Genomic DNA, 72,089 nt, shown 5'->3' on the forward strand with positions numbered 1-72,089 from the left:
ATGAACCACTGATGTGATTTACATACAAACCTATGAGGCATATAGTATCAACCCTATTTTATTTATTTATTTATTTATTTTTTTTTTTAAATCATCATTTTATTGAGATATATTCACATACCACGCAGTCATACAAAACAAATTGTACTTTCGATTGTTTACAGTACCATTACATAGTTGTACATTCATCACCTAAATCAATCCCTGACACCTTCATTAGCACACACACAAAAATAACAAGAATAATAATTAGAGTGAAAAAGAGCAATTGAAGTAAAAAAGAACACTGGGTACCTTTATCTGTTTGTTTGCTTCCCCTACTTTTCTACACATCCATCCATAAACTAGACAAAGTGGAGTTTGGTCCTTATGGCATTCCCAATCCCACTGTCACCCCTCATAAGCTACATTTTTATACAACTGTCTTCGAGATTCATGGGTTCTGGGTTGTAGTTTAAAAGTTTCAGGTATCCACCACCAGCTACCCCAATTCTTTAGAACCTAAAAAAGGTTGTCTAAAGTGTGCGTAAGAGTGCCCACCAGAGTGATCTCTCGGCTCGTTTTGGAATCTCTCTGCCACTGAAGCTTATTTCATTTCCTTTCACATACCCCTTTTGGTCAAGAAGATGTTCTCCATCCCACGATGCCGGGTCTACATTCCTCCCCGGGAGTCATATTCCACGTTGCCAGGGAGATTCACTCCCCTGGGTGTCTGATCCCACATAGGGGGGAGAGCAGTGATTTCACCTTTCAAGTTGGCTTAGCCAGAGAGACAGGGCCACATCTGAGCAACAAAGAGGCATTCAGGAGGAGACTCTTAGGCACAAATACAGGGAGGCCTAGCCTCTCCTTTGCAGCAACCGTCTTCCCAAGGGTAAAACTTATGGTAGAGGGCTCAACCCATCAAACCACCAGTCCCCTATGTCTGTGGTCATGTTAGCAACCATCGAGGTGGGGTAGGCCAATACCCCTGCATTCTCCAGAGGCTCCTCAAGGGGGCACTACATCTTTTTTTTTTTTTTTTCCTTGTTTGTCTTTTTTCTTTTTTTTTTTTTTTTAACTTTCCCTTCTTTTTTAAATCAACTGTATGAAAAAAAAAGTTAAAAAGAAAACAAACATACAATAAAAGAACATTTCAAAGAGACCATAACAAGGGAGTAAGAAAAAGACAACTAACCTAAGATAACTGCTTAACTTCCAACATGTTCCTACTTTACCCCAAGAAAGTTACATAATATAGCAACATTTCAGTGAACTTGTTCCTACTACATCCATCAGAAATTAACAGACCAGAGTCATTTCTGGGCATCCCCAGAACGTTAAATAGCTTATCTGTTCTTCTTGGATTATTGTTCCCCCTTCCTTAATTGCTCTCTACTGCTAGTTCCCCTACATTCTACATTATAAACCATTTGTTTTACATTTTTCAAAGTTCACATTAGTGGTAGCATATAATATTTCTCTTTTTGTGCCTGGCTTATTTCGCTCAGCATTATGTCTTCAAGGTTCATCCATGTTGTCATATGTTTCACCAGATCGTTCCTTCTTACTGCCGCGTAGTATTCCATCGTGTGTATATACCACATTTTATTTATCCACTCATCTGTTGAAGGACATTTGGGTTGTTTCCATCTCTTGGCAATTGTGAATAATGCTGCTATGAACAGTGGCGTGCAGATATCTGTTCGTGTCACTGCTTTCCGATCTTCCGGGTATATACTGAGAAGTGCAATCGCTGGATCGAATGGTAACTCTATATCTAGTTTTCTAAGGAACTGCCAGACTGACTTCCAGAGTGGCTGAACCATTATACAGTCCCACCAACAATGAATAAGAGTTCCAATTTCTCCACATCCCCTCCAGCATTTGTAGTTTCCTGTTTGTTTAATGGCAGCAATTCTAATCGGTGTTAGATGGTATCTCATTGTGGTCTTAATTTGCATCTCTCGAATAGCTAGTGAAGCTGAACATTTTTTCATGTGTTTCTTGGCCATTTGTATTTCCTCTTCAGAGAACTGTCTTTTCATATCTTTTGCCCATTTTATAATTGGGCTGTCTGTACTATTGTCATTGAGTTGTAGGATTTCTTTGTATATGCAAGATATCAGTCTTTTGTCAGATACATGGTTTCCAAAAATTTTTTCCCATTGAGTTGGCTGCCTCTTTACCTTTTTGAGAAATTCCTTTGAGGTGCAGAAACTTCTAAGCTTGAGGAGTTCCCATTTATCTATTTTCTCTTTTGTTGCTTGTGCTTTGGGTGTAAAGTCTAGGAAGTGGCCTCCTAATACAAGGTCTTGAAGATGTTTTCCTACATTATCTTCTAGGAGTTTTATGGTACTTTCTTTTATATTGAGATCTTTGGTCCATTTTGAGTTAATTTTTGTGTAGGGGGTGAGGTAGAGGTCCTCTTTCATTCTTTTGGATATGGATATCCAACTCTCCCAGCCCCATTTGTTGAAAAGACCATTATGACTCAGTTCGGTGACTTTGGGGGCCTTATCAAAGATCAGTCGGCCATAGATCTGAGGGTCTATCTCTGAATTCTCAATTCGATTCCATTGATCTATATATCTATCTTTGTGCCAGTACCATGCTGTTTTGGCAACTGTGGCTTTATAATAACCTTCAAAGTCAGGGAGTGTAAGTCCTCCCACTTCGTTTTTCTTTTTTAGAGTGTCTTTAGCAATTCGAGGCATCTTCCCTTTCCAAATAAATTTGATAACTAGCTTTTCCAAGTCTGCAAAGTAGGTTGTTGGAATTTTGATTGGGATTGCATTGAATCTGTAGATGAGTTTGGGTAGAATTGACATCTTAATGACATTTAGCCTTCCTATCCATGAACATGGAATATTTTTCCATCTTTTAAGGTCCCCTTCTATTTCTTTTAGTAGAGTTATGTAGTTTTCTTTGTATAGGTCTTTTACATCTTTGGTTAAGTTTATTCCTAGGTACTTGATTTTTTTAGTTGCTATTGAAAATGGTATCTTTTTCCTGAGTGTCTCTTCAGTTTGTTCATTTCTAGCATATAGAAACATTACTGACTTATGTGCATTAATCTTGTATCCCGCTACTTTGCTAAATTTGTTTATTAGCTCTAGTAGGTGTATCGTTGATTTCTCAGGGTTTTCTAGATATAAGATCATATCATCTGCAAACAATGACAGTTTTACTTCTTCTTTTCCAATTTGGATGCCTTTTATTTCTTTGTCTTGCCGGATTGCCCTGGCTAGCACTTCCAGCACAATGTTGAATAACAGTGGTGACAGCGGGCATCCTTGTCTTGTTCCTGATCTTAGAGGGAAGGCTTTCAGTCTCTCACCATTGAGTACTATGCTGGCTGTGGGTTTTTCATATATGCTCTTTATCATGTTGAGGAAGTTTCCTTCAATTCCTACCTTTTGAAGTGTTTTTATCAAAAAGGGATGTTGGATTTTGTCAAATGCTTTTTCAGCATCTATTGAGATGATCAATTGATTTTTCCCTTTCGAGTTTTTAATGTGTTGTAATACATTGATTGTTTTTCTGATGTTGAACCATCCTTGCATGCCTGGAATGAACCCCACTTGGTCATGGTGTATGATTTTTTTAATGTGTCTTTGGATTCGATTTGCAAGTATTTTGTTGAGGATTTTTGCATCTATATTCATTAGGGAGATTGGCCGGTAGTTTTCCTTTTTTGTAGCATCTTTGCCTGGTTTTGGTATTAGATTGATGTTAGCTTCATAAAATGAGTTAGGTAGTGTTCCATTTTTTTCAATGTTTTGAAAGAGTTTGAGTAAGATTGGTGTCAGTTCTTTCTGGAAAGTTTGGTAGAATTCCCCTGTGAAGCCATCTGGCCCTGGGCATTTATTTGTGGGAAGATTTTTGATGACTGATTGGATCTCTTTGCTTGTGATGGGTTGGTTGAGGTCTTCTATTTCTTCTCTGGTCAGTCTAGGTTGTTCATATGTTTCCAGGAAATTGTCCATTTCTTCTACATTATTCAGTTTGTTGCCATACAGTTGTTCATAATATCCTCTTATAATTTTTTTAATTTCTTCAGGATCTGCAGTTATGTCACCTTTTTCATTCATTATTTTGTTTATATGGGTCTTCTCTCTTTTTGATTTTGTCAGTCTAGCTAGGGGCTTGTCAATCTTGTTGATCTTCTCAAAGAACCAACTTTTGGTGATATTTATCCTTTCTATTGTTTTTTTGTTCTCTATGTCATTTATTTCTGCTTTAATCCTTGTTATTTCTTTTCTTGTACTTGGTTTAGGATTGGTTTGCTGTTCATTTTCTAGCTTCTTCAGTTGATCCATTAGTTCTTTGATTTTGGCTCTTTCTTCCTTTTTAATATATGCGTTTAGTGCTATAAATTTCCCCCTTAGCACTGCTTTTGCTGCATCCCATAGGTTTTGGTATGTTGTGTTCTCATTTTCATTCGTCTCTATATATTTAGCAATTTCTCTTGCTATTTCTTCTTTAACCCACTGATTGTTTAGGAGTGTGTTGTTTAACCTCCAGGTATTTGTGAATTTTCTAAGTCTCTGATGGTTATTGACTTCTAATTGTATTCCATTGTGGTCAGAGAATGTGCTTTGAATAATTTCAATCTTTTTAAATTTATTGAGGCTTGTTTTATGTCCCAGCATATGATCTATTCTGGAGAAAGTTCCCTGGGCACTAGAAAAGTATGTGTATCCTGGTGATTTGGGATGTAATGTCCTGTAGATGTCTGTTAAATCTAATTCATTTATCAGATTGTTTAGGTTTTCAATTTCCTTATTGGTCTTCTGTCTGGTTGATCTATCTATAGGAGAGAGTGATGTGTTGAAGTCTCCCACAATTATTGTGGGAACATCAATTGCTTCCTTTAGTTTTGCCAGTGTTTCTTTCATGTATTTTGTGGCACCTTGATTGGGTGCATAGACATTTACGATTGTTATTTCTTCTTGCTGAATTGCCCCTTTTATTAGTATGTAGTGGCCTTCTTTGTCTCTCAAAACATCCCTGCATTTGAAGTCTATTTTATCTGAGATTAATATTGCTACACCTGCTTTCTTTTGGCTGTAGCTTGCATGAAATATTTTTTTCCATCCTTTCACTTTCAGTTTCTTTGTGTCCCTGTGTCTAAGATGAGTCTCTTGTATGCAACATATTGATGGTTCATTTTTTTTTGATCCATTCTGTGAATCTATATCTTTTAATTGGGGAGTTTAATCCATTTACATTCAACGTTAAAACTGTGAAGGCATTTCTTGAATCGGCCATCTTATCCTTTGGATTATGTTTGCCATATTTTTCCCTCTCTCTATTAATATCCTTTATTGTACCCATACCGAATCTCTTTAGTACTGAACCTTTCTCCAAGTCTCTCTGTCCTGTCTTTGTTTCTCTGTCTGTAGGGCTCCCTTGAGTATCTCCAGTAGGGCAGGTCTCTTGTTAGCAAATTCTCTCAGCATTTCTTTGTCTGTGAAAAATTTAAGCTCTCCCTCAAATTTGAAGGAGAGCTTTGCTGGATAAAGTATTCTTGGCTGGAAATTCCTCTCACTCAGAATTTTAAATATATCGTGCCACTGCCTTCTTGCCTCCATGGTGGCTTCTGAGTAGTCACTACTTAGTCTTATGCTGTTTCCTTTGTATGTGGTGAATTGCTTTTCTCTTGCTGCTTTCAGAACTTGCTCCTTCTCTTCTATGTTTGACAGTGTGATCAGTATATGTCTCGGAGTGGGTTTATTTGGATTTATTCTATTTGGAGTTCGCTGAGCATTTATGATTTGTGTATTTATGTTGTTTAGAAGATTTGGGAAGTTTTCCCCAACAATTTCTTTGAATACTCTTCCTAGACCTTTACCCTTTTCTTCCCCTTCTGGGACACCAATGAGTCTTATATTCGGATGTTTCATATTATCTATCATATCCCTGAGGTCCATTTCGAGTTTTTCAATTTTTTTCCCCATTCTTTCTTTTATGCTTTCATTTTCCATTCTGTCATCTTCCAGGTCACTGATTCGTTGTTCAACTTCCTCTAGTCTTGTACTATGAGTGTCCAGAATCTTTTTAATTTGGTCAACAGTTTCTTTAATTTCCATAAGATCATCCATTTTTTTATTTAGTCTTGCAATGTCTTCTTTATGCTCTTCTAGGGTCTTCTTGATTTCCTTCGTATCCCGTACTATGGTCTCATTGTTCATCTTTAGTTCTTTGAGTAGCTGCTCTAGGTGCTGTGTCTCTTCTGGTATTTTGATTTGGGTGCTTGGGCTTGGGTTATCCATATCGTCTGGTTTTTTCATATGCTTTATAATTTTCTGTTGTTTTTGGCCTCGTGGCATTTGCTGAACTTGATAGGGTTCTTTTAGGGTTTGTAGACCAGTTGAAGTCCTTATCTCTAATTTATCAGATCTGCAGCTTCGTGGAGTACACTTTCTCTAACTAACCAGCAGGTGGCGTCCACGAGCCACCTGTTCTCCACAAGCCAGATCTCCCCTGCTTAGCCTTTTTGGTGAGTGGGGGAGTGAGTCTTGTGGGGCCCAATTGGTGTACCAAGCTTGCGTGTGTAGTTGGTGTTGCCTGCCCTGTATGTGGGGCGTGTTTCTGGGCAGTCGGGGAGGGGGGGTGGCCCTAACAATCAAATCTCCCTGATGATCCTAGAGTTTTAAAGCTGCTGCAATAGTCTAATCCTTCAGTTCAGTCCTGCCACAGTTTGTCTCTGCCACTGACCCACAAGTCTTTGGTATTGGCGTATGGCTCCTGAGACTTGCAAGTGGGCCCCTCTTCCAGGCCGTGCACCCCGTGTCCTCTGTTGAGGGATGACTGTGCTATGTTACAGGTGAGTGCCGTCCCCCCAGGGCAGTTCTGGGCTGCTGGGCTGTGTAGGGAGGCTCCCAGTCTGCTCAAATGATGGCTGAATGGGGCTTTGTTAATTCACACTGCTCCACCTTCCCAGCTCTGGGACTATCAGCTGAGGTTGCAGGGAAGGCTAATGTCCACGCCCTGTTTTGTGGTGTGTGCCTGTTATTTGAAGCACTTCCGTCACACTGGGTTGTCTGGGGCAGCTCTGGGCTATGGGGCTGGCGATGGGCAGGAGTGTTTCCTGTCCACCAGGATGGTGGCTGTGAGCGGACACCCCCCTTTTCTTGGGAAGTTGTGTTGTTTAGTGAATTTTCTCAGCCACTGGATTATTGCCTTTTGTCTCAGAGCTCTCTTAGTTCTGCTCTTGACTTGCCGTGCCCAAATTGCAATTCTTTGAAGCTTTCTGTATTGAGCTTCTTAGAGTAATTGTTTTAGAAAAAGCAAAAAGGATTTAAAAAAAAAAAAACAAAAAAAAAAAAACAAAAAAAAAAAACGGCCCTCCTCAGAGATCTAATGGGTTATTGAAATGCTAAGAGACAAAGCAACCAGGGCCATTAAGGAAAGGTGCACAGGGCAGAGAGATCAGCTTTGCTTTGGGATTTGCATATGCGCCTCAAGGCCTGAGCTCCGCCCTTCCCCCCTCTGCGTTCACCAGAACTCCAAAAATCCTCCGCTTTTATTTTGGAGTTTTTCGTGTTGTTTTTTTTCTATGCCTGTCTCCTCTCTGCTGGGCTGGCTGCTCTCAGAGTCTCTGGTGTCTGGTCTCAGTCTATCTATGGTTGGAGTTTGAATCAGTAGAATGAGTTTCCGATAAGAGCAGCCACTGCAATTCTCCCTTCTCCTTCGCGGAGCTGACAGCCCCTCCTCCCCGGGGACTGAGCCTGGCAGGGAGGGGCGCGGGTCCCCTGGCCGCAAAAACTTACAGATTTCGCTGATCTCAGCAGTTCCACGTTTTCATGAGTGTTGTATGAAGTATGCCCAACGTCAGATTGCTCTGTGGTGTCCAGTCCACGCAGTTCCTGGTTTTTTACCTACTTTCTTGGAGGAGTAGCTAAAACTTACAGCTCACCAGTCTGCCATCTTGCCCCGCCTCCCTCAACCCTATTTTAAAGAAGAGGAAGTTGTATCCTAGAGAGGAAAATTCACTTGCCCAAGATTGTACAGATACTTGATAGTTTAGGTAGGATTCAAAGACAGGCCCTCTGACCTGACAGCTTTATGCTTAACCATTGTACTTCATATGTTTAAGCATTTTGGATTCTGCAGCTGAAATAAAGGCACACGTGAATACAAGTTGGCATAATTAATATCTTACAACATGTTAACCAGCTCTCCAGAAAGAAAATGAAGCAAAACAAAACGCCAAACATGATTCATAGTTTCTGCCAATGTCCATGGTGTAAATACTACCTACCACCATGGCTGATTTCAAGCTGCCAATGTTTTAGTACTCACCTTGTAAAATTCCTGAATATTTAACAATCGTCTCTTTTCAGCTGGCTCCAGCACACTGCTGACTACCAATATATAATAGGAAGAAGGGTTCTGAGATACCTTTGGAGACTTGGGTCCTGGACTCTCCTGTACCTTTATTTACACAGTGCAGTAGCAAGAAAACCTTTCTGTGCTTCAATTTCCTCCCTCATCTGTAAAACAAAAGTTGAAAGTATAATTGCCTTCATTTTTTTTTATTTTTAAAGGAGCCTTAGGAAAGATCCATATAATGTGACAATTTATAAAGTATAGTATTCTCTTTTTAATGTGGGAAATGGGAATCTATCAGTCACTACAAAGGTCACTTTTGAGAGGAAACATTCAGTTTCAAGTTTAATGAAATTCAATAAATATTGTCATCTGTTCCCCTCCGCACCCCATTTTCTCATCTAGGCTCTTCTTGAACTGGCTTCCTTATTGCATAATGATTGAAACAGACAATCAAAGTCACTCTGCAATTTTACCTTGGAAGTATTTTGATTTTCTAAGGCAGAAATTCTTAATCTAAAATATTTAGTGTAATTACTTTCCTTTGCTTTCCTATTTATTTTATTGTATGCATATAAAGAAGTGATCTATAAACTTCATAGGAATGCCAAAGAGTACACGACCAAAAAGAGGGGAGTGGGGGGTGGAATGTGAGGATGTCAAAATGGAGAGTTCCATAGGACTTGGAAAGAGACTCCCTGCATTCCCCATCTATGCTGAAGAGGACAGATTCCTAGCAAAGGCATTGGGAGCCCCCACCTTCACTGACCTCACTTTCCAGAATGCAAAGGGGGGAAATGTTTGCCTTATTCTTCTGAATAAATACCTAAAATTAACTGAAATTTCTTATAAGCTGTTAAATACACATACACATAGGGTTTGGATGGACTTTCTTTGATAAATAATGTCATTCATCCTCCCTTTCCCCCCTCATCTTGTTCTATGCCATGCCTTTAAGCCAATATTTATGGTTGAGAGCATTCTTTCAGTCATTGGGAAGTATATTATTTCAGGATAATTTAGAATGAAAGAAAAGCTTATACTGAAACCAATCACATCTTGGAAACTTGGATGTCTCTGACCTTTGTTCTCTAACAGGGAGATGTTGTTTGGCACTGCCTTGTTCTTATAACAAATACTGAGAACCAACCACATGCCAGGCAGAGTAAAAGCCTTGGGGCCAACAAAATGAACATGCCATGTTCCTACCACTGAAGGCCTCACAAGTCCACTGAAGGGGACACTACTGAACAAAAAATACTAACACCAGGTGCGAGGGACTACAACATGTGGCCAGAGTCCCCGTGCAGAGATAACGTATGGACATATCATAGCTATACAGATTTTCTCTATTAAAATTATTTCCTTTTTATTGATTTGCATAGAATAGTAACAGTAAAGACAAATTCAAGGACTTGTTTTCAATTCTTCATCCTCATATTCAATGAGAAAATATATAATGTATCTGAATTTCCAACCACAAATTCACATGTGCAAAAAGTAATACATTGAATTATTTAATCAGGGGCCTAGATCCTGGTACACAGTTGTATCAAATACCTTGGGGAGCTTTTCAAAAAAAGACCACAGTTTGGGCTGCTTCTCCTTGGAGGGCGAGGATCTGAGGGAAATCATGAGCCAAGATGGGATACCCTTGGGGAGGGCAAGAGAAGTTGCCACAGAGCCTCCCACCTCAAGGACCCACACAGACCAACACTGGAGGCAAGTATAGGCTTTAGGGCTTCCAGACCAAGCCTTACCAACCTCCTTTAGGAGGTCAGCATTCTGGGCACAGAACCCGCCAGGTGATGAAGCAGGAGAAGTGGCATCCCTAGAAGGACTTCTCACCCCTTGGAAATGGTTTTCCATCTGGAAAGTTAATGCTTGAAATTCCACAGCCAGCCAAACCTTTCTTGGAAGCTTAATTTTCATAAAAAAATCAGTGCCTCTGAGGAATTATATTAAAAGTTATTGGTCATTTGTAGCATTTTGCAAATGAATTTATGAGCTCATTTCCTGATAGCAGGTTTTGAAAGAAGGCAGCAAGGCAAATTTATGAGATGATTGGATTCTACTAAAAAGAGCTGAGAGGGTACAGGAAGAGAGAGCCTGAGTTTGGCTCTCTCTGGGTAACCCTTCTCAGCCTGGGCCTACAGCTCACCCCTACAAGCCTACCAACTCAACGTAGGACCAACCCTTTATTTAATGTCACTTAATATTCACAGTAATTCTATAATTACATGAATCATGCTCTTGTATCTAGTTTTGACCTCTCTGTTTGCCATCTATAAACTTCCCCTGTTGAGTGGGACTCTGTTTTCAAGAAAACCAAATGAGAAGCAGACAAAAAAATAAAACTCGTAAGACAGAAATGGGGATGGGAGCGGGGATCAATGAATCCTTCAAAAGTGACTAGCATAGGTCAATGTGGTAATCCTCTGCATGCTAGTCACAAAATATGTTTGCATCATTCTGGCTTAGAATCATAAGCACCTGTCCTCAGAGAGGCAGGGCATGGATTGTTCCGTAGAGCACTTAGCACATTCCGAGTGTTCAGTAAATGTTGAGGATATGAGAACATCTTCAGAGGATATCTCCTCAGAGGAAGGTGCTATGCAAATACTGGTAGTGTTATTCTTTTACTGCAAATTCCTAATTGACTTTCTGTTAAATATTGCAGCAAGTTAAATTAATTCAGTATGATTGCCGTCATTAAACAAATGCCTGATAATGACTGCTTTCTTATTTTATCATTTCTCAAACCACTGGGGTGATACAATATAAGGCTTCTGCTCTCTTGTCACATTAATTGGGATGCACAGCCTGCAGTTCACAACAGAGCATGCATGCTGCTAGATTTATAGAAACTGGACTGTGATTTAAGGCTACTGCTGGACTAACTGATCTTTGAGTTTTCTCTATTGCTACTGCCATTCTGTTAGGTACAATTTGCTAGTTCATTACAGCCTACAAGTAGCTTAAGACAATTTCTACCTGTTAAATAATGTTTTGAAAACCAAAACATGGGAATAAATTTTCCTGCAATGATGCCAAAACTCGTGAAAACGAGAGGGACAGTGACAGCTTTAACCTGTTTTCACACAGGAACGGTCACCCTGAGAATCACCTTCCATTTTAGCAAGCAGGACAGAAATAGTTAAGTCCTGAAGGCTGTGTGAGTTAAAAACTCAGCCTGAGAGCAAAAGCAATTCAAGATGGCGCTTCCAGGTGTGGACTGCAAAAGGCTGCCCTCCTTAAGCCACTCTTTATATTCAAGGTCTGCCTGGTGCCACCTTAGAAGCTGGCCTTATTCTGCAGAGGACATTGAATGATAACACCGTGCGCGTCAGCTGACTGCTGTGTCATAGCTGCTGCTTTCTGCATTATCCCAACTGCCTGAATTCTGGCTCCTGCAGTTTTTCTGGTCGTACTGCGGCAAAGCAGAGGCGCACGACTAGGCACGAAGCGACAGAGTTTTAGAGTTTTATTTTCCTGCTACTACTTACATTGCTTACGTGAGGAGTATTCACGTTTGTTTAGCCGGGAGCAGAGATGCAGTCTGAACGTACATGGTGGCTTCTAACTTGGCAGCGTGAATTTTCAGCCGAGCAGTTACTGCTCGGAGCCTTGTAACCAAACAGCCTCTGAAGGAGAACATCTGGCTTCCCACCACGTGTATGAATAGTCCGGAGGCTTCTTGAGCCACGCTGCTCTACCTGCAGGAATAAAGTCTAGCACAAAGGAGAGGATGCTTGTCATCATTTGCCTGGCTGGGGCCTGGGCAGGCAACTTCACCTCACTGAAGCTGTGACTCTCCCCCAGCTCATGTTAAAGCTGGTCACAGGCGCTGGCGCAGATCCCCACTCCTGAGTTAGGACAAGGTTTAAAGGAGAAACCAGACTCACTGACCTAAATCAATCCCAGTCCCCCCCTGGATGCGGGGCAGCTGTCGACTAGCGGCCACACACCAGCCACCAAGTGGAGAATCGCTGGGATTGCAGTCTGTGCCAGGTGGGACCTGGGAGAATGGCACTGTCTAATTTCGGTTGTCCAATGGCTTCTTCTTATTTTCCTAAATAATTGTGCTCGCTAAGTATACAGTTGTCTGGATTAGTGTGCTTTCTGTGCTGTCCTCATCTGCTCTGGCTGGAACTCAGGGCATCAGGCAAGCCTCCGTTAGCCCGGCTCCTTTCTGTGTGATGCTATACAACTAGGACGGGTCACGCTGACAACAAAGGAGGAAGCAGAAAGCATCACTTTGTCTTCTCTTGTGATGTTAGCGGCACATCACTTTCTTCGCAATGATGCCCTCCTCGTTTTGTGTGTGTGTGTGTGTGTGTGTTGTGAGTTGTGTGTGTGTCTTTTAATTCATCTCATTGAAGAGCCTAACATATCATCATGGATGTGGTTTTTAACGATTTGGAAAAAAAAAAAGAGCCTGTGGAGACAGCGATTTGAGACAGCAGCACATTTAGGTTATTGCCAATTTGAAATACTTGGTTTGTGAAGCCAAGCCCTAAGGGACAAGCTCGGTAACTGAAAAAGAGATCGTAGATAAAGAAATAAAAATGACAAGCGTAATGGAGGCTCTGTGAAAGGACTGTCAGAGCATCCGTTCATGGATGGCAATTTCACCAGGCTTAGATTGAATAATTCATAGAATGAAATTACCCTGCTTTCACCTTTCCATTTAAACCGGCATGATCTGAATCTCTAATAAATTTTCAAGATAAAGTAAAATGCCAATTTGAATCTGAAGAGCTTTTAAAACCAGATGCCGCATCCTGAATCTTTCGGTATCTTTCACAATTATCCTGGGAGAACTGCACTTCATCACGAAGCACCATTACCAGGGAAAATTACTGTGATTACAATAGCAACAATAGAATACCATCCAATGATCTCTAATTTACCTAATTTGCTAAGACTGACTGTGTGATTTTCATGCCCATTGTGTTCTCCACGTCTGGCATCTGTGGATCTATCTCGCACCGGACAAAAGTAGGGGCACTGTGTATCCTACCTTAACTCTGAAAGCCTAGCAAAGAACATTCTCCTAGGTTAAAATGGCTCTTTGCTTTGGACTGCGATTTTGTGTTTTGTGTTTTTTTCCCTCTATGCCCCAAATGCCTGTTTGGGGGGAAATGGTGAGCCTGTCATGGATTGGGTTTTTTTCTTTGACACAAAGGAACACTGACTTGTTAATTTATACACTCTTTATTCTAATGTATACAAGCATGTGTTTACCAGAAGGGAGGGAAGAGTGTTTTGGGAGAGCAGTTTAAAACGGCAGCCAAGATGAACTGTATGTGTGGCTTTACGTCTACTTGGAAATCTCTGTTTGCTTTCAGGCTAGAGGTTCTTTCAGGGAACTATAATCTGGGTATGCTATGTTTAAAAACCTCAGATTGAAATTAAGCTCAAGAGACACAACCAGTAATAATTTTGTGTAGCTGTTATTAAAAGCATGTATGTTGGATTGGATTTAGTGATTAAAGGAAGCTTTGGTATGACTTTGGGGTGTTTGTATATGTTTGCCTTCTAGTAGAAGTCTGTCCTAAAGATGACTTTTTTTCTGACAGGGCTGCACAGTCCGTCTCAGGGAAATTGTGACATCCTGAGGAGGTGGCCTGGTTCATAAATCCTCACTTGAGAACAGACTGTAATATTTTAATAGGCACACTGACCTCTCACTATGTGGGTTCTTCAATTCAAGTGATTTCTTTTAGTTTAGTTATCTCAGGTAGGGTTTGGTGTAGGACAACAGTTTGTGAGGCAGGCAGGTTTGAAATCTATCTGCCTAATATTCTGTTATTTGTTGTTGTTGTTTTTTTTTTTTTTTGGTAGAGATCCCTGGCTCTGATATGTTCTTTAATCGTTATGTCTTTCCCCCTTCCCATTTCCCACACCCCTACCAGATACCTTTGTGAAAAGGAGGTAAGTTGTCTTTCTACTCATTTGTGTAATTGATTATGTTCTTCATTGTCTGGTTTCAGTGGTACATGCTTTTTATGTCATGCTTTCTTTCCACTTATTATTCTCACTACCCTCAGAATAACTAACAACTTTTTCTCTGTGTCTAAGTACAAATGAAAATATGGCATTTTAAAAAAGTGATTTAAATATAGTTTTTTATTCGCTTTTTGTAAATGCATTCAAGGTTTTAATGCTTGTCAAAGGAAAAGGAAAAGTAGTTTTGCCTAGTAAATAGATTTTCAAAATAATAAACAATTCACAGATATCAATTATGTTACCATATTGTTTTCTTTAGATAGCTCACATTTCTAATATTGAATCTATTATCCTACTTTTTGAGAAAGAGGCTTCGCTGTTAGTGATGAAAGGCTTTAAAAAAGCTCATGCTGCCTATGTGTCAAAGTGCTTTCTTTTTTATTGAAACATAGTGTTGATATTCTGCAAAAGGTTTTTAATTTATGGCATTTTCAAGCTCTTTAATAGTCAAGTCTGAGCAGGATAATCATTGATTGAGCAAACTGGTTTACATGTCTGATACTTAAGTAATACAGGTATTCTAAATTTATCTAAGAATAATTGGAAATCAGACTTTTACTACTTTTGAGGGATTTGTTGGAAACTAATTATATTTGCTCGATAAAAATAGCAAATTTGGAGCTTATAATTGTATGATTCAAGTATTTATACTTCATCTTCTTGGGAAATGAGAGGTTTGTTTTATTTCTTTAGGATATATGTACCAGAATATTAGTCTTTTTTACAAAATATGAGTAAGAATTTACTATCTTGTGTTAGTGCTTGATAATACTGAAATTCAGGGTGTTTTTTTTTGCCACAAAAAAAGATAAATTCATCATAGAGCTGCTATCTAACTTAAAAATCTTAAACTCCATTGTTTCTCTGAAATTAAATTTTCTTTTCAAACTAAGTAATTAAAAGTAAACACAATATTTTAAAATAAATTCATTTAATTGTTAATCCACTATTTAAAACTTTTTCACTATTTATAAATATATTTTACTTATAATACTCCATATATGTATAAGATAGGTGAAAAAGACTGTAAGGATAACTTTACAATTGCAGTTGATTTGAAAAATAAAGAATCAATTGTGGAAGTACACTAGCAGGGGTTAATTTGGGTGAAATCTCAGACAATCATGGCTTACTTCGTAGCCTTTTGCTTTTTTGCCTTTTTTTTGGGGGGGTGGGGTGGGCATAAGACAGGTAAAAATAAAAAATAAAAAAATAAAAATTTAGCCCTTTCCTACTTACTCCTGACTCCCAATCACTCCGGAGTAACAGCTACAATTACAAATTGTAATTTAAAATTTAAACACACAGAAGTGCTCATAGAAACCACAAAAATGTCTCATGCTTAAAATAGAATGTGTAAATTTTATCAGTTAATAATTGTAATTCTTTCTGAACACTGCAATTTTAGACTTTATAGCATTATTAAAGTCCAGCTTGGAATAAAAAAAAAAACAACAAACTCGTCAAGGACAATATTATTAATCTCTACTTAAGATTTGTTAACTAGTTAACAAATGTTGTGGTGAATAGATGCATTTTGAATATAGTCAAACAGAATATTCATAGTTGACATAGGATTTCTCCAACATATTTTACACAAACAATGGCACAGTAAATTTCCCCCTAATTTTAAGTGGCTAGTCATGAAACAACAAGTAACAATAATTGTGCTATATTAGTCTGCCAATATAAAGAGGCAGGTGAGACAAACCTAAGACAGGTAAAGATAAATAAAACCATTCTCATTATTCAATGAGGCTTTTTTGTAAATGGCATGATTTTAAAAATTTAATGATCTTGTATTTGCATACTGTCTTTTTAAAGCACCTCTTCTCTTTAAGATAGAACTTTCCCAAAATTTTATTATGAAAATTTTCAAACATATAGAAAAGCTGGAAAATTGTGAACACCCATATAGTAACCACCTAGATTCTATAAATCTAACATTTTATGATGCGTGGTTCATCACATATTTATCCAACTCTCTATCCCTCTATTCATTCATCAATCCATTTTCTTTTTTGCTGCTGTTGTTGATTCCAAATTAAATTGCCGACATCATATCAACAGAATGTGCCACCCCCAGGAGTATGCCTGCTGAAGTGTTCAACTAGAATTCAACATGTGTTTACAGTGTTTTCCTTTTTTAAGCAAAAGTTATATATGATGAAGATAGAATTTTTTTAAAAATGCATTGTTGGTTCTCATGTGGAATCAATGATTACTTTACCATAAATAGCTGGTTGCAAATCCTCACGATCTTATGTTTTAACTTGGAAGGTACAAATCCCTAATTTATCATAGAGGAAAACAGGCCTGTCCCCAGTCTTGGTTCCCATCCGCCAGGTAAGCCTTCACTCTCCGACCCCAGGGACCACTGGTAACCCACTGTCAGTATTAGGATGGAGGAAGTGTCGAGGTATACATGGTTGATTCCCAGGGTCTAGCCCCAGTTTGGAACCAGCTTTCCTTTTTCTTTTCTGCAGGCCTTTGAAAAGTAACCCATTGGCCTCTTGAAAAACCACCAAAATTTTTTCCATCTATATCTTCTCTGACTCTTATCTCTCTTTCCCTCCTTTTCCCTGTTGGTCTTTCTACTTTCTCCTTACTCTTGAAATTTTTTTTCAGAAACAAGGGAACAAATCTCTTCATTTTTCAAGTTACTGTACTGCGTGCAGTTTCAAGGAGATAGTTCGGGAAGCAAAGATGGGAGATTAACATATCACTAGAACTCAAAGGGATTTGTTTGTACTAGTCTTAATTACGACGTAAATGAGTTGAGGATTGCTCTCTCATGACCTCTTCACTAATTCATCTCTTGGATCCAGTCATGTGGATGGGATTTACCCATTCTACTCTTAACTGAACCCTAGAGCATGCTTCTCTAAGATTTGAGTGGATGAAGCTCCTAAGAATGGGAACATTATCTATGCTTCCAATGTTTGCTAAGTTTCATAGACTGCAGCTTTCAGTGGCTAGCTCTGGTCTGTAAAGCACTTCCAATTAGGAGCTTTTTATTTGTGCCCGCGGCCCTGCTCCCCTTGGTGAGAAAATCCCAGAGCATCTTTCCCCAGGCTTTGGGCCACCTACCCATGGCAATCAACTTCTAGGTCCCTTCTTTCTCAGGCCATCCTTCTTCATGCAATTTAGCATGACAAAAGCTTTCATTAGATCATTGCTAACACTGGATCAATCCTTTGCTGGAAGCCACCAATTTCCCTATTTTTATTTAGTTATTTAATTTTTTGTGGATTTTTATTAAGAGAATGGAAAATGTATAGTATATTTTAGGAAGAGTTCCACCATTTGTAATTATAGTTAGTCTTTAAGTTGCTAAAATGGTCGATACAGCCCCCATCCTGAAAGGTTATTTAGCATGTTCTCCTTTGTAAATTTTCTTTGCTCTGAGGAGGTAAACAAAGTAGACTCTTGTGCTTCTTCTTTTCTTTTTTCCTTTACTTCTTGCTTTATTCAGTGTTTTGGCTGTCAGCTCAAGTGGTTTAGGTATGGCTCTTTTTGATCATGGGAAACTGTCTCAGCACATGCATCACTGAGGTTCATGTTTGTTTGTTTTTGCATGCGTGTTCTTTAAGGCTTGGGGATGTCTTCTCTAGTACACAAGTACTAGCTCATTCTAAGTACTGTTGGGAAAATTCCACCACTGAACTAAAGGTGTGTGTTAGGTTTGACAATAAAAATGCTCTTGATACTTTTTCAAAAATCACAGAGAATAAGCATCTTGGTTTGCCCAGTTGTCCTCACAACTGCCACACAGTAGGTTGGCCCAAACAACAAATATTTATCATCTCACAGTTTCAGAGGCTAGAAGTCCATCGAGGCATGAGCAAGACCATGCTTTCTCCTTGAAATCTGTAGTGTTCTCGTGATGGCTTGCCGCAATCCTTGGGCAATCCTTTCCTTCACTCACATGGCAATCTCTTCCTCTCCTTCCAATTTGCCTATTTTTATAAATTAATATTTGGAAAGAGCAGACTGGCTAAGAGTTTAGGTTCTGCAGTAAGACCAACCTGGATTGTAATTTCAGTTTTGCCACATAGCTAGCAGTATTATTCCAGGCAAGTTACTGAACATTTTAAGCTTCAGTTCTTTATAGGGTTTCTGGATTAAATGGCATTATATATGTATTATAATGTGATGTGATGTGATGTGATGTGATGTGATGTGATGTGATCATCATCATATCAACAAAAGGTGCCATCAACCTAGAATGCAATTGACCGTCCATCATTCAGGTCATCTACTATATCCTAGCAGACTGCCCTCTCTTCCTAGGTCCAGATTTGCTTTTCCCGATGGACCGCCCTTTAATGTCCCCTTTTTCAAGGTATAAAAATGCCCCCCAGCTTTCATCTCATTGTGGAACAGAAACAACCAGTGAATGATTAAGCTCATCTAGGTGAGTGCTCTAGGTTTTCCTCAGGTGACTCTTCTAAGAGTCATCTTTTAGAATTCTATGTTACAAAGTCAAATTATGGAAAGTGTACAAGCATAAATAAAATTCAATTTTAACAAAAGGGGGATGGCAGAAGATATTTCCCTCTAGGTGGGTCTAAGAGTAGCATCATGGAAGATTAATTTCCTACCATGATATCTCCTAACTTTTTCCATCCCATGGAACTATATTATTAAGGATATAGCAGAGTAATATGGCCCCTACGCCTAAGCAAGAAAGACCCATGCCCTGAGCCATGTGCTTTAGAAAGTGCACTTTGGGGCCCTACTCTGACCCTCTGTGTGCCGTCACAGCCCTCTCTGAAGGGCAAGGAATCGGTGAGTCAAGGGAACTTGTCCACCTAGAGCTCATGTTTCAACCCCCCTTCTAAAGCATGCTCTAGGTATCCAGACCCCTGAGTCTGGAAGATCCTGCACACACAGCCCTGTACTTCCAGTATCTGCGTGGGCTTCTTCCCTGTGACCATCCGTCCAAAGATGAAGGTGCTGCCAGTGTGTGTACTCCTGGGATCCTTGAGGTGGACCAGAGGGAGGCTGCTGGGGAGCAGCGCCCAGAATGCTAGAGCATCCACATGTGTGAGAGAGGTCTGTCTTCACACAAGAGAAAGCTGGTGGTGGGCAGGGGAGGGAGTCCAGCCAGGGCGAGGGGTTGACCCTCCCTGAGCTGCCACCACATTCTGGCATGGAACAGCAGAGCAGGGGAGAATCCTAAATTCAACTCTGGCCTTAGGAAGATGTATTTTTCGAGGGAATAGGGTAGAACTTATTTTACTTAACAACGTATTGCCTTGAGTTATATCTTTAAATATTTAGAAATATGCTATTGGGGTCCTCCATTTGTACTCTTGCCCGGGCCTTGCACATGTTGGGTTGGGTCTGTACTTGAGCTAGCTTTTGGTGGATCAGTGCTCCAAGAACTTGATTAGTTGGTGGTGGTTGTATTATTGGGCAAGTAAATCTTCATTGTTAGTACAAAGGGAAGAAGGCTGTTTCCTGACTATAATCTAGGAAGTCCATTCTCTAGCTGAGGTCTTTAGTCCAAAAAAATTTTAAGTTAGTACATTCTAAAAATACGAAACTTCCATTTTGTATTTGTGATGTTCTGACAAGTAAAAATAGTTCTTTCTCTCTTTCTCTCTACTGGTATATCAAAGTGGAAAACTGGTTTTTGCACTTGCCAGAAAGCCAGCCAGCCATTTCAATTAGGCAACAATTAGAATTGCCACACAGAAGAATATGGATCACAAGGGGCCATTTTACTGAATTACCAAATGATACGATCTCTCTTCTAATGTACTGAATTCAGTATTCAGCATGTGAGTTTTAACAAAGAAATTAAGAAATTAATACCTAATGGAAGAAGAATTATTGTTTCATAAAATAAAACCTGAAGTAAATATGATCATTTTCTCAACTGGATGTCCAAAGAAAATTTAGGGAACAAAAAGAGAAAGAAATTTAAGAAGTAGGGAAAGGGAATGGGCTCAGACTGTGCAGGTGTTTTGCACACAACAAATGATAGATGTGTAAATGTTACTTGTTCCAGCACAACCTAATACAGGGTCAAATATAAAGGATTCTGAAGACAGCCAGTCAGGATTGAATCCTGATTTTCTCTCTTACTATCTGTGTAACTGTCTTGGTTTCCTAAGGCTGCTGTAACATAGTATCAGGAACCCAGAGACTTAAAACAACATAAATGTATTGTGTCACAGTCCTGGAGGTTGGAAGTCCAGACTGCGTAGAGAAGAATCCTTTGCCTCTTCTTTAGTTCTGGGGGTTTGCCATTAATTCTTGGGCTTCAATCTCTACCTCAGTTGTCACATGGTGTTCTCTGTCTAGGTCTGTATCCAAATTTCCTTTTCTTATAAGTACACCAGCCATATTGGATTAGGTCCCACCCTAATCCAGTTCAGCCTCATTTTAACTAATAACATCTTCAAAGCCCTTGTTTCAAATAAAGTTAGGACTAGGGAACTTTGGGCAGGACACAATTCAACCCAAAATGGTTTGACCTCTGGCACCCCAAAATTCATGTCCTTCCCATGTGTAAAATACGTTAACCCAACCCCCAAATCACCAAAAGTCTAAGCTCATTCTGGCATCAACTTCAAGTCCAACCTTCTGAATCATCTATATCAAGCATGGCTGAGATCCTGGGTATGATCTATCCTGGGGCAAAGTCCCTCTCCATCTGGGCCTTTGAAACTATAAAACAAGTTACCTGCTTCCAAAATACAGTGGTGAGATAGACATAGGATAGACATTCCCATACCAAATGGGAGAAACTGGAAGGAAAAAAGTGGTTACTGGTCTAAAGCAAGTTCTAACCCCCATAGGGCAAGGGCCACTAGATTTCCAGTCCTGAGAGTAATCTTCCCTGGCTCCATGCTCTATCTTCCAGACTTGCTGGCATGGTGGCTCCACCCTCTCTGAACACCAGAGCAGTGGCCCTAAATCTTGACCCAAGGAGGTCCCTTTGTCCCAGAACTCTGCATCCATGGTTCTGTCTTGGAGTCGTTTTTCTATAGTTTGTCCCATATCTGTTAATTTCAGTCCAGTCTGACAATATTTCTGTTGATATAAAATTCTCAAAATCCTTGTCTGTCTCACATGCATTTCACTGGAGTTCAAGCCATCAAACAAGAAGGCCCTCCACAGATCCTTCCTGGATAACCACATCTCCATTCCTGGTTTCTGCTGAGATTATTCAATGGATCTATGAAGCACATGGTTAATTTCTTTAGCAAATGACTGTCTAGCCCCACTCCTGGCCATGTTTCCATAGCACATTATCTAGATAGGCTAAAAATTGTATAAATCATCAATCACTATTCCTTTTTGTTTACCAGTTCATTCCTCAGTTTCTCTCTTTCCTCAAGCATTTTACCATATGTAGCAAAGAGAAACCAGGCTGCAACTTCCACACTTTGCTTGGAAATTTCTTCAGCTAAATATTCAAGTTTGTCGCTTACAAATTCTGCCTTCCATTTGACATTGGAACACAATTCCTCTGCTACTTTATAACAAGGATCATCTTTCCTCCAGTTTCCAATAACACATTCACATTTTCCCCTAAGGCCTTACCAGAAGTACCTTTAGAGTTCATATTTCTGATTACATTCTGCCATTATGACCTATGCATTTTATAGAATGACAGAAGCTTTCTCTGTAGCTCTCCTCACTTCTTTCTACGTCCTCACTAGAACAGCCTTTAAAGTGCATATTTCTACCAACAGTCTTTTCAAGGCAATCTGGGCTTTTACTATTAAGCACCTCAAGATTCTTCCAGCTTCTACCTAATTCCGCAGTCACTTCTCCATGTTTAGGTATTTGTTACAGCAGCACCTCACTTGCTGGTGCTAAAAACTGTCTTAGTTGCCTAGGGTTGGTGTAACAAAGAACCACAAACTGGGTGACTTAAAGCAACAGAAATGTACTGTCTCATAGTTTTGGAGGCCAGAGGTCCAAAATCTGTAGAGGAAAACCCTTCCTTGTTACTTCCTTGCATGGCGTTTCCCCTGTGTCTGTCCATCTGGGTCTGTTTAAAATTTCCTCTCCTTACAAGGAAACCAGCCACCCTGGATGAGGACACACCTTACCCAGTTGGCCCTCATTTTAATTAATAGCATCTTTAAAGACCCTATTTCCAAATAAGGTTGGGGGAAGGGGAGTGTAGGACTTGAACATATCTTTTTGGAGGACATAATTCAACAGCTGACTTTGAATGAGTTTTTAACCCCTCTTTGTTTCCTAGTTTTCTCACATATAAAGTAGGGGTGATAGTACTGCCTTCACAGGGGACTAATGAGGATTAAATTAGTTAATATTTGTAAAGCACTCAGAAAAGTGATTGGCATGTAGGTGCTACAGAAATTTGTTAAATAACAAAGTAAATATGAAAAATGAAAAAAAAAATTAGAGCTCAGGGAAGTTAATGACATGTTCTCAGTCACACAGTGAATTAGTAAAAGGTCCACCATCCAACATACATGTGCTAGTTTGGATGTATTATGTCCCCCAAAACACCATTATCTTTGATGCAATGTTGTGGGGATAGACGTATTAGTGTTGATTAGGTTGGAACCTATTGGTTCAGTGTTTCCATGGAGATGTGACTCAATCAACTGTGGGCGAGACCTTTCATTGCATTATTTCTATGGAGGTCTTGCCCCACCCATTCAGGGTAGGTCTTTACTGGACCACTGGAGTACTTTAAAAAGAGCTACACAGGCCCAGATGCAGAGCAGCTAAGAGTGACATTTTGGAGAGCAACTGAGAGTGACATTTTGAAGAGGAGCTGCAGCTAAGAGATGACAAAATGCCCCAAGAGCAACATTTTGTAGAATTCCATTATGAAACACCACCTGGGAGCAAGCTGACACCAGCTACATGCCTTCCAAGCTAACAGAAGTTTTCCAGATGCCAATGGCCATTCTTTTGTGAAGGTACCCAACTGCTGATGCCTTACCTTGGACATTTTATGGCCTTCAGACTGTAACTCTGTAACCAGATAAACCCGCTTTATAAAATCCAATCCATTTCCAGTGTTTTGCAAAATAGTGGCATTAGCAAACTGGAACAATACATATCCAAGCATCAGGATTATTCCTGAAAAGTTCACATTGCCCAAGAGCTGATTTTGGCCAAAATAGACTATACATGTACCATTTATTATAAAATCTCTGTGCCGGTTTGAATGTATTATGTCCCCCAGAAAAAGCCATATTCTTTGATGCAATCTTGTGGGGCAGACAGAATAGTGGGGATTAAGTTGGAACATTTGAATTAGGTTGTTTGCTTCGAGATGTGCCCCACCCAACTGTAGATGATAACTGATGGGATATTTCCATGGATGCATGGCCCCACCCATTCGGGGTGGGCCTTGATCAGTGGAGCCATATAAATGAGCTGGCTCAAGGAGAGGAAAGGGAGTACAGCTGTGAGTGACGTTTTGAAGAAGAGCAAGCTTGCTAGAGAGGAATGTCCTGGGAGAAAGCCATTTTGAAAAAAGAACTTTGGAGCAGACGCCAGCCATGTGCCTTCCCAGCTAACAGAGGTTTTCCGGATGCCATTTGCCATCCTCCAGTGAAGGTTTTAGGAACTAGAACAATCTCTAAAGGAAAAACAGAAAGAATTCTTAAAAAACTGGAGTACTATAATTCTGATAAATTAAGTTTTCGTTCTATCCCACCTGTAGTTTTTATCCTTCTTTTCACATTTTTAGCCTCTTATCAGATTAACTTATTACCAACCAGTGAGTCTGTGAGACAAGTCACTACTTCACTGGAGGGCAAGAAGGCCAATATCCCACCTGCAACCCCTACCACACACATACAGCGTCATGGTACTGTGCCAGCAAATATCACTACAACAGTAATACAGGAGTATGAATAAAAGTGGGAAAATACAGGAAAGCATAAAAAGGAAAATAAACATCAACCATGATTCCAGTGCTCGAGACAAGCACTGATTGTGCATTATACAGTCATATGTGTGTGTGTGTGTGTGTGTGTGTGTGTGTGTAAACAAATTCTAAAGATTGGACTTAAAATTGCATAACAGTTTGTTACTTGCTTTTTTGTCTATAATATATGTATTTATATTTTCAACTTTAGTACACCTGTGCAGTAGCTTTACAATTGCTAACCCATAGTCCTGTGAGACACAAATTTAGTCCCTAAAGTGAAGTATTTGTATACAATTCCTTTTGTCTTTAGCCTTACAGTATACAGTCAACACACTGTCCATAGTTAACTTAGGTCAACTCTTTCTTTCTCCATCCCTCACTCCCTCCCCTCCTTTCCTTCCTTCCTTTCCTTCTTTTCTTTCCTTTATTTCCTTCCCTTCTTTCAACAAGCACTCCTCCCATCCCCCTTCCTCGATTCCCTGGTACACTCTAATCCACTTTCTACCTCTGTGAAATTGCTAATTCTCATCATCTAAGTGATATCATACAATAGTTGTTCTGATGTGCCTTGCTTACTTCACTGAGCATAATGTTTTCAGGGTTCTCCCCTCTTGCAGCATATCTCATAACTTGCAACCTACTTTTGTAAATAAGTAATCATGAGTACTCTCCCAAATCACCAAAATAATTTAAAAAAAATCTGAGCCTGTTAATTGTTATATATTATTCCAACATATAATCCCTTTAGAAGGACATTTAAGGTTCTTCCTTATTTTCACTATTATAAATGTAATTGGGTGGCATTAAAATTTTAATGTGACAGAATATTTTGAGATTAAACTGGGCCTGTTTTCTAGGCTGCAGGCTCATTATAAAACAATTGAGGTCTTTCTTCCCTTTTCCTCCCAACGATTGGTAAAGGGCTTTGGGTTGTGGGGACCCAGGTTTTCCTTGGGCTCAGGAGTAAGTTAACAGGCCCTTGCTTTCAAAAGTGTGTGCTTAAGTCAACTGGAAGCCAAGTAAACTGGGGGTGTTGGATGGGAAAGACCTGGAGGCTTTGAACTTTTGGAGAAAAAAGGAAAACGAAGGGTGCAGTATTCCAAGACTGGACAAGAGGGGTGGATTCCTCATGAGGCTGGTGGGGACTGGAGGCTGGCCATGTCATGTGGAGATGGCTCAACCTCAAAGGAGTACGGTGGGGATGCCTGGGGGTTCCCCTGGGTCCCTGGGGCTGAGTTTGGCTCAAAGGTTTGTGGTATCATCAGCAGAGGTGCTGGCCTTGACAAGATGCTTGCAAGTCTAGATAAGAAACTTCTAGGAACTACCTTTCTAAATTCCTGTACTGTTCAAACCCAAAGATTCTTCACAATCCCAAGGAACTAAAAAAAAAAATGATAGCGCTTGGACTTCCCACCATCGAGGCTGATGGATGATAAACCGAACTTAATTTGTTTAGAAGGATAATATGGTACCCAACATCAGGAGGAAGTCATGCCTATTACCTAAATAACACTATCCTTGTGTATAACTCAGTGTGTCTGATTATTCACTTAGAATAAATTCCTAGAAATGAAATGACTAGGAGAGGGTCTGAACAGTTTAAGGCTTTTTGGTCTATATTGAGTGTCAAATATTATTTGTGAGTTTTTGTATTTTTCAAATCCACTAACTCTTCTATTTATCCCTCAAGAAAGGTTGTTAGCGAAAAGAGGAAAAGCAAAATTAGCCAAGATAATTGATCATTAGGTATAACTGATCATTAAGTATAATTGACCATTAAGTATAAATTTTCATTTAAAACCTACCTCATCCCCAAAGACTTCAATTACTAGATTGCTTTATTGATAAGTCCAAGAGACAGTGAATCATTAAGTATTTAAGTGAACAAGATAAATTTCTACATGAGAAAGTGACATATACTTTATCAGTTTTGCAGATTGTCAAGAAATTATCTAAAAGATGGGAAATAGGCACTAGGATCAATAGAAGGCCACACAAAACCTGATTTAAATAAACAACAACAACAACAACAAAACCTGCTTAAAATCTCTTAGTAGCGTCCCAATAGCCTTAGGGCAAACCCCAACTTGTTGGCAAACTTCCTAGTTGTAGGATCTTAGGCTAGTTACTTAACTTCTCAGAGCTTCAATTTCCGCTTCTGAATACCAGGCAATAGGAGTACCTACTCAGGGGGTTGTTGGGGAAATTAAAGGAGTTAATACACGTGTTGAACTAGAAAAGTAACTGGTACCCAGTGAGCTCTAGATAAATTATCATCGTCGTGGCATCTGAGTCTGGCTCCCACCTGCCCCTGCCGTGTACCTCTCTCTGTCCCCCTCACCTTAGGCCTCCGCTACACTGAAGTACTTAGTATACTCTGAACCTCTCCGCACTTTCATTTTTCCTGCCTTTGTATGTGCTGCTTTTCTGCCTGGCATGACCATTACCCCCTACTTTTCCTGGCTACTTCTTTCATCTGTCAAGATTCAGCTCCTGTGTTGTTCCCCTCTTCCCCCTAAAACCATTTTGTCAGCCTGAGCTGGACACCTATCTTAGGTGCATCTATAGGGTTTGGCAGAATATCTTATCACTGCCCATTTAAGATGCTGTGCTCCACCCCCAGGTGAGCTCTCTGAAGTTACAAAACATGCTGTACTTATTGTTGGCTCTCCAGGGCCCAGCCCGTTGTGGCCCATCATAAGTACTCAATCATTTGTTGAATGAATGGGATAACTGGGGGAAGAATGGGACTGTTTATACCTGCAGAGTAATTTACTGTTTTCAAGCACTTTCACAAACATCTCATTTGATTTACACAGAACAAGCAAGCAGGGATAATTTCCATTTTTACAGATGTGGAAATGGAGGTTAAATGCCTTGCCCAGGATGCTGTATCATGCAAGAGGCAGAAGAATCTCAGTTCATCTGACTCCCCTCCTTGCAGCATGGTTTTTGCATTATACTGCTCCATCTCTCTAAAGTTTGTCTTTGGAGGAAACTGCGTGCTCTTGAGTAAGGGCTGATCTATCTAAGAAGGAGTTAAAAGAAAGAGAGCAGAGTAAATGCTGGAGACAAATGAATTGGTTAGAAATGGGGAATATGCTGGCAAGGGCAAGGAATAAAGAAGTCTGGGTCTTTGGAGAGGTGCTTTGGGAAGGTGGGAGAGTGGGCCTCTGGGTGTTGTGCCTTGCCCCTGTGTTTGAGAAGCAGATCAGAACTATTACCACCCTCTTTTAGAAAGGGTTTTAGAAGAACAAAAATCATTCTGGTTCCTTTTCCTTCATTCCTGCCTCTTTAAGCCTCTAAAGACTCTTTTAAAACTTATCTCTGGGATTCCACCTCAGCCACGTGGAGGCCATTTGGAGTTCACCAACCAATGGGAAACAGCTGCCTGTCCTCCACTTTCCTCCAATACACAATGAACTTTCCATTCAGTAGTTGTGATAAACATCCACCAGATATATTTCTCTGTTAAACCAACACACTTGGGTTTTAGAAGACCGACTGGGGCAAGAAGGCCCCACTCTTGACCACACTTGTGTTTACGCTCAAACAGAATTAATGCTTTTCAGAATTTAATGCCACAAATGTCAGTAAGAAAGAGGTTGTGACAGAAAAAGCTTAATTTCATTATCCCTCCTTGAGTCTTAAAATTAAATGATATTTTATTAGAAGCTTTTTGGGTTGAACTGAACTGTTCTCTAATGCTGCCTTTAATTTTCATTCCCTTCTGCCTTGCAAGTTGTGATAATGGATATAACATTATATCTGTATGTTGCTTTCCAACTTTCAAACCACTTTTATAAACATTATCTCTTCTGATTCTCAAAACCCTGGACTTGGAACAGACCGAATTTAAACAACCTACCTAAGGTTATGCAGCTGGTGAGCAAGCAGATCAGAGACTCATGATCTTCCTACTGAGGACCCAGGATTCTTTCCTTGCCTCTCTGAGGATACTGCTACCTGGACTCCTCTAACTCCCAATCTAAGGTTAGTCTTCCAGGACACTTAACAGAAGCATGGATTTGTTATCCCTTAGAAAGAAGACTTCTGAAACCAAATTTTGAAGATGAGTGATTTGGGGAGGAGGGGACCAGAGTGAACTTTTATATCAAGTTCAGCAAAAGGCAGTCTCTTTTTTAATTCTCATGCTATGAGCAGTAAGTATTTTGGAGGAAAAACTCTAAATGTTCATGAATCATAGCCTTAAAAAAGAATTCATCCTTTTATTACCTGTATGACCTCAAAAAGCTGCTAATCCTGCCTGGTCATTAAGTTTCTAAATTTTGAAACTAGGGCTAGCCATAGCATGTATCTCCGATACTGAGAACACCAGCTCCTCAGCAGATGCTCAATAAAAATTTGTTGAATGGATGAAATGAATTGGGGATAACTTATGGTGTACCTCTCCTAGACCCAGGCACTTGGTGAAAACAACACCAACAGATTATTCATCCATAAAAATGAATAAAGTTCTATGATATGCTACAACATGGATGGACCCTGAAATCATTATGCTAAATGAAATAAGACAGACATAAAAGGACAATTATCGTCTAATTCCACTTGCATGAAATATCTAGAATAAGCAAATTCATAGAGATAGAGAGTAGATTAGAGGTTACGGGGGGGGCTGGGGTGGGGACGGAGCCAGGAAGGATGGGGCTTTATTGCTCAATGGGAACTGAGCTTCTGTCTGGGGTGATGAAAAAGTTTTGGAAGTGGATGGCAGTGATGGTAGCACAACATTGTGAATATAATCAATGCCTCCAAATGGTACACTTAAAAATAGTTAAAATGGAAAATTTTATGTTATATGTATGTTAACACAATAAAACAAAAAACTCTACAGAAGCAAGAGATGTTAATACATTCTCCTGAATAGACCTGGTAATATAATAAAAATTAATGTGTGTGAAAGAGATCATTTGTATGGTTATTGTGAAACCAGTCCCAGCTCTTTCTGGTCACTTAAGACTGGAGGGGAAGAAAGTGTCTTTTATATCTTCTTTAAACCTGGCTAAGGAAAGGGATTTTACCCGTCTTCCTGATTCGTGCTTTTTGGCTGACATGCAGGGGCTGGCCAGAATCTTTGGTTGGTTTGTGAAGTTTAGGCCACTGGTACACGAAATTGCCATCACACTTGGAATCCTTGTGCAAGTTCACAATGCTGCATTGTGTTTCCTTCCCTGGGGCAGGGGTGATTATCTGGAAAAGGTTAGCTGTTGCCATTAGGGCACCTGATGTCGCCAAGACTACAGAGCAATGTGAAACAGAAATAAACCATGGGCTTTCAACGTTTGCCGAGTCATTTGCAAATGTGTTTACTTAATGCGTAAGTATAACACATAATCTTGTAAAATATGTCTAGGGAAATTTTGTAACTATACTAGAAAATACCCACATTATATTCAAGCAATTGCTTCTCAACTACCCAATAGGGTCTCAGTTCAATTTTTAGCTTTATCCATATATATTTAGGGAAACTAAACAAATCTCGATTTCTTGATCTTGTACTTATACCTCACGTATCTTGTTTTTTTTCCTTGACATACCTGAAAGCACTTTCAAATAAGAGGAACAGCATTACACTTAGAACCTCTAAAAGCGAAGTGCATTTGGAAGTTTTCCAGTGAGGTAGATGGAGGAGATAGAAGGGGTGAATATACTTTTTTTGGTACTTCACGTTGCTCTGAGAAGTAGGGAATGTAGAGCTTCAAAATGATGACTCAAATAATCATAGACCTAATGAATCATTTGGTCCAGTTCCAGGCTTCAGGCAACTGAGTATCTAAATCTTCTAAGACACATCATAATGATTATTTCTCAAATTGAAGAGCTTCCAGAATTGAGACATCTCTGTCTGCTTCAGTAGCCTGAACTGAGGTTTAATTTTTTTTTTTTTTTTTTTGAGGGTTAATTTTTTTCTCCGTGTCTAACAGAAACTCCTTTTGCCTTTTAAACGAAATATGAAAATAACTGACCGGTCTTCTTGTGGAAGACAAGTAAACTGATAGGCCCAATAGCCACTCCTTATCACTTTTTTCCTTTGCCTGTCTTTACTATAGAAGCTGGAAAAGCTAAATATTCATTTTCCCAGTTTTTTCTATAGCTGGGGATGATGATGTGAAAGCTCAGGCTAATGTTAAGTGGATTAATAATTGCTGGGGATGGGGATGGGCAGAAATCTGGATATACTTTTGTTTTCTTGATTATAAAACAAAAGCATTTATTTTTTAATAAAAATAAAATTCAATTTCTCATAAGTCAGAGTAATACCACCACTTTTCTTTTCTTCCAGTCTTGAATACGGATGTGATGCCTCAAGCTACAGCAGCCAATTTGGAACCACGAAGGAAAGGCCCTATGTTTCTGAGCCATTAAACCAATACCAGCAACCGCCAACCTCCAAACATCTAATAAGAAAAATCTACCCTTATTCCTTTAAGCTGATATCACTGGGTTTCTATTATTTGCAGTTGATAGCAATCCTATCTGAAACGCATCATCTATGTGATTTCATGTGGCCGAAGAGACATAAACCCATTCAGCTTCTCAAGTCAGGCTCTGTCGTACTTCTATAACCTCCTCCATTCCCAATCAAACCAGGCTCATGAAGACATTTACTTCTTTGCTGCTTTTCTCTATGTATACCAGAGTATACTTCCCTCTCTGCAACAGATCCCTAAATTCACTCCATCCTTAAAGGTACACACTTGTCTGTAGCCTTTCCTAAAGAATGTGCCCTATCCCATAAATCTCCAGTAAGAAGCTCCTGTGTGGTCACTGCGTTGCCTAGACTTTCCTGCACAGTCCCAATTTTAATTACTTTGTGTGACTGACTCTATAAGTGCATCTGCACTTCTCAGAATGCATGCCCTTATTTTTGTTCGTGTTTTGGTGTGGAGACTCAATAAAATTAATTCAGTTTTTCTTATTCAATATCAATTTGAAAATAAGGTCATTGCTCATTCCTGTATTAGCTTCTTCCCAAAACCAATTATAAAGATACAATTTGGTTCTTCTGCTTCCCAGAGTATACTGCAAATGCAAATGAGAGACAGGACAAATACACAGAACGTGATGAAGAAACTACATTAGTAATCATTGGCTACTTAGCAAATGCCATGCAGCATTAGTTCTTCCATCATTCCAGGTAACCACAGACCTTCTAGAGTTTCTGGAAAGCAGTGGTTCTGATTCCAGAAGCTTTGCTCGGAAGCCAAATGAGTTACTTTATAGTCACACCTCCATTAATGCAACTTTTTAAAATAAAAATAAAATTCAATTTCTCATGAGTCAGAGTAATAAGAACTATTCCTAGAAATAAAAGTTATTAATAAAAATAAGATAGTGGGATTAGATTATCCTTAAGTTTCCTTCTAACTCCAAATTTGTGATTGTAATTAGCTTTTCAGACTTTTACTTGGTAAAATTACATCTCTCCAAATCACTGAGTGATATCTTAGGGAACTAAATGAAGTTCCTCTCCTTCTCTTCCTAAGCAATTCAATCCCAAGGCCATTAGACGAGGCAGAGGAAAGTAGAGGTCCACAGTGGAGGAAGAGGGGAGCAGAGGGTGACACAAATGCCCAAGTGAGGGGGATTGATCAAATAAGTAAGCATATTAAGGATAATGGAAACCAGGTTTCTCCCCAATGGAGAAAGAAGGTGCACATATAGAAAGGGAGAAAATAGAATAAACCTATGGGTTTGGATCAGAATTGGGGATATCAGTGTGAATTTATGGTTTTCAATATAAAGATATAGAAATAAATATAGATGCCAGTGAGTTTGTGTGTAAATATGTGTATTTATATACCTAGCCCCTAGCTCTGTCCACTGAGCATGTCCAGGAGCAGCAATAGCACAATAGCTATGAGCACACTTAGTGTGCAGATCTTGCTTTCTTTACTAAAAAGAACCAGGGCACCTTGGAGAAATGGCTAATTCCAGGGCCGGGCCAGACAAAGCACAACATGGGCCTGGACCACATTTTTGTCCAGAAGTGAAGGCAGTGCTCAAAGAATGATGCAGCTATATGTAAAATAAAATGTAACAAACACAGAAACCAGCTTGAATGGGCTGCCACTGGCCAAATCTAGGATAATTTGAGCATTCAAATAATTATACAAATGGATTTAACCTGTTGAATAAAATAGGAAACCATGAAGTCCTTATGTTTAAATAAAGACAGTGAAATTTTGATTAGAAATGTTTACATAGTTTCAAGGTACCTTCCCACAAAATAATTATTCTTTAGGAAGGAGAAAAGAGTAACTTTGCAGTGGAGAAGGCTGGCAAACACTGACTCAATCAATTAAAGTGAATATCACCAGGAAGGGGACAAATTGAAATCACGGACTGCGTAACAGGATGTGAAGATAAGGACAAAGCATCTCTTCTGTGTTAATCCTGCCAAGGATGCGTAGCGTCAATCTAATCATGAGGAAGCACCCAGTAAATCCAATTTGAAGTGCAGTCTATAAAGTAACTATCCTGTACATTTCAAAGGTATGTCAGGCCTGTGAAAGCCAAAGGAAGATGGAGGAAAACTGAAGAGACATGGCACCTAAATGCAATGTGTGATTCTGGATTGGATCATTTTGCTATAAATTACATTACTGAAGCAATCGGAGAAACTTTAACAGGCTCTGAGGATTAAATGGTAAGCAATACATCAATGTTAATTTCCTGATTTTGATGGTTATGTTGTGGTTATGTAGGAAAATGAACTTGATGGGAGGAAACAATCTCACTAAAGCATATGGGGGCGATCAGACATTAGGTCAGAAACTTACCCTCAAATGGTTCAGAAAAGAAAAGTTTTTTTTGTGCTGTACTTTTTTCTGTAAGTTTATTATTTCAAAAAACTTTAAAAAAACATTTAAAATGAGGCAAGCTTGAAAATGAATCTAAAACCAAACTCAATAATCTTAAAGCCAAAATCAATAATTTGATTGATGTTAAATCACAAAGTTAAGATTGTACAGATCTATTGGAGTTTCAACCTAATTTGAAAAAAAAGCAGCACTTAATCCAGACTTACACACTGACTGAACAGACTAATTCTGAAAATATAAACTACTTGTTGCAACCTACTTGTTGCAGGGAGTATAAATTTAAAGCTTTATTACAAGATACAAGTATAAATTTAGCCTACTTGACAAGCATTTACTGGACACCTATTTAACACAAGGCAAGGGGCAATGAGGACCTTTTTTTTCGTAAAGGCGGCCTTTCAAAAATTACTCTAATGTGGATTCTGCCTGCAAAAGCTCACAACCTGGTCACATAGACATGCCCCTGACCACAATCCCATTCTGTGTAGTAGACAAAGCATTTACTTAAACTTCTCCCTCAAACTACCATCATATGAACAACTAACTGCAGAAAGGAAAGGAAACTGAGGCATGGGTCCAGAGTTGGCTTAATAGCTCAGAAGAAAGCCACATTCATAGCAGATGGTAGAAACCTAGTGCCTGATTCTCATTGAATACCTTTGTATATACATGATATATCTTACATCTTTATAATACAGACCACATATATGTGTGTATACTGGGTAAAAATCTCTCTGATGACATACCTTTACTATGGAACGATGGTTCCTTATATTGAAATTAGAATTTCCAAATTAGGAACTGTTTTTTTTTTTTTTAATGTAAAAACCAGTAAAACATTTATTCATCTCACTATTTCAAGTCCATGCTCAGTTCATTCACAATATTCTTATTGACAATCAGTGAAATTCATTACACACTAAAAATAACACCATTTTTTATGTACAAATAAATTCATTTTCCTAGTAAAAGCTAATCTTCTTTTAACAAGATTTCCTACATATTCATAGTACATAATATCACAGAAAACCCATATTTGGCCTAAATGTCTCTGAATTGTTGCATTACAAGATCGTAGTTCACTGTGCCTGATAATTTGATTGCCCAAATGTCTTCCAGTGTTTGGATGTTACAAACAGTGTGTTCTATTGTCCATCTTCCTCTATAAAGAGTGTGCAAATTTGATGCCTTTAAACTATTTTGCAATTTTTTAGATACAGGAAAAATCTTTTCAGTACAATTATTGCTGGGAATTAAAACACTCCAAGACCTCTTCAAGTGCTGTTTTCCTTTTTCTGATTGTTTATTTATATTTTCAGAATTAGTCTGTTCAGTCAGTGTGTAAGATTGGATTAAGTGCTTCTTTTTTTTCAAATTAGATTGAAACTCCAATAGATCTGTACAATCTTAACTTTGTGATTTAACATCATGTTCTGAAACGGTTAAGAACCATTTCACATCTTTAGCTGCCTCTTCAGAAATCACAGGTAGTGATCTTTTAGGTTTGAGTGGAAGTTGGGATCCAACATGTGGAAACCAAGGAATAAATCTGGGTTGCAGATGAGTAGGAAAGCCCTGAATTGCTTTTTCAGCAATTTTTGGCAGTTTTGTGGGGTTGCTCTCATATAGTCAACAATGTAATATTACTTCTGTGGTCATTCTACAGTAATCCAGTTACTCTTAATGATGAGAAAATTTCTTAACTGAGTTCCTCAGACCTCAGTTATATGTTGTAGTATAGTCTAGTTCTAAATCCTTAGCAGTGTTGTCTTATATTTTTACAGATGAAGCTGAAGCCTACTAACTTCATCAGTGCCACATGAAGAGACATGAGACAACAAAAAAACACTTTTGATGCACGGTGTAAATCATCCTGGTTCACGGGGATCTCACCGAGTAGAGTCTGTACATCAGCTTCTATGGTTAAATTCTGTCTGGTGATTGCACAGGCACTGAACAGAAAGAGTGATGTACCAGATATCCATTCCATTCTAGCGGGCGGCTCTCAAATCTTTTGGCGCCAGAAGGTGCTCCTGTTTGGGAGGGATTCACTTCCATTTTGACCAGCATTAAGGACCCACTGCCTACAGGGGCTGAGAAGGTTCAGCCTGGCTGGGAAGAAAACAGGAAAGCGGATGTTGGGGAAGACCTAGCGTCAAACATTTCCAACAGCTTCTCTGCCAGTGATGCCTTAAATTCTCCTATATGTCCTTTAATGACCCAATGGCTTCTTTTCACCAAAGTCATTCCTTATCTTGTAGGTATCTCTATATAAAATACTTCATCTTCCAGCTACCTTCTCACATCGCAACTTAAACCACTTCCGGTAATAATACATACCCTGGTTCTGCTCTTAACTGGATATGTGGAGCCTCAGTTTCTTCATTAAGTGAGGGTAACTTCTTTATGCTGAGGAGTTGTGGGAATCAGGAGGAAAATAACTGAGATCAAGTGCACCTGGGTCAACTTGGCAGGTAGTTAGCCTCTGTGGACTGTTGGTCACATCTAAACCTGGGAGGCATACGGCCCTGGCTCTCAGGGAATACCTGAGCAGGACCCCTTGTACTGGCAGCAATATGGTTCAAAGGGAGGGCTGGGTATTTGACTTGAAGCTATATTTCCAGAGTGAGCACACAGTTTTTGTTTAGCTTATGGGATGGGCTTAGAGGTGAGTAGAGCTGATGATGATTACAGTGAGGGGTGAAAGCCCCCCAGGCCACCCCTTGGTGAGGCCACTAGACTTGAAGGAACCAAGCAAGATAAAGACATCTCTTAAACGGTAACAAAATATTCTTGGAATGTCTGTTTCTCTCAATCAGGTCTTCTTGAAGTCCTGACATCCCAACCTTGCTCCTTTGACAAAGCTCCATTAACCTCAGAAGAGGGCTTGAGGCAGCCAAGGCAACACTGGAGAGAGACTTCACGCCAAGGAGAATGCAACTTGGAACCAAGAGCCCTGCTATTTCTATCTCCTCAGAGATCATCAGTCTGGCTGCCAGGCATCTCTATCATGAGAAATTTGCAGAGCATGAGAGCCAGCAGGTCATGTGGGTCTGATGAATGCACGATCCCACTCCTGCCCCACCTCCCAACACAGCCCCAGCAACCTTCATTGTCAGCAACTTGAGTCATCACCAGCCTAAGAGAGAGATGTCCTGGAGCCTTAACAGGAAAGATCAGTTGATTTAAATAGCTGTGGCATCTGCAGCAACTTTCCTGGCCTAAGAAAGGAAACCAAAGCTAGGAGAGATGAGATGCCAATGGCTTTACCTGGTGCTCAGCAAACAAGGGAAGGGTGGCAAGTGGCTCCTGTTTGTGATGTACAGTCAAAAGTCCTGTGGCCTCTCAAAGTAGGTAGCCAGCCTCTTCAGGTGAACTCTACAGTTCTTCCTCTAGGAAGTCCTGTCACCTCTCCAGGCCCCCAAACAAGGTCAGGCCCCTTGGTCTTCAGGAATCTTTCCTTCAAGGGCTTCTCAGAGGCTCCCTTCCTTCTGACCTCTACAACAAGAGTTTGGGCCTTCACTGAGGATTACTGGAGAGGGTGTCAGAACTGTTCATTTTTAAAAGCAGTGGACACTTCAAAAGTTCAGTTGCCCAGTGGCTGTTGTTGAGCCAGGTGGATTACACTTCAAAGAAGAACATGTGCAGCTCATTCTGCAGTGCATGTCCAGCGTTCACTCAACTGAGCTTTCATTTCTACTTCTGAAAGCCAAGTCCAGATTCTCTCACATTCCAGGTCGAAACTCTCCAAAAGCTCCCAATTTAAATTTCTTCATTCACAAAAGGAATCTATTAGCAATAGCATTTTACTTCTTATTAATATTATCGTGCACAACACAGAAATTATCTAAGGAAATTTACTTAAATGTGCAAGAAGGAATCGTTTTCCATTTTCGAGTCTGGACTTCACATAGACTTATGTAACTTAGTTATGGCTGCATAACCAGATTTTAGGGGGAAATCCTTCATGTGATTGGCTTAAAGCATGTCTTTCATTTTGGGAAAACCACATTCCATTTCTATGTTTATTTTGTAATCTGTATCAGTGGTCATGGGCTCTTTAACTTCATTTATTTATTTAACAATGCTTCCAAAGGCTTGCTGCCTGTCAGGTACTAAGTGAGGCACTGAGAGCCATCAATTAATAAGACTGCCATGGTTCCTGCCCTTATCGCGCTCCATTCTCTCCTGCGAGTCCATATGAAACAGGGAAATTTGAGAGCTTATCCATAATCAGAGTTACTAGCAAAACAAATTATTGAGTGACGCTGAAAACTTTATTGGAGATCATTAAAGTTAGGACTGATGAACACTTGCCCTGCTTGGGTTATAATCACCGTTTTTAGAAAAACAGAGTGGAAAGTTCTTAGAACTTTTGACTTTCTGGCTTTTGTTCAATTTATGTATTGCATAAAATCTTGTTTGTGTTTCATACATAGTGATGACCCTGTTGACCAATATCTCCGTTTTTTCCAAAGTTGGGATGGATTTGCCATTCTCTGATCTGGTTTCTCTGATACTGAAGGCAAACATCGTCAGACATTTGATTCAGAATTCAGAAGAGATTGAGGTTAGAGACCACAGGGAGAAAAGGGGGGGGGGTGTCCTAATTCCCTGGTCCATGTGGGCTTCAGTTTTATGGGAATATATAAAATAATACAACCAGGAGGGCAAGAATCTAGATCAGCATCCGGGGAGGCAGAGAGGATAACAAGGAAAGATTTTGGTATCACACTGGCCACTTCTAAGTGATTTTGGGCAAAATCTGAAGTCTGTGATTCTCAGTTATCTCATCTGTGGAATATGGTTAATAGTATCTGTTACATAATTTTGTTGTGAGAATTACAATGAGATAATTTATATGAAGTGATATATGTTTTGTGTGTACAGGGCTTAGCACACACAGAAATATCTTGAGATGGCTTCTGTGTGTCATGTTACCTAGGGTGGGTGTGTTATAATTTACTCCAATCTCTCACATTGTTATCACTGTTCATAATGGCCTAATCAGTTGATGTATTAGTTAGGATAGGCTAGGTTATACAGCAGTAACAAGCAACCCCTAAATCTCAGCGGCTTTCAAAGAAACAAAGGCTTATTTTCAGCTTAAGCAAAGACCACTGCAGGCCTGTGTGACTCTTCAGGGAACCTCTCCTCCTTAGGTGCTCAGCAAGACAAGGTCGTGCCTACACACAAGGAGCTAAAGAAATGTGATCCCCTAAGTTCCCAGAAAGAGAACTAGAAATGCTGGTGACCAGCACTGATGCCTACCAGTCTACTACCATGGGTGATCTCTAATCAAGGGAGATGCTAAAAGTTATCAGTGAAGTATTATTATTCTAAAATCCGCAAAGTACACAAAAGCTTTGGTGGCCACTCAAAATGATTTCTGAAAATGAGACTCTGTTTTAAAACAAGGCTGTTTCTTTACTTTTACATTACAATCAGCAGGCTTTGTACTCCCTATTTTTTCATCTCTCTTGCACTTCTGTGTCTTAGGGAAGTATCTATGAACAGTACCAAGCATATAGTAAGTGCTTACAAGTCATTCATTGATTAACACCATCTTAAAGAAACCACATTTGTAAAGGCAATGAATTGATATATTATGTCTCATTTCCAAAGTCACAAGGCAGTGAGGGAGCCAGAAAGAGACTTTTATGCTTATTGCCATTAGCCACAAGAGTACATTTATTACTTCCTTGAGAAAAGTTGGCCCCAGATGAGTTATTCATTATTTGTTGGCAGTTCCAAAGGTGATTACCGCTTTTAGCCTTGGACTACGGTCATGCACAGAATGTTAGGAACAATAATGGTGCAAAACAGTGTCAGATACAATTAAGGAAAATATCCTGACTTCTAGGTCATTTCACATAGTGTCTGCCCAAAGACAGAAAGCACAAAACTCCTTCTCATCCTTCACAACTCAGCTGAGATGTCACCTCCTCTGTCAAGTCAGTGCAAATCTCCAATCAGAATTAGTCATTTCTATAGATTTTTATATATACTCTACAGTGCTAGATGGCCAACTTTATATTTAATAGCATATCCATCTCCTCCACCAGACTTTGAGCTCCAGGATGACACAGATCTGTTATCAATCACAAGTTTTACCTCCAGTACCTAACAGAGGGACTTCTTAGAAAGTAGAAGGGCAAAATAAATATTTGCTGAATTGAATGGGAGCCCTGCATTCACTTTAAAAACCAAAACTGGAGCACTTGTCTCCCCACTCACCAGGTTCTTAAACTACCAACCAACATCTAAATGCAAACAAGGAAGAAGAGGAAGGGTTTGTGCTTGTATTCTCAGTCCAAAGAACATACCATGCCAAAAGAGAGAATCTGATTTCATTTTAGAGCCAAGGTCTCAGGTCCAATTTAATCTGATCCCCAAATGACCAAGCTAATTAACTGTCAGCCCTGGCCTTTCTTTGCAGTAAACCTTGATCCCTCATAATTCGCCATGAAGTTAGTGGGAGTTGGCTGTTTTCAGGCATGAATAACATAGGTCTTGTTCAAACCTCTCCAGGCCTTATTTAGGCAAGGTGGGGATGGGGCTTCCTTCCGAAGAAGAGCAGGTGTAATGAGGATTAGGGCATGTGGTGGAAAGGGCTGTGCAGTGGGCAGGGAGCTGGTGGAATCCCAGGTGTGTGTGAGTTGGCAGTGGTACAAAGAGAGGAGAGCTGCAAACAGCTCAAAGTCCCTGGGCTGTGCAGCTGCTTGTTTGGCACTTGCCTAGGACCCACCTGTAGTGTTGATGGGTGCAATCCAGTCCCAATAGCAAGGAAACCTGAAAGCTGGGTAAACTGCAGCGGTACTGCCCCATCCAGGCAGAAGGCTGGAGGAAGCGAGTTCGTCCGCTGACTCTCAGTAAATGAGCTCTCTTGAACCTTGTAATCTCCCGGTACTTAATACAGGACAGGGCTTGCTTTTCTTTTCAAAAGGCTGCCCTTGGACGGTTAAGAAAGAGGCACTTAGTTTCTTTCCATTTAGGGACCTATTTTCAAGTATAACTAGGAAGAAAACAAAAAACCTCCCTGAGCTGGGAGCACAAGTCAACAGGCAGAGATACTCAGGGAAAAAAAAACAGGCTCAAGGCTGAGAGGCAAAAATAAATGATGATCCCGTCTGAGCTGCCGGGAGCGCATGTAAACAACTCATCATAACAAGCCCTTCTTAATCTGTTTCAGTCCTGCTGCTAGTTGCTGCTGTGGTTTTTGCAGAAGAGAGTACATTCTCAGTGCTGAGGCTAGTATTTCAGATTTGGTTACTGTGAATTATGGAACTTCTGTTGTTCTCTGAGGACAAAAGGGAACTTCTGGCCACAGATCTGGATGACTGCTATTCACATGAGGCGAAATAGTAAACTCCCTGGAGTGTACGTGTTTGTAGGGCCATGGGCTCTTCTCCCCACATTAAAGCCAGCCTCCAGAAAGATTAGGAAGGAGATTAAGTCCTTTCTTGACCACTTAGGGCTTTATATTGAGCTCTCCCATCTCTGTTTTAAGCACAACTAGCAGAACCTGCTGATTTGCCTACACACAATATCAATCCCTCCAATCCTCCCACTAACAGAAACCTAGCTGGCAATGGCACAGCTAAAACATACTTTTCCAGACTCTGCTGCACCTGGGCATGGCCATGTGACATTTATCGTCAAGGACACAAGGAGAGGATTATCTGGCAAGGTGTTTGCTTTCTTGATATAGGTACTACCCATTCTGGATCCCCCTTTTTTCCTACCTGGAATGCAGAGGTGACATCTAGAGTCCATCTTGCCCTTACAAGATGGAAAGAAGAAAGCCTTACACTAAAGATAATCAAAGCAGGAGGCTAAGTGCCTGGGTCCTTGATTACACTGCTGGGCTGTAATACCAGCTCTGGCCTGCCCAGCCCCGGCCCTCCTGCTGTAGGGGGTAACTGTGGTTCACAAACTCAGGCCGGCATTGGAATCACCTGAAAAACAGATTTCTGGGGCCCTCCTCTAGAATGTCTGATTGAGCAGGTCTGGGGTGGGAGCCTGAATCCTCACCTAAGGAGTTCCCAGGTGACGCTGCTGCTGCCGGTCCAAGACCACACTTTGAAAGCCACCGAAATGATAGAACTGCCATCTGTTGAAGCCACTGCTAGTTGGGTTTTCACATACTCATAGCTAAATACTGAACCAACTGACACGTTGCCCTCTAAATCCTCAACAGCTACCCAACTCACCTAATCCTTTACCACTCCTCTAGTAAGGGGCCAAAAAACTCATTTCATACCAAGGCATAAATGACCAATGAGGCTTACAATCTATTTGGATTCTGATCAGAGAGGAACCATTAAGTCAAAGGAAAGAATCTTTTAGACTTTGAAATTGAATGGAGGAGATGTTTAAGAAGCAGGAGAGCTTACCTGGGACCTCTGGAATCATACCAGATACACAGTTATCTTTTTTTACTTACAAGTGGATTTTCCCTGGGATGCCTTTTCCCTCTTCCTAGAGGCCATTAGCCTAAGGCAGTAAAACACACTTGTTTGGGGACCTGGAGCAAATTCTTTCCCCTCTCTGAACCTCAGGTTTCTCATCTTCGACACTGAAATGATAGTACTTACCTCACAGGCTTGCTGTAAAGCACAGTGATGTTGGGGAGTTGGAGGCAACCTGAGCGTCCATCCCGGGAGAGTGGACAAGTCAGACATGTGGGTGGAATCAGTCTTATGTAGCAGTCAGAAGCAGTGGAATGGACGCACAAGCAGCATCTTTAAAAACACAGAGCCTAGTGAAAAAGACATATAATGCAATCATTTTATGAATTAAAAATTAAAAATATATACACACCAAATAATATCCATTATACATAAGATAAACAAGGATATATATTAAATGGATTAGAATCATTATCCATGAGGGATGGCGCCCTTGGGAGTGGGAGCCTAGGATATGGTCTAAAAAGTTTTTGTTTTAAAGGATAAATATGCATCTATCAGATTGACAAAAATCAAAATGTCTGACAGTCCCAACGTTTAACAACTTTGAGAAAAAGAAGCTCTCAAATACTGTTGATAGGAGTGTAAGTTGGTGTAAGCCCATGGTACAGATGAGTTGTTTCCAGCTTCCATCTCATCTTTTTCTACAAAGTTGCACCCTGATCCCCTCACCTCCTTTTTTTTAGGGGGGTGAGGGACAGGACGACACTGAGTGGTTTATTCATTCTACAAAAGTTTATATTTATGTTTATTAAATATTAAATTTATATTTATTAAATACGTGCCAGTCTGTATCTTGGATGCTGGGGATACAGAGCTGAACAAAACAGCCACCATCCTCCTGAGCGTCTCACTGCTGGCGGGAGAGGCAATTAAACAGAAAAGCACTTTTACAGAGGTAAACATATACATGTATACTGACATATACACATACATTATAAATAAATACATGTAGATCTATTTTCACAGATTCTAATATAAATCTATATTTGTGAAGATTTTTTTGTGTGCCACCAGAGGTAGGAGTCCTCATGTATTCCTTAATAGATTTTAACTAAATACAAAGACTTGTGTGCTATAGAAGGAACTGAAATATTGGTATATTTATATGCTTCCATTTATACAAAGTTCAAGAAGAAGCAAAATAATCTATGGTGATAGAAATAAGAATGGGGGTTGTCTTTGGCAGGATTTTGACTAGGAAGAAGGTGGAACGAAAATTCTTTGGTGTTAGAAGATTCTCTATATCTTGATGAAGGTGTTTCCTTCATCACAAAACTTGATATTCATGTTTGCTGTGTGTAAGTTACATCTCAATAAAAAATTTAAAAGATAAAGTAGACATGCTCCTGCCCTCGTAACTGATACTTCAACTTGGCACATGGCCACTCAGAATTAAACTCTCCAGGTCCCAGCCTCCTTTGATGCTAGGTATGACCATATGAAGAACTTCTGGCCAAGGGGATGAAATTGGAAGCATCATATGACATTTCTGGGGAATGTCCTTAAATGAAGGGATTTCAATAAATGGGAATAAAAGAGGATGGCAGAGAGAGATGTAGTGATTTGCAACGTCTAAAATGTTCCATTTAGCTGACTCAGCCTACAACTGAGCAGCAAGTAATGCTAAATGCTCATGCTATCCTTGAAGGAAGAGGAAAAGGTCCCTGGCATACACAAAACGATCAGACATTGTATAACTTGGCATTCCATTGCCATACGCTACGAGGAGGAAACTGCTAGAAGAGGGCAGCCATCAGCAAATTTCAAGTAGAGAGATCCACAGCTTTAGCCCAGTGGGAAAAGAAATTTTAATAATTACTTTCTCAATCTCTGCTTCAGCCTGGAGAAACATTAACAAAAATAGTTCTCCCTGTTTAACTGTGTGCTATTCAACACATGCATAAATATATAACTGAGGGTTTGTTTTTGATAATTGGGTGATGCCTTAAAGAAAAAGATTATGAATCAAATTTGTTAATGTTTCTCTTTCCTAAAAAAAGAAGATATTATGGTTCTTAGTCAGCTGACTTGTTTCAATAGCAGTTTGTCTACCACCAAAAACCATAGCCCCACATCTGTTCCTCATAAAAATCTATAATCAGCAATGCCCATTGCCTTTCAAAACTTATTTTCTTCATCCACAAACTATGCACAGACCTGGCCAAAGCTTGTTTCTGTTGTCACCAAGACATAATGGCATTGCATTTATTCCAGGATTAATAAATCAGCAAGGATTCCAAGTAGAATCAGCATCCACCACTTAGGCTATTGAAAATTTGAGCCTTAATTACAAACTGACATTTTCAGTTATTAAAATGCTGAAGTGTGCAGTTTTTTTTGTTTGTTTTTTAAGTTTATAACACTCAAACCTTTGTGATCCTTTGTTTCAGGTCACAAGGCTGAAAGACATTTGATAATAAAAACAGCTTTTTTTTCAGTAAAAACAGATTCTTGAAAAAGCAACTTTAAAACACCCTTTCCACAAAAAACATATTTATTTATAAAAATTATGGACTTTGCATGTAAATTTGTGGTGTCTGATGCTAATGGAAAAATAATTTAATAGGTACTTAGCATATCTCCTTTATTCTCTTGGATTAATTCTTCCTCTTCACTGGATTCCCAAGGTCGACATGCCAAAATAACCCAGATTTCCTTAAATGTGATGCCCCTACAAGACGTCATGTAACCCAGTATAAAGGCAGGTGGGCTCCATGTCAAGTTATGGCTACCATCGTTCTTTTGAGGAAGGACTGAAGAGACAAACATACAGAGCCTATGTAACTTAAGTACAGAAATCCTATCTCAGTCACTTGGAATGCCCTTTACAATCCGGTACAGACTTGTGTCTCATTAATACCTGTGTATGGTGATGGCAAAGATAAGATGGGGCAATTATCATGTTGTGCTTCTTCCTCTGTAAAATGGGAATATAAAGAGTAAAGTATCTCAGATCAATAAAATTTACTTTCTTGTGGGTCTTGGGAAAAAAAATTATGGACTTTGAAGGAGCCTGAAGGAGAGCAGACTAGTCCACTGTCTAGTGAAGAACTTCAACTGGAATTGGCCTGCAGGGTCCTGGATAAGGGATTTAGATATGGTCGGCTTGGCCAGGCTGGCTTGCTGTGTAGGGACCAACCGGGCTGTTTAAACACAGCATTTATAAAAGCATAGTAAGTATATAATTCTGTGTGAAAGTTTAGTGCTGCTTTTCCTGGCAGTGACAAATCCTACATATTTTCTTTTTCTTTCTCATAGAACAATTGATCCTCAATGTTTTTTCAGCTTTGAGCCATTCTAAAAGAGGAGCACATGTTGGGAGCAACAGCAAACTTCTGTTCTGTCTCTTTGACAGTCATGTAGGGTGAGTGTGCAAAGAGATGGTACAAAGTTAACAGATTTACAGCTCAGAGGGTTTGATGTGAACTACTGTCTTCAGGATTCAAACATGAACAGCACACGTTATCAGTGCAGACAGCAGTATCTCTTAGTTACATGGCTCACCCCTCATAGGCATCTTTTGGCTATGAACACATCATTAAAAGTTGCTGAAAATTAGCATCTTACCTTCTGAAGGATGTGCATTATTTTGCTAAAACACATCTTTTTTCGAGTCCAAGGTGTGAAGAGTGTCTACATGTTGACTGGGCTTTTGTGGGAGCGAAGGGATAGAGGGATGTGGCAAGGTCAAAATTTTGGATCAGAATGATTTGCCAACTGTTACAAGTAAAGGAAGAGATCATGGCAGATGACTTTGGGATGCTATTTCTTTCTCTACCAGGAACCCTTGATTGTAATGCTCAAGAACTCTAAATCCTCAAGAACTCAATGGCTGTAATTGCAGCAGGGCTGTGCTAGTCTGTGCTACATTCGATTGAGCATAAGTATAAAAAAAGAGGTGGGTGTGTGCACAGAAATCCGGGGCAGATCCTCCCACTAAACCCTGATAAGTAAGAATTGCCTCCTGATCCACTATGAGTGAACTTAAGAATCAGAAAGAGATACACTCAAAGAGCCTCTAAATTGGATGAGAATGAGATGTCCTGCTCAAGTCAGAGATCAGAAACTTCTTTGGCACGTGATGACAAGTCCAGACACCCAATCCCTTGCATCTGTTTGCACAGAGACATCTGGGTTGGGGGCAGGAGTCAAAGGGTTGTTGTTTTGTGTGCACACCTGGAAGAAGAAGAGGATCACAGAGAGGATGCGAGTTATTGATTCCCCCACAAGCTTGAAGTTTGTCAATGAACCTTGAAAGTAGAAAGGCAGGCCCAGGCCTCAAAGCAGCTGTGGTCACTAAAGATTTTGTGAGCCTCAAGAAGAAACAAGCTCCTTGCCCTCCTCTCTCCCTCCTTCAGAGGCCACAGAGGAATTGTGCAAAGACACCTCTAGGAGATTTAGATGCTAGGCCTGGTGGGGTCCTTTCTCTGGCAGCAGAGATGGTGGCCAGATGCCTTGCAAAATTGGCATGGATGGAGATGAACAGAAACATATTGGGGGAAGTTTATAGAGGTCCTGAAATGACATGGGGTGGGAGGGATGCTGAGAGCCATGATGATTTAAATTTTGTTGTAAATGTGACCCTTGTAACCACAGGAGGTAAGGCTTGAGATTTTTGGTTTATGCATATGAAGAGCCAAGGAATACCTATTGCACCCTGGCCAGGTCAATGACCAGTGAAAGAGGATCCAGCAGACATCAGGCTTTCAGGGGCGCAGCCAGAGCCTGTGAGGCAACCCTGATTTTCTGCAGAGTGGGCACTGAGAACCATGTGGCCCTTGGGAAAGGATGAGTTGATTGTCTTTGGCTAGGGACCCTCAGGAATGGTGATAAATGGCCTTGGGCCAGCCCTCACTCATGCATTAATTTATTTAAATTATTCATTTATTGAGTACCTAATATGTACCATCCACTATTCTGGGTGCTGGGGATACAGGAATGAGTCAAAAGGTTGAAATCCCTGACCCATGGGGCTTACGTTTTATAAAGCAGGTATATTAGATAATAATGAGTGCGAAGGAAAGAATAAAGCAGAGAGGGAGGCTGGGGAGAGTATGGGAGTTATATGTGTAATTTTAGATAATGTGGTGATGGAAGGCATACTTTGAGAAGGTGGAATTGGATGAAGACATAAAGGAGGCAATGGGGCTAGCCCCATCTCCATATCTGCAGGTAGACGCAGAGGAGTCTTTGAGGCAGTGGGTGCAACCGTGCAAAGACCTGAGGCAGGAATGTGCTGGCCCTTTTGGAGGACCATGAAAAAGCCACTGTGGCTCAGGAGCTCAAGAAGAAGAGATGAGGCATGAGAAGTGATGAAAGGCCAGATTTTGCAGAGCTTTGTGGCCAGTTCTATCACTCTGGCTTTCATTCTGCCATGGGGACCTTGTTTGGATCAGAGGAGTGCAATGATCTAATTTGAGAAGGTCTTTCTTCTTGTAGGGGAGAGTTTCTGCAGTGAAATCAGTACTACTCTCCCTCTTGGAATGTTTGCAAGGAGAGGCTCATTAGCAAAAAAAGCATGGGGTGTTAAACAGAACTTTGAATAGGGAGTGAGATCTGGTTGGTTTGTACAGATTAGTGTGGGGCTCCATACATCCCAAAGTAATCTGAGCAGCTAATAAAAATGTATTTGCAAAGCTACCTTGAGGGACTGGGGAAAAATATTAAACTTCCTTACCTGGGGAATTACTGTATTATCACAAGCACTGAGGACTACTGATTTAGTAGGCCGAGCCCTCGACCTTGGGGCTTGCCCTTATGAATCTTGTTACTGCAAAGGAGAGGCTAAGCCCTAAGAGTGTCCCCCAGAGAACCTCTTTTGTTTCTCAGCTGTGGCCTCTATGGCAGGTGAACTCATTGCCCTCCCCACTACATGGGACCTGACTCCCAGGGTGTGTAACTCTCCCTGGCAATGCAGGACATGACTCCCAGGGATGAGCCTGGACCCAGCATTGTGGAATTGAGAAAGTCTTCTTGACCAAACTGGGGAAGAGAAATGAAACAAAATAAAGTTTCAGTGACTGAGAGATTTCAAATGGAATCGAGAGGTCATTCTGGAGGTTATTCTTATGCATTAGATAGATATACTTTTTTAGTTTTTAGTGTATTGGAAGAGCTAGAAGGAAATACCTGAAACTGCTGAACTGCAACCCAGTAGCCTTGATTCTTGAAGACGATTATATAACTATATAGCTTATACGGTGTGACTGTGTGATTGTGAAAACCTTGTGGCTCACATTCCCTTTATCCAGTGTATGGGCAAATGAGTAGAAAAATGTGGATGAAAATTAATTAAATGAATAATAGAAGGGAAGGGGGAGTATGGAATGTTTTGGGTGTTCTTTTGTACTTCTATTTTTGTGTTTATTTTTGTTTTTTTGGAGTAATGAAAATGTTCAAAAATTGATTGCAGTGATGAATGCATACCTATATGATGCTACTGTGAACAACTGTACACTTTGGATGACTGTATGGTATGTGAATATGTCTCAATAAAACTGAATAAAAAAATCATGGCAGGGGCAAACTCTTTAGAGTCTGGGGAACTTGAATTTTTAAAGCATCTGAGCATTTTAACTCATTTTTCCCTTAGTAGAAAACTACCCAAATGAAACCATCTCGAAGAGAGAACCATTTCTAAATTGCACTATATATGAAGTCTTGCATACAGACAGTCAACCAAAACCCAAGGACAAGCAGGTGGGGATTCAGGAGTCAGGATTCTGGGGCTTTGCCTAAATAGTCATCCTTTGAATCTCAAGCTTGAGCTACACAGAGGGTACCACTAAGAGGATGCAGAAAATTACTTCTGCTAAATATCTGACCAAATGGCTGGAGGCCCACAAATGGCATTGGAGGAAACTATGATGAGAAAGAGCAAGAACGCACTTGAGCAATAGCAGTCCTGGCTCAAGCTATGACGAGCTGCAGGCTTTCTTTAAAGTTGTGGCAATTTTTCTTGACCTACTCTCTATTACCCTGTGAGGTCATTCTCCAGGAATCATTCTCCAGGTTTCTAAGCAGGCTTCTGATGTAGAGTTCTGCAGGGGTCAAATCTTGACCTAGGGTTTCCAGCTTTACTGCAGCAAAAATCAGGGAAGAGTCTATGGGGTCATTCACAGTCCTCCATCCCTATTTATCCTCCATGGAGACTGGCTAAGCCCTAGAAAACTGTAAAAACTTCTGAATTCCTGCCACAGAATAAGAGCCCATTACAGAACGGAATATTTCCATTTTTTCTTATTCTGTCTTACTAGAAAAATAAACAATTTGGGGAAATTGTATGACCGACATAAAAGCAGAAAAAAAAAAAAAGGATTGTTAGGATTTAACTAATGTCTACCACCAAACAGGATGAAACTTGTCTTTATTGAAGTGGGAGTTGAAGGTTAAAAGGTAATGTTCGCCTACAGGTTGAGATTTGCACACAGAATTCCAGAGTGCTGAATTTCAACAAAGAAAACCGTAAGGAAGTTGGAAGTCATCTCATGCAAACTTTTCAGGTAAAGAGGGATTTGACAACTGAGATTTCACTAATAGGTGATAAAAATAATGTGGTTCATAATTTGACATTTTTAGTGTTAAAGTCTCTATTGAAATAAAATGTGTAAATTAATACTCTTAAGAGACCTGCATAGAGGAAAAACCGAATGGGGATCACAAACCCTATTATCTCACAAGTCTCAAGCCTCTAATGAAAAATTCCTGAGGGAACAGAATATGAGTAGGATGCTCTGAGTGCATATAAAGTTTGTAAAGTCCACAAATATTCATCTCATAAAGTTGCGTACAAGAGCCCTCAGCTGATTTTAAAACCGAGGTTTACGTCTCTAGCAAAATATGATACATAGCTAAAGAACCACCAGGCTAGCCCTTTCTGGAGAGAAAAGGTCTCTAAAGATAGTTTCCTTTGCCAAGTTATCTATTTTTTTCTGCAAATCCTCCATACTGCCCAAGGTTGGAGCTCAAAATCTATTTGTTCCCATCAAATCTGTTTCCCCACAGAATGAAGAATGCAGTATCTACTCTGCTTAAAATTCATTGCTACCTGTTAAAAACCCAACTCAACAAGAATCACTAAGATTAAGAGAGACTGTACAGTGAAGGTAGAGAGGATGCGTAAGAAAAAAAAAGAGATCCACTCTGATTATTTTCTAATGAAACTGTTCATTCTATCAGAAAGTGGAAGGAATTAAATATAAACAGACAGCTTTGTTTAAATACAGTTTTCATTACTATTCTGTAAGTTACTTTAACCCTATTCTGACGTGAATCATTAAATAAATGATTTTTCACAGATATGAAAGGACTGAACCACAGTTATCCATATCTGCAGGATTGTTCTGTATTTAATTTTACATGTTCAAAGATTAAGAGAATTATAGGGCTACAGAATATATTCACAGATGTCATGAACTAGTAATCCCATCCAGCAGGATACTACCATCAAGAAGTATAACAGAATGAAAAAATGAAAATAGAAAATAACAATAACAGCTACAATTTATTGACACAATTTATTGTGACAGGTACTTTCCAGATAGTTTGCCTCTAATCTGTCCAACAACCCTGCAAAGTATTATCAATATTCCTATACACAGATGAGAAAACTGAAACCTGTAGAAGTTTTCAAAAGTTAAAGGCTTACCCCTGATTAAATTAAATGTAGAACCAAGATTTGAACATTAATCTAACTCCTAAATTGTGCACTTTACACTACCATCCTCTCTTGCATTCTACAGACAATTAGGTAGCTGTTAACTGGAAGTTCAAAGACCTCAGGTTTCATAAATAAAATGTTCATAATTTCAATTCCATAATTAAGGGACATAAATTCATTTCAAATGTATTTTTGTGCATGCTTCTTATCAACTTCTAATCAACTTCCTTGACTGAATTCTTTAATAGTCTTCTTTACCCTAAAATGGAAATAAAACCAATTTTATTTCCTTTGCATTTGTTGAGCACCTGCTATGGTCCAGGCTCTATTTCAGACACGGGGGCTATAAAGGCCACACAATTCAGGCCCTGATATTAATGCTTTAATTACTGTATTTGTGAATGTTATAGCAAGAGTCCAAAAATACTGATTTAAAAGGACAGATAATACAACTGATAAGTCTTACTGAATAGTTCAAGATCCCCTTTTATACCCACATGGCAATTAACCAATAATGCAGAAAAGCATTTTACACTGCATTTTGGTTTTTATACTTCTAAGAGTCTTAAATTAAAAGTGAAAATAATGTTGGATTACAGGCCAGCTCACCCTTATACCTGCTTTGTCACTTTGTCTCTCCCTATGCATCAGTTTCTTCCTATGTTCAAATGGGGATGGTAATAATGGTCTTACAGGGCCGTGCCCAAGGACCTTCATGATCTCGTTTCCAGTCCCATCTACAGCTCTTCCTATCACTCAGAGTACCTGGGATCCAGCCTCTTTGGACCATTGGCCTTCTCTAGCAGATCAACTATTTCCCACACCCCCAAGGCTCTGCTTGATCCCTCATCCAGGGCTGAGCAGCACTCCCTTGCCAATGGAAACCCTTCTCATGGCTCAAGATGTCTCCTCTACTTGGAAACCTTCTCCCCGACATCCCGTCTGGGCCAGTAGCTCCTGCCTCTGCATTCCCATAGCTCTCAGCCCCTGTTGCCTTACAGAGTCTCACTTCCCTTGAATTATAGATCATCATCTGGACCATGTCTTCAGCATGTATTTCCTTCACAGAGCTTGGAATAGTAATCTACACAGGGTGGCCTCAATAAATGCTGAATGAGTAAAAGAATCTATTCTCAATAAAAGTGGGAAAAGGGGGAGAAGGTGCTCTTCTTTAAACCCAGACTCCAGTCAGAAATCATTCAGTTGTCAAAAAGACATATGTGAAAAAGCAATTTAAAAAAGTGTACTTCCAGAGTACCGAGTTTCTGTTTGAGGTGATGTAACAGTTTTGGTAATGGATGGTGGTGATGGCAGCACAACACTGAATATAATTAATGCCACTGCTTTGTACACTTCAAAAATGGTTAAAATGGGAAAATTTATGTCATATATATGTTACCACAATAATTAAAAAAAAAAACTATAGCATTCAACTGCTTAGAATGGACAATAGTCATTAGTTAAATAATAAACTTAGATAATTCTCTCTAGAGAAAAGGGGTGATTAGTTAAGAGAACTCTGCCCCCACAAATACTAGCTGATAATGCTTTGAAATGCTTTAACTTGTGCTAAACTCCAGATCACAAAAATTTCCCTTCTTACCTTTTCACACAAGGGAAACCTTTCATTCCTTGTCTTAGCAATTGTAGAGGAATTTTTTAAAAAGTGCATTTGCCAGTGAGGATATGATTCTCCACCCCTAAATAAAATCTATTGCAAAGTCTCATGTAAACAAAAAAAATATTGCATGATCTCACTGATAAGAAATAATTAGAATAAGCAAATTAATGGAGTCAGATACTAGAATATGGGTTACCTGGGGTTGGGATGGGGGTATAGAATGGGCAGTTAATGGCTAAATTGTACAGAGTTTCTATTTGGGGTAATGGAAAGTTTTGGTAATGGATGGTGATAATGGTAGTGTAACAGTGTGAATGTAATTAATAGCACCAAATTATATATTTGAATGTAGTTAAAAGGGGAAATTTAAAATTAAAAGGAAAAACTATAGAACTGTACAACACAGTGAACCCTGATTAAACTATGGATTATAGTTAATAATACAGCTATAATAATATTATTTCACCAATTGTAACAAAGTTACCACACTAATGCAAAGTATTAAAATAGAGGAGGGTATATGGGAACTCTGTATTTTCTGCATAATTTTTCTGTAAACCTACAAGTTCTCTAATTTAAAAATGATTTTCATGCAAAGAAGTGATTTTGAAGGAAGCTTAAGCAGTGAGCTCCAAACTTTTGATTGTGTATTCCTATAATTTAAAAATTTTAAACACACACATCCCCAAATCTGTGCAAAATTTTATTTTACCCCAATATACACTTATTTATTTTATAATATGTATACATTCTACGTATCAATATATTATGTATATTATAAAATATATACAGAAAATGTCTAATGAAGACATAAAAATAAAGAGTTTTAGTATTTTCTTTTTGTACCCCAATAAATGCTCTTGCATAAGAAAAGATTAAATCTTGGCTGAACAGCTAAATTTTTTAGTAGAAGAAAGGAAATCATGTTTTCTTTTCCTAGACTGTTTCCTGATGTTGGTTATTTCCTCTCTCTGTTCAGGTTCAGCATTCTTCAAACATTAGTGAAATAAAACAGGAGTTGGGCTAAGAGCTTTGGATTTTCAGTCTGGAAATGCCACAATTTAATCCCAAAGGTTTGCTGTGAGATTGTAAGCATGACAGTGTGAAACTTGCCAGATTATTCTTGAATTCCATATTTGTTTTTGCTGTGAACTGACTCATAAAATTTATTTTATTTTTTTCTTAAAACTCTCACGATTTGTGGTCATATGATTTAAATGGAAGAAAACATTATCAAAACAGTATCAAGGAGTTATCACTTTGACATTATTTTCATTAAATAAAAAGTCCTAATCTTAAAATAATCTAATAATATGGATTTTTCTCTGCATCTTAAAGTCAATAAATATTAAAACAAAGAGATTTTCTTGAAAATGTATGCAAATGCCCACTATTTTAAAACCATTTTAATTTCAAACACACACCCACACACATACATACATGCACAGGGAAAAGATCAGATGGCTTATTCACCAAAAAGTTAACAAGGATTATATCAGAGTTGTCAGATGGAGATTAATTTTGTTTTCTTCTTTGTGCATTTCTATAATTTTCCAAACATCCTATAATGACCAAGCAGTTTTTAACAAGAATATGCATATAAACAGTTGCATATAATTTACATAAATTCCTATATTATAAACTTCTAAATAGAAATTTTAAAAATACTTTTGGAGTCATTGGTGTTGAGGAAAAAAAACCCTATATTATTTCCAAGTTCTGTGATACATTTTAATTTTAACACAGTTTTAAATGTTATTTTAGTTTCACATAAAATTGCATTTTAAGTCAATTGCTTCATAAAGAAGTATCACTTATCTAGATTTTAGACAAATTTTTGGATTGGGGATAAAAAGAGAGTCAGAGAATAGGTCTAGATGTAACTGTAAAGTAATGGAATCCAGAAGAGCTGATGGGAGGAAAAAGGAAGATCCTAAATCAGGAGGTAAATATAACTAAAGAAGATCTTAGTTGGGATCTTAAAGCTTGAATTAAAGGAAACACATTTCCAAAAGGATTTGGCTGCAAGACTTTTATGAAAACATGGATAATGTAGTCCACCTTCCTTTGCAGTGTGGTATGTATAGTAGAGGATTAATAAAACTGTGGCCCCAAAGGATCTGTGAATCCCCCTGAAATTGTATACAAAATTTTCTGCCTATGTGCACATGTGCCTGTTCTGGTAACAGGCATTTTTCTTCTTAGCTTTTATCAAATCCTAAAAGGGGCCATGGCCCAAAACGGTTAAAAGGTAAGGTAATATAAAAAGCATGAGCTGTGGATCCAGAGAGAATTGAGTTCAAATTAGTACTTTACTAGCTGTGGGAACTTGAGTGATTTCCTTAAGTCATCTGAGATTAATTTATCTTTGATATAATGGGATAATATCTTCTTTCCTAGAATTACAGTCTATTTAAAAATAATATATGTCTGCTAACAAATAGTTGACACCATAAATGATAGCTATTATTAAATATGATACATATATCACCATATAAATAAAAATCTGTAATCCCAGCTCCCCCTCTTCTTTTTCTAGCAAAGTCTCAATTTCGTTCATGTGTACATCCTCCCATGTGCCCAAGTTGTTCTAAACTACACAAGACGGTCTCATTCCCCTCGTCATTGACTCCTTTAGGCAATCCCCACCACTGGGGCTTAACAGGGATTTGCTGGGGGCGCTCTGGATAGCTTTTTCCTTCCTGACACAAGCTGAATAAATTACATAACTATTTAAAGACAGCCAGAACTTGGGTGAACAAAATCCTGGAGAGATTGGAGGCATACTGAAAGAAGCCTACTTTTGCCTTTGTTTTTACCTACTTATGCTATGGAAGTAGAAGCTGAGCAAAAAGTGACAGCTGGGCACTTGGAACAATCTCACTGGACTGGGGAGGAAAAAGTTTGAGTTTGGAGTTGTCAAAGAGACCCGGACTTAAGGGGAGGAGGGGACCACAGAGAAGTGGGCCCATAATTCTGTGTGTAATTCCCCGTGGATATTTGACAACTACTAAACAGTGAATGCACTGTGTTCAGACATCCAGAAGCCAAGCTGAAAGCAGCTGCTAGGAACTAAAGAGCTGTGCAGAAATTTATACTGTCTTGTGATGATGAGGCAACAGAAGTTGAAGTTTGGGACCCACCAAACGGAGGGGCCCTGGTACAAATCCCTGGCTTTCAGCTGAGACCCAGAAGACTCTCCCAGGAATAAGAACAAACCATAAAAAGACCAAGCTTAATAAATCCTAAGGCCCCTCTCAACTGGATCAAGTTGTTCTGAGAATATTCTTATCTGCTGGCGAGAAAATATTAAATACTATTTGGATGAAAATATCATCAGCCAGAACCTCTACAATTTTTCATGCACAATGTCTGGCATTCAGTAAAAACTTTACAAGTGAATCAACAAATGGGACCAAATGATCAAAGCCCTAAGAAGAAACAGACAATACACACAGACCTGTGAGTAATAAAGGTATTGGAGTTATCATACAAGGAATTTACAATAAACTGACTAATAAGGTTAAGAAAATAAAGGGAGAGATGGAGAATTTCAACAGAAAACTATTGGAATCTAGGAGGAGCATGAAGGAGGCTTCTGGGACACTGGTAATGTTCTGTATCTTGATCTGTGTATCGATTACTCATGTGCGGCAGTAAAAATCCATCAAGGTGAACATGTAAGATTTATGTATGTATGTTATACTTAAAAAAAGGTTCAGAAAAAAATTTAAGGAGAAAAGAAAGAAAATGTCTAACTTCTCTCTCCTGGACATGATCATACCTGTGTGTGATCCTTGGAATTGATGAGCTTCTCACAACCATGTGGGCAGACACTGCTTGATGTAATGAAGACAGCAAAGTAGAAAGCTGAAAATTAGCTAGGACCAGGGCTGATATTCCAATTATATGCAATCAGTACACCAGAGGCGCCAATCAGTCAGAATGCACACTGGCTGTTCATCAACAGGTATGGCTGAACTGGTGTTTGCCATTGTTTATGATGTTATTGAATTGATGAATTAACTACCTGGGAGTAGCCCTACTGTAATAATTTAAAAAGCAGGCTTTGGAGCTGGATGGTTTGGGTTTAAAGTCTAGATCTTCTATTTATTATCTGTGTAAACTTGAGAAAAGTATTAAATAATCCATGACTCAGTTTCCCCATCTGAAGCTGGAGATTTACCATGAGGTTTGTATAAAGAATTAAATGAGTTTATAGATGTTAAGAGCCTAAAACAACACCTGGGGCATAGTTCTTAATGTTATTTCTTAAATTAACTATTAATATTATTATCTGTGGATTTTTTAATGTGAAACAATCAACCCCTCCCAATTTATGCCTTTATTTGGTTCTCCTGCCACTTACCAAAGTTGCCCTAGTGGATTCGTATGGCAACCAGTAAAGACAAAAAAATAAAGGCAACATCTAGCTGGTTTTAAGGCAAAAAGTCCTTTCAGGATGAATACTTTTCTAAGGATTCTCTCGGGCAAATTCTTTTTCCTTTTTCCCTGCCAAGAATGAATTTGAACACAGGTGTACTGCTGACAGTGATACAGATTTTCCCACATATTTGCCATTTTTCAACAATGACTCACAGATACTTTTCATTTTATCATTTCAAAGACACTGCAAAACCCTTGTTACCATTATATACTTAAGAAATATAGAGGCAGAGCTGACCCTTTCACCTCTGGGATTCATGCCAAGTGGCTTAGACATTGCTCTCAGTTGCTTGTGGATGGCCTTGATTCAAGTAAGGGGCTGTTCCTGGGGCCCCCCACTCCCTACCTCTTCCCAGAGATAAAGCATTCTGCTGGTTTTCAAAGACAAATGGATGAGGACTCACAACAATCATTTCACACATATGTGTTTCAACTCCTTAACTTGGTTTGTCAACTCTTTGAGGGTAGAGTCCATGTCTCCTTTATTTGGCCTCCACAAACCACACTTCCTAGAATGCAGGAGAAACCTTTCAATGGGTGTGATGGCTAGAGGAGTCACTATAGCAATGTCTGTATGGAATTTCAGAAAACAAAAACATCAATGAAAATTCTAATCAGCTACACAAAATTCTAATTCAGGCCTGGACCAGAAAACAGCATACTGATTTTGCCTTTATTTTTTCAATTTCTTTTTCTCCCCTGCATTCTCCACCAGCTCCTCAGGGGAGCTCTGCATATTTTTTTCATTTTTTTTTTTTTTTTTAAATTAACTCTTTTTTTTTTTAAATTAACTGTTAACTACATCAAAAAAACAAACAAACAAACAAAAAAAAACACATACAATAAAAAAACATTTCAAACAAACCATAACAAGGGATTAACAAAAAGACAACTAACCTAAAATAACTACTTTACTTCCAATCTGTTCCTATCTACCCCAAGAAAATAACCTAATATGGCAACACTTCTGTGAACTTGTTCCTACCACACCCACCAGAAATTAACAAACCATAGTCATTCCTGAGCATTCCTAGAGTGTTAAATTTACCCACGATAGTTTATCTGTTCTTATTGGGTTATCGTTCCCCCTTCATTACTTGTTCTCTATCGCTAGTTCCCCTGCACTCTACATTATAAACCATTTATTTTAGATTTTTCAATGTTCACATTAGTGGTAGCATATAATATTTCTCTTTTTGTGCCTGGCTTATTTTGCTCAGCATTATGTCTTCAAGGTTCATCCATGTTGTCATATGTTTCATGACATCGTTCCTTCTTACTGCTGCGTAGTATTCCATTGTGTACATATACAACATTTTATTTATCCACTCGTCTGTTGAAGGACATTTGGGTTGTTTCCATCTCTTGGCAATTATGAATAATGCTGCTATGAACATTGGTGTGCAGATATCTTGTTCGTGTCACTGCTTTCAGATCTTCCGGGTATATAGCGAGAAGTGTAATCGCTGGATCGAAGGGTTAACTCTATATCTAGTTTTCTAAGGAACTGCCAGACTGACTTCCAGAGTGGCTGAACCATTATACAGTCCCACCAACAATGAATAAGAGTTCCAATTTCTCAACATCCTCTCCAGCATTTGTAGTTTCCTGTTTGTTTAATGGCAGCCATTCTAATCGGTGTGAGATGGTATCTCATTGTGGTCTTAGTTTGCATCTCTCTAATAGCTAGGGAAGCTAAACATTTTTTCATGTGTTTCTTGACCATTTGTATTTCCTCTTCAGAGAACTGTCTTTTCATATCTTTTGCCCATTTTATAATCAGGCTGTCTGTACTATTGTTACTGAGTTGTAGGATTTCTTCATATATGCAAGATATCAGTCTTTTGTCAGGTACATGGTTTCCAAAAATTTTTTCCCATTGAGTTGGCTGCCTCTTCACCTTTTTGACAAATTACTTTGAGGTACAGAAACTTTCAAGCTTGAGGAGTTCTCATTTATCTATTTTTTCTTTTGTTGCTGTGCTTGAGGTATAAGGTCTAGGAAGTGGCCACCTAATACAAGTTCTTGAAGATGTTTCCCTAACATTATCTTCTAGGAGTTTGTACTGTCTTTTATATTGAGCTCTTTGATCCACTTTGAGTTAATTTTTGTGTAGGGTGGGAAGTAGGGGTCCTCTTTCATTCTTTTGGATATGGATATTCAACTCTCTCAGCACCATTTGTTGAAAAGACTGTTATGTCCCAGTTCAGTGGCTTTGGGGGCCTTATCAAAGATCAGTTGACTGTAGATCTGGGGGTCCATCTCTGAATTCTCAATTCGATTCCATTGATCAATATGTCTATCTTTGTGCCAGTAATATACTGTTTTGACAACTGTGGCTTTATAATAAGCTTCAAAGTTGGGGAGTGTAAGTCCTCCCACTTCATTTTTCTTTTTTAGAGTGTTTTTAGCAATTTAAGGCATCTTCCCTTTCCAAATCAATTTGATTACTAGCTTTTCCAAGTCCATAAAGTAGGCTGTTGGAATTTTGATTGGGATTGCATTGAATCTGTAGATGAGTTTGGGTAGAATTGACATCTTAATGACATTTAGCCTTCCTATCCATGAACATGGAATATTTTCCGATCTTTTAAGGTCCCCTTCTATTTCTTTTAGTAGAGTTATGTAGTTTTCTTTGTATAGGTCTTTTACATCTTTGGTTAAGTTTATTCCTAGGTACTTGATTTTTTTCAGTTGCTATTGAAAATGGTATCTTTTTCTTGAGTGTCCCTTCAATTTGTTCATTTCTAGCATATAGAAACATTACTGACTTATGTGCATTAATCTTGTATCCCGCTACTTTGCTAAATTTGTTTATTAGCTCTAGTAGCTGTATCATCGATTTCTCAGGGTTTTCCAGATATAAGATCATATCATCTGCAAACAGATTTACTTATTCCTTTCCAATTTGGATGCCTTTGATTTCTTTGTCTTGCTGGATTGCCCTGGCTAGCACTTCCAGCACAATGTTGAATAAGAGTGGTGACAGTGGGCATCTTTGTGTTGTTCAGTCTCTCACCATTGAGTACTATGCTGGCTGTGGGTTTTTCACATATGCTCTTTATCATATTGAGGAAGTTTCCTTCAATTCCTACCTTTTGAAGTGTTTTTATCAAAAATGGATGTTGGATTTTGTCAAATGCTTTTTCAGCATCTATTGAGATGATCATTTTATTTTTCTCTTTTGATTTGTTAATGTGTCGTAATACATTGATTTTCTTATGTTGAACCATCCTTGCATGCCTGGAATGAACCCTACTTGGTCATGGTGTATGATTTTTTTAATGTGTCTTTGGATTTGATCTGCAAGTATTTTGTTGAGCATTTTTGCATCTATATTCATTAGGGAGATGGGCCTGTAGTTTTCCTTTTCTGTAGCATCTTTGCCTGGTTTTGGTATAAGATTGATGTTAGCTTCATAAAACGAGGTAGGTAGTGTTCCATTTTCTTCAGTGTTTTGAAAGACCTTAAGTAAGATTGGTGTCAGTTCTTTCTGGAAAATTTGGTAGAATTCCCTTGTGAAGTCATCTGGCCCTGGACATTTATTTGTGGGAAGCTTTTTAATGACTGATTGGATCTCTCTGCTTGTGATTGGTTGGTAGAGATCTTCTATTTCTTCTCTGGTCAGTCAAGGTTGTTCATATGTTTCCAGGAAATTGTCCATTTCCTCTACATTATCCAGTTTGTTGGCATACAGTTGTTCATAGCATCCTCTTATAAGTTTTTTAATTTCTTCAGAATCCACAGTAATGTCACCTTTCTCATTCATTATTTTGTTTATATGGGTCTTCTTTCTTTTTGATTTTGCCAGTTTAGCTAGGGCCTTGTCAATCTTGTTGATCTTCTCAAAGAACAAACTTTTGGTGTTATTTATCCTCCCTACTGTTTTTTTGTTCTCTATGTCATTTACTTCTGCTTTAATCCTTGTTATTTCTTTTCTTCTACTTGGTTTAGGATTGGTTTGCTGTTTTCTAGCTTCTTCAGTTGATCCATTAGTTCTTTGATTTTGGCTCTTTCTTCCTTTTTAATATATGCCTTTAGTGCTATAAATTTCCCCCTCAGTACCACTTTTGCTGCATCCCATAGGTTTTGGTATGTTGTGTTCTCATTTTCATTTGTCTCTATATATTTAGCAATTTCTCTTGCTATTTCTTCTTTAACCCACTGATTGTTTAGGAGTGTGTTGTTTAACCTCCAAGTATTTGTGAATTTTCTAAGTCTCTGATGGTTATTTACTTCTAATTGTATTCCATTGTGGTCAGAGAATGTGCTTTAAATAATTTCAATTTTTAAAAATTTACCAAGTCTTGTTTTATGTCCCAGCATATGATCTATTCTGGAGAAAGTTCCATGAGCACTAGAGAAGAATGTGTATCCTGGTGATTTGGGATGTAATGTTCTATATATGTCTGTTAAATCCAATTCATTTATTAGATTGTTTAGGTTTTCAATTTCCTTATTAGTCTTCTGTCTGGCTGATCTATCTATAGGAGAGAGTGATGTGTTGAAATCTCCCACAATTATTGTGGAAACATCAATTGCTTCCTAAAGCTGTTTTGCCAGTGTTTGTCTCACTTATTTTGTGGCATCTTGATTGGGTGCATAAACATTTATGATTGTTATTTTTTCTTGTTGAATTGCCCCTTTTATTAGTATGTAGTGGCCTTCTTTGTCTCTCATAACATACTTGCATTTACAGTCTATTTTATCTGAGATTAATATTGCTACTCCTGCTTTCTTTTGGCTGTAGCTTGCATGAATATTTTTTCCATCCTTTCACTTTCAATTTCTTTGTGTCCCTGTGTCTAAGATGAGTCTCTTGTATGCAACATATTGATGGTTCATTTCTTTTGATCCATTCTGCCAATCTATATCTTTTAATTGGGGAGTTTAATCCATTTACATTCAATGTTATTACTGTGAAGGCATTTCCTGATTCAGCCATCCCATCCTTTGGTTTATGTTTGTCAGATATATTTTTTCCCTCTCTCTCTTAATGTCCTTTAATGTACCCACACTGAATCTCTTTAGTAGTGAAACTTTCTCCATCTCTCTCTCTCCTTTCTTTGTTTCTGTGTCGGTAGGGCTCCCTTTAGCATCTCACATAGGGCAGGTTTCTTGTTAGCAAATTCTCTCAGCATTTGTCTGTCTGTGAAAAATTTAAGCTCTTCCTCAAATTTGAAGGAGAGCTTTGGTGGATAAAGAATTCTTGGCTGGCAATTTTTCTCTCTCAGAATTTTAAATATGTCATGCCACTGCCTTCTCGCCTCCATGGTGGCTGCTGAGTAGTCACTACTTAGTCTTATGCTGTTTCCTTTGTATGTGGTGAATTGCTTTTCTCTTGCTGCTTTCAGAACTTGCTCCTTATCTTCCATATTTGACAGTGTGATCAGAATATGTCTCGGAGTGGGTTTATTTGAATTTATTCTATTTGGAGTTCGCTGGGCATTTATGATTTGTGTAATTATGTTGTTTAGAAGATTTGGGAAGTTTTCCCCAACAATTTCTTTGAATACTCTTTCTAGACCTTTACTCTTCTCTTCCCCTTCTGGAAACCAATGAGTCTTTTATTTGGACGTTTTATATTGTCTATCACATCCCCGAGGTCCATTTTCATTGTTTTGATTTTTTCCCGATTCTTTCTTTTGTTCTTTCCATTTTTCCGTTCTGTCATCCTCGAGGTCACTGATTCACTGTTCAGCTTCCTCTAGTCTTGTACTATGAGTATCCAGAATCTTTTTAATTTGGTTGACAGCTTCTTTTATTTCCATAAGATCATCTATTTTTTTTATTTACTCTTGCAATTTCTTCTTTGGGCTCTTCTAGGGTCTTCTTTATGTCCTTTATATCCTGTGCCATGCTCTCATTGTTTATCTTTAGTCCTTTGATTAACTGCTCCAAGTACTGTGTCTCCTCTGATCTTTTGATTTGGGTGTTTGGGCTGGGGTTATCCACATCGTCTGTTTTTTTCATATGTTTTAAAATTTTCTGTTGTTTTTGGCCTCTTGGCATTTGCTTAACTTGATTGGGTTCTTTTATGATATGTTGGCTGATTCAGACACTTATCTCCAATTTGTCAGATCTACAGCTTCATGGAGTACACTTTCTCTAACTAACCAGCAGGTGGCATCCGTGAGTCACCTATTCCCTTCAAGCCAGTTTTCCCCAACTTTGTCTTCATGGTGAGTGGGGTTGTGAGTCTTGTGGGGTCCAGTTGGTGCATCAAGTTTGCATGTGTAGTTGGTGCTTCCTGCCCTGAATGTGGGGCGTGTGTCTGAGCAGTTGTGGGGGGCAGCTTTAATAATGAAATATTCCAGGTGTTCCTGGAGATTTAAAGCTGTTGAAATAGTCTACTCCTTCAGTTCAGTCTTGCCACAGTTTGTGTCTGCTGCTGACCCACAAGTCCTTGGTATTGGTGTATGGTCCCTGGGACTTGCGAGTGGGTCCATCTTCCAAGCCGTGCCCTCCCAAGGCCTCTGCTGAGGGAAGATTGTTCTATATCACAGGTTGACCGTGCCTTTAAAATATCAATTATGGGGTTTATGTAACAGCTGCTAAAAGTTTCCTTCCAATCTAATAATCTAATTTGTGGGTTTGTAATACTTAAACCTCAGCCTAATAATATAATTGTAACTTAGAAGTCTACTGCCTGGGGCCTCTTGTGCACTAGTCCTTTGAGTTCTTATTTCATGTAATATCCATATAAACTTGATCCCACATATCACATGATAAGGGAGCATTAGCATTCTTCACACACAGTACCTATGAGGCTTCCCAGGAACCTTATGGTTTTCTTTGTCCACTCTCACCTGACTTCCTGTTTCCAGTGAACTTTCTGCCTCTTGCTCATTGGGTCTGCTCTCTTCTCCACTTCCCATTTCCCAGGACAGGCACAAGCCTTGGTGCTCCAAGTTCCACTGACACAAGCTCTTGGGAGTAGGTGACTTTCCCTTAAGCCTAAGGAATAAAAGGATTATACCATAATGTAGAATAGGCAAAAACTTGAAACTAAATAAAAATATCTCTATCAAAAGCACCTAGCCCATCTCTAATTCTCTGGGCATTTTGCAGTGGACTCCCTTCTCAGCACACTGACAAATACCTTAGTATGCTAGAGTTGCTATGACAAAACCACACACTGCTTGGTTTAAACAACAGGAATTTACCGTCTCACAGTCTTGGAGGATAGAAGTCCAACACGAAGGTAGCGCCAGGCTGTGCTTTTTCCTGGAGTCTGCAGTGTCTAGAGCTGGCCTGATCACTGCCTTCATCACATGGTGATATCTGTCTACTTTTCTGGCTTCTGTTTCTGGCTTCTCCTAACTGATTACATCCAAATTTCCTCTGTTTGTAAGGACTTCAGCCATCCTGGATTAAGGCCTAGCCCCAATCAGTTTGGCTACACCTTAACCAATAATATCTTCAAAGGTCCTGATGTTAGGGCTTGAACAATTACTTTGTGGGGGACAAGATTCAATCCCCAAAAATAAATCTCTTTCTTCCCCAGAGAACCCCTCTTCCCACATGCCTTTCTTCTCCATATTCCAAAGCTCTCAAACTTTTGTGTCCTTTACCCATTGGGGAAAACTAATACTTTCTGCTAATTTATAAACAAAACGACTTAGTTATTTTTGTTGTAACTCCCTCCTTCCAGAGAGCTTAAGAAAGCAAGGTGTTTCTCTAAATAAAACAGGCTTCTATCTTGGGCCAATGCTCCCTTGCTTGTAGATACTGGACAGTATTTTTTTAAAAATCTTTTTAAGATAACCATTCTGTTTCTTTCCCATTGAATGAAATATATTTGAGGACCAAGAGTTACTAAAGCCCATCCAAAATTCTTCTCTATGACTTGATTCTAAATTGTCATTGTCTTTTTCTAAGTAATTGCACTTCTGAGACTCCTAAGGAAGTAATCTCCCTCAAAATTAATCAAGCAAACAAAAAGCTATATTCAGAAAGATATCCATTGTAAAATTATAACAGTAAAAATGCAAAACAAATCTAAGGGTCTGATATTAAGAAAATGGCTAGTAAATGATTACATGGCTACTCAGGGGAATGAATATTCTGTGGCCATTAAAAGGCTAACCATGAAGATGTATAGCACCAAGGAAAAAAGTTACTTGTATAGAAGATGGCAATATAACTATGTTTGCAAAGGCAGGTATAGAAAAAATATGAAAAAAATATATATATATACACCAAGGTTCAGAGTGGTTGTGTTACGGTACTAAGACTAAGAGTGTTTTTGTTTGTTTCTTTTCTCTGTATAACAATTTCTCTATAATAAAATTTTACTCATTTTATTAGGAGGAAACTTGCAACTTAAATTAATTAAAATAAATATAATTTCAATATATTGGATCATCTTGAAAATATGAATCTAAAAGCCAAGCAATCAAGGTAAATGAAGTTGTGTGTAATCTGAGCACCTCATATAAATCTCTATCAGATACCTAAATTCTATGCTATAAATTCATATTTAATTAATTTCAGTGGTACCCTATTTACACCATTAGCTTAACTCTCTGGAATATGATCAAGAAACAGGTAACCATAAAAAGTAAAAGGTTAGTAACAAGCAAAATGAATGTCAAAGCCCATGCACTTTACTCACAGGCTCTTACTAAGAGCAGTTATGCTCATTCTTGACACAACTCTGACAAGCTAAAATTTCTAGGCCATGCATGGGAAAAGCAGAAAATTGAAAAGTGACTGGGGATGCAAAAACTGATCTGGCAGTGAAGTTCAGAAGTAGAGAAAAACACCCCAAAGTGGACCAAAACAATAAAAAAACAAACAAACAAAAAAAAAACTTAGTATTGGGTGCCAAGCATACTGGTATTCCAGCATTTTCTATGACAGCTGGCTGTAATAATGACATCAGAGTCTTCAACCACAAGATACTTATTCTACTTTGGACACTGTTCAGTCAGAAAAGCACGTGGAATACACATTTTAGAAAGAATTCCTCTTAATATGGTTTCTGTTTTAAAATGTATGTTTTGTGTACTTGTTTTACCTAACAAATCCTACAACCACAAGAATTGCTCATTTCTCCATAACAGGCAACAAATGAGGCATCATATTTGACCTTTTCTGGAAAAAAAAGAGTCACTTTTTAGAAACAACTTTTGCTTTAAATTTTCTTCATTTTGCTATGTTGCTAATTAATTACTAAGGGAACACTTTTCAGTCTCGAAAGTTGCAATGTCCTCTTGTCTCCTTTCTATACCTTCCTCCACCCGAGTCCATTTTTCTTCTACGCTCAGTAACCCCACATGCACCCCCACATGCTTATCACAGACTTGAGCCATACCAGTCTCTGGGGAATTAAAACTGAGATATGTAGATGTCAGTTTCTAATATAGCTAACAAGATTTCTTCCTCCAGGATCTCCACGGGCGGGTGTGGTAAGCCCCGGGAGAAGCGTTCCACAGTATCCGAACTGCCTGCCTGTCACAACAGTCAGGCTGTTTGGAAAGTTTTAAGGTTGTTTGCTTTAGTGGATTTGTTCCAAGTGAAGCACATGTTTTTCAAAAATGAATGCCAAAGATAACAAAAAATGCAAAGGAGAGAGGAAAGGGAGACTTATCCAGAATACATGAGTGAACCAGGATAAGACTTACTAAGAAACAGAATGTTCAAGGGCACTCGAATCTCCACCACATTTGGAATGACCCAGAAAGATGGAGGTTAAAAATAATACACATAATCACTTAGAAATACTCATTTGGGACCCTGAATGTGTTTTTACTTATTCTTCATGTCACCCGGGGCAGAGGTTGCTGAATTATTCTGTTGTTTAAGCTGTTTACAGCTACTTTAGAGTGGTCTTTGTTGACAATGTTGTTTCCAAGTAATTTTCTAAAAACATTCTGATTACTGCTCCCTGTCATTAGCTGCTCTAATTTATTTTCAGGGTTGATGGTCAGCACTGTAATTGCATTTAGAACTCTGAATGGGTTTGTACGATTGTTTGGTGCACCCCGGTGTTAAACTTAGTGCTTTTTCTTGAACCCACTTTAGATTAAAAAGAGTATGCCATTTACAACTTTAAAGAATATAATGGAAGATGAGTATTTGTATTATTATAATTTAGTATTTACACAGCACTTGCATTTCCAAAGGCATTACAATTGTTATTAACTATCCAGCCCTGTACCCTTGAGCTCTAAGCCACTTGGATTCTCTCTGATTTACAGTTAAGCAACTGAGGCTGGGCAAAGTTAGTTGGCTGGTGAGCGTTTCCTCCCTTCCTGTTATAATTCCCATCCTTTTTCCAGGCCACCCCACCCAACTGGGAACTGCACAGGCTGGCTTCATTGCTTTGAAGTTTTGTGTTTGATGTTCTCTGAATCTGTGTTTAAAATACATTCCAAAACCACATATAGATTATTTTTGGATTATTTGATGTTTGGGATTTTCCCTATTGCTCTTTGCTTCTACTCATTCATTTACCCCTTCATTAAAATCTGTCTTGAGCTCCTACCCAATGTCAGGCAGTGAGCTAGGCTGCAGGGAGATGGAGCTGCAGTCTGGCAATGCAGACAGTTTAGAATATAGGTGCAAATACTGCCAGATGAGTCATATGATGCCATCAGAAGAAAATACCTTGGAAGAACCAGCAAAATTGCTTCCTCCTGGGAGGTCAGAGGTGATGTGTTTTGAGCTGGAACTTGGAAACTCCAGTTTTGCATGTGTGCATTGGGCAGGTGAAGAAGAGATAAACAGTGTTACTCCAGGGAGACAAAACAACATGAAAAATAGAATTCAGGGAACAGCAAGTCACTTATTTGTCCTGATTAGAGGGTTTGTTGTAAGGAATGATAGTAATTGAGACTGGAAAAGTGGTTTGGTACAAGATATCTTCTGAACAAGGTGAACTTCCTTGAGTGATGTTTCCCCAACTGGACTATTAAGTTATTGGAAGTAGGCAGAGGTATAAAGAAAGCAATAGGTAGAGTTATATATTTTATATGGGAGGAAGTTACAAGAGAGATTAATTACCTGGATGAGAAATTACTAAGTATCCAAGAGAACCAAAGCAAGCCCAAGTGAATAGGTTTTATAATGTCTAATTAACCAAAGGACAAAATGTCCCCGCCTTGTACTTGACACCAGAGTCACGCCAAGCCTCACTTCATACCAGCTTCCACAAGAAATCCTATCCTATCATTGATACTGTGATGTGATTTTTGTAGCTTATTCAGATGTACAGGATGATGGGAGGGCAGCCACATCACAACCTTGAGCCATTTTCCCAGGCCCCTTTATTGTTCCTCCCCTCAGCATCACCCTGCTTGTAACACTCCCACCCACTCAGAGGACTCCCACTCATGACATGTGGCCATCCCCACCTGCTCTCAGCCCTTACACAGCAGATCTGGACCCTGATCCAAAATCTTGTTATATAACGATACTAAATATAATAATAAAGTAGAACACCTACCATTTATTGAGCATCTACTATGTATCAGGTCCCAAGCTAATTGCTTATCCACCTACTCTCATCTAACTCTCTAACTCTAAGAGGCAGGTATTAGTATTTCATTTTACAGACAAGGAAACAGAAGCACAGAGAAGTTAAGTGACCTGCCCAAAGTAACACAGGTGGTAAGAGGCAAATCTTATCACTTGCCAAAGTGTGTCATCTTAACAAAGAAATGTATTAACATTACCTTCAATTACTCAACGCTGAAGACACATTGTCATAGGCATCCTCTGGACAGAATGAAATAGTCCTTAACACAATTTTAGATACAGAAACCTCAGTTCTTCTGAATAAAATAAAATAAATCAGTGAATGAGGTATTATCATTCAAGATAATGATAATAATGATTATTATCATTAATAATTATTAACTTATTAATGTTAATATCCCTGATAATTAAAGTGATGGTATCCCAATACTGAGTCTTTTAAATGATTACTTTTTTGGTGACAATCTTTCCAAAAGGTACTTGTGCCAGTTTGAATGTATTATGTCCCCCCAAACGCCATTATCTTTGATGTAATCTTGTGTGGGCAGACCTATCAGTGTTAATTAGATTGTAATTCTTTGAGTGTCTCCATGGAGATGCGCCCACCCAACTGTGGGTGAGGACTCTGACTGGATAATTTCCATAGAGGCGTTGGCTCACCCATTGGGTGGGTCTGAATTAAATTACTAGCGCACTATATAAGATCAGACAGAAGGAGTGAGCTTGCTACAGCCAAGAGGGACACTTGGAAGAAAGTACAGAAGCTGCAGATGAGAAACAGTTTGAAGTCGGCCATTGAAAGCAGACTCTTGCTCTGGAGAAGCTGAGAGAGGACAAATACCCCAAGTGCAACTAAGAGTGACATTTTTGAGGAACTGCAGCCTAGAGAGGAACGTCCTGGGAGAAAGCCATTTTGAAACCAGAACTTTGGAGCAGACACCAGCCACGGGCCTTCCCAGCTAACAGAGGTTTTTCCAGACACCATTGGCCATCCTCCAGTGTGGTACCCGATTGCTGATGTGTTACCTTGGACACTTTATGGCCTTAACACTGTAACTGTGTAGCCAAATAAACCCCCTTTTATAAAAGCCAATCCATCTCTGGTATTTTGCATTCTGGCAGCATTAGCAAACTAGAACGGATTTTGGTACCAGAGTAGTGGGGTGCTTTTGCTGCTGAGTTTGCAAATACCAAACATGTTGCAATGGCTTTTTAAATGGATAAGGGGAAGATTCTGGGAGAATTGTGAGGAGCTTGATAGAACAGGCCTAAACTGCTTTGAAGAGATTGGTTGTGGAAATAGGGACTCTAAAGATACTTCTGATGAGGCCTTGAACAGAAATGATGAATGTGTTGTTGCAAACTGGAAGGAAGGTGATCCCTGCTTTAAAGTGGCAGAGAATTTGTCAAAATTGAGTCCTGGTGTCGGATGGAAGGCAGAATTTGAAAGCGATAACCTGGAATACTTAGCTGAGAAGATCTCCAGACTACGAGTTGAGAATGTACCCTGGCTTCTCCTTGCAGCTTATAGTAAAATGTGACAGTACAGACATAAACTTAGAACTGAACTATTGGATTCAAAGAAACCAGAAACTGATGGCTTGGAAAATTACAGGCTTCCAGGGGGTGGAATCCCAGAAGCTACAGCCCAACGTGAGGATGTAACCAAACATGGAACCCAGCTGCCATTTCAGTACAAGCCGAGATTGGAAAAGGAGTTATTGACAAAGGATTTGTGGAAAGTCCTATTGTCTGATGGCTTTGACCCCTGTGTGCTTCATGCGAAGCCAACATAAGTTTTGCGAGATCATGACAGACGGAGCTGCTGCCGGTCTGGACTGGAGGGGACAGACAAGGAACAAATTGAAGGAAAACTTTCTTCAAAGACAGAGCCATAGAGGTTGAGGTCTGGAGTCAAGAGGCCTTGGGCTGGGAGAGTGGAGTGGCCCACACGCATGGAAAGGGTGAGTTTGCCCTGGAGGTTGAGGGTGGACCTTCCAACTCAATGCTCCAGAAGAGTTCTGCCACCCCAAGCCCCAAAGAGGGTGGGGCACATTCCGAGGGAATTGGGGAGAGCCTGGCTGCCACCACACTGTTCTGAAGGGGTTGAGCGTGTGCCCCAGAGATGGAAGGGAATCCAGGTGCTGCCCCGATGTTTGAGGAGGGTCGGGCCGAGAAGGCAGTCTCCCCAGTGTGTGGATATGTTGGAGCACTCACCCCAGCATTTGGAGAGGAAAGGGCTGTCGAAAAGGCCTTTAGGAAAGGTTAGACTCCCGCTCTCTCAAGCCCCAAGGATGCAACCTCGTTCTGTAAATGACTCTCAGACTTTGAAATCTAACGGAGTTTGTCCTGCAGGTTTTAGGAACTGTTTTGGTCCTGTGAACCCTGTTCTCCTTTCAGTTTCTCCTTATGGCAATGGGAATGTTTATCCTATGAATGTCCCTCTTTTGTATACTGGAAGCACATAACTTGTTCTAAGTTTACAAGTCCACAGTCAGAGGGGAATTTTGCCTTAGGACTGACTACGCCTGTTGTTACTGAAATGATTTAAGTTTCTGTTATATTGTTGTGGGATGAATGTATTTTGTATATGGAAAGATAATGTCATTTTGGGATCCAGGAGGTGGAATGTGCCAGTTTGAATGTATTATGTCCCCCAAACACCATTATCTTTGATGTAATCTTGTGTGGGCAGACCTATCAGTGTTAATTAGATTGTAATTCTTTGTTTCCATGGAGATGTGCCCCACCCAACTGTGGGTGATGACTCTGATTGGATAATTTCCATGGAGGTGTTGGCCCGCCCATTGGGTGGGTCTGAATTAAATTACTAGCACACTATATAAGATCAGACAGAAGGAGTGAGCTTGCTACAGCCAAGAGGAACACTTTGAAGAAAGCACAGAAGCTGCAGATGAGAGACAGTTTGAAGACGGCCATTGAAAGCAGACTCTTGCTCCGGAGGAGCTGAGAGAGGACAAATATCCCAAGTGCAACTAAGAGTGACATTTTTGAGGAACTGCAGCCTAGAGAGAAATGTCCTGGGAGAAAGCCATTTTGAAACAAGAACTTTGGAGCAGACACCAGCCACGTGCCTTCCTAGCTAACAGAGGTTTTTCCGGACACCACTGGCCATCCTCCAGTGAAGGTACCCGATTGCTGATGTGTTACCTTGGACACTTTACGGCCTTAAGACTGTAACTGTGTAACCAAATAAACCCCCTTTTATAAAAGCCAATCCATCTCTGGTGTTTTGCATTCCGGCAGCATTAGCAAACTGGAACAGTACTGCATACTTTGTGCATTAATTAATAGAACATACTGAATTTAATCTGACTGCTTCTAGAGGGTTTATTTTCAAGACACTGAAACCATTAATTACTATACTGGGTGTATCAGCAAAGCTATGAGGAATCGGTGCCTTTCCAGTGGTGGGTGGTTCTTATGTGACTTTTCATGAAATGCCACCTCCCATACCCTGATAGTTGGAATTCCCTTCCTTAATGTTCATCAACTTGATAAGAACTAACAGAACTGATAGCACTGATGAGCTGCCATATTTTGGACAAGGCACTAGGTAATGAGCTTTCTCTCAAAGCATTTCCTTTGAGTTTTACTTTTCAAATGATTGAATATATAGGAACAAACATTTGAATATTACTTTTCCTAAATTAAAAAAAAAAAAGCAATGAGTTACTTTAGAGTTTGTATTGACACTGCGGCAGGTGCTCATTGTAACACGGATGGACTCTTCTTTAAGACTGCTTGAGAGTGCAAGTAGTATTTATTCCAAACAGATCTTTAAACAAGCATATGCAGCTTCTTGCTTAAGACGTGTGAAAAAACCGGCAGTCAAGTCAGCAGCTTCCTTGTCCATTCCTTTTTTTAAGTAATTTTCAAGGCAAGCTCAAACAGAACTCTCACAGTGGGTTACCAGAGGAGTTAATGACTCCAAGCTCAAAAGGAATGACTTTTTTGAATTATCAATTTGACAAAAGTTTCCCTAAGGCAACACCTTTTACCCCCTAACTACTCCCCTACTTGGAGTTAGCAACTGTGTATTAATTAGTTGACACCAGATCCCAGGAAGCACTAACCCTGGTCTCTTTTTTTTAAGAAAAGTAAGTTTACACTAAAAGGCAAGTAATTCTAAATTATTGGTTAAGTGAATTGAAAGTTTCCTGATAAATACTTTCTGCCAACGATCCAAATGAAGGAGCTTTCATCTCAGTAAGACTGACCCTGTTTGAAGGTAGTTAGTTGCCTACATGGGATGATTAGAATTAACAGAAATGGGTCTTGTGCCCCCTAAAAGGATATGCTCAAGTCCTAATCCCAGTCCCTGATT

At 39.3% G+C, this 72,089-nt stretch overlaps 1 long non-coding RNA gene and 1 pseudogene across 1 annotated transcript; one reads left to right on the forward strand and one right to left on the reverse strand.

Moving 5' to 3' along the window:
* The first annotated feature begins 11,493 nt into the window (after positions 1–11,493).
* LOC119539796 lies at positions 11,494–31,809 on the forward strand. The gene is made up of 3 exons (XR_005217938.1): positions 11,494–12,327; positions 28,060–28,204; positions 30,516–31,809. It is a non-coding gene; the product is annotated as an uncharacterized LOC119539796 (long non-coding RNA).
* A 2,167-nt stretch (positions 31,810–33,976) lies between these two features.
* Positions 33,977–34,725, reverse strand: LOC119540820 (annotated as a pseudogene).
* Positions 34,726–72,089: the final 37,364 nt, after the last annotated feature.

Source organism: Choloepus didactylus, chromosome 7, assembly GCF_015220235.1.
Source record: "Choloepus didactylus isolate mChoDid1 chromosome 7, mChoDid1.pri, whole genome shotgun sequence".
Classification (NCBI taxonomy): domain Eukaryota; kingdom Metazoa; phylum Chordata; class Mammalia; order Pilosa; family Megalonychidae; genus Choloepus; species Choloepus didactylus.